Genomic DNA, 72,089 nt, shown 5'->3' with positions numbered 1-72,089 from the left:
TCAAGGCGGAGCGAACCGGAGATGTGTTTTGGATAACCAATCAGTGGGCGCAGTGTGAGTTTACGTCAGTTCAGTTCAGTTCCTGAAAGTTTCCGCTAGGGGCGCTATACAATCCGTCATCTAAAATCTTCATAATATATTTTTTAACGCAGTCGATATCGTATGCGTTTGACGTAAACTCACACTACGCCCCCATGTGTCATTGTTTCCACATCTCTCTGCTCCGCTCAGCTCCGATCCGCCTTGGTGTAAACCGGGCCTAAGCCGTAGCTTTTAAACGTGGAGGTGTGCTCGAACGTTCAGATAAAAGATTATGTCTTAATGTCTGAACATAGCTTCGGGCTTCGTTCTTATATCGATGGCTTTAGAGTTCAAATTATTGAATAAATAAACAAAGTGCTGTTAACCATATCTTGCTACTGGACATTTTGAACGTTAGGTTTTTGTAAGCGACGGAGTAATGCGTAAATTAACACGATGCCTGTCAGTTAAGTGGTATAAGATTGACACCAATCGATCTGATAAAACAAGAGTTAACAGCTATTGTTTTCTTGTCCGTCCATTGTTCCATAAAATTGTTTTACTGGTAGTTAAACGAGCGATAACTATTTAGATGGGCGATCAAACACTTTGGTCTCAAATGAAGTCGATCAAATATGTATTTTGTAATGTGAATTTTCTACTTTAATTGTGAAATAAAAATGTATCACATTTTATTTATTTTAAACCATTTGCCATTTGGGATTTCATTAAAAATATCCTTGTACAGGTTAGCGAAGGAAGTGGAGAAAAATATATTTGTTTTAAAAATATCATACTTTTACGGAGTACACCAGATGCTCATACAAATATTGTCTGCCAAAATTTGTAAATTCAAATAATTCATTTCCATACCAACTACGACTTTTATTCTGCTCAAAATATAAAGTCAAGCCTTAAAGCCTTACGCTCTAGTTACAAAAGTGATTACCAGTAAAGTCTAGATGCCTAATCTTTTATTTCGTCAACAAAAAAGTAATTAACTAGGCAGTACTACAACTTCTAGTACCTATAACAGCCACATAGTACCTAAGCTACTGACAATAGAAAAATAGTAACGTAATTACAGCACAAGTTTATGGGCCAATACTGATAGTGTTGATAGCGTCAGTAAAACCATCTAATGACTGGGCCGTGTCTGAGCGTTTGCCAAGAGAGTCCTTAATTCGATTCCCGATGTAGGTCAATGTCTTCAGGCGGGTGGTGTGTTTTGTTAAAAAGATAACTAGATTACAGGCACTGTTTCTATGTGAGGACTTATGACATTTCCTCGTATCCTATAATCAAATAGGTCTTTTTTTATCTATGCTTACCTACCTTTATTGTACGCCTGAAAAGAGAGATGGTTGGATAAATAAATGTTTGATATTCCTTCACAAAAAAGTACTAGAAAGAATTTATAGAAATTTTACAGTAGGAGCACTTAAGTTTTTAGTTAGGATCGAATAGAATATTGGAATCTACGCAGGCGATAGCTTGTTTGTATCTAGCCTTTTAGTCTGACAACTGGTTTGTATACATATATGGTTGTATACATTACCACCAGAATTAGAGTCGAGCTCAGGCCTCGAGGAACAAAAGAAAGTCAGAATATTTTCAATCGTGAGATTTGTGAGGATAAGCCAAAGATGTATTTGAAAGTGAACAGGTTTTTAAGTATTTATCGCGTGTCCATTTACAAAATTAAGTAGCACTTCCAGAGTAAAAAATATGCAACCGCACGTACGTTTATTGTTACAAAACGATCCATCATGTCCTGTAATCTCAAAAATATGGCTCCATCTGAAGATAATCGAAAACATAATCAGTAAATTTCACGATGACATTCTATAAATCATAATCGATCCTTGACATGGATCATGAAGATGTATGATCGCATCTTTAGTAAGGACAATTTTATTGTCTGGACAGATACTAACTATGTTGTGCTTTAACTTTTACCAAACTGTAGATTTATAGAACTGTAGTGCATTTGAAAATACTTAGTTTACGAGTACATTCAATTTACAGTATGAAAGGATCTCTAGTTATTTCATTTTGTGTCGAATATGAGTATATTTTTACAATGTATGATAGCTTAAATACAGCTGCTAGCAGTCACGAGTCACGATAACGTAAGTGCAAGAGTTATGGAGTGCCATTAAAATTATTTAAAATCAATTGATAGATAGAGGTACTCGTATATTCTTCACTATACTCGTACTATACTCGTATTTTATAGTGAAGTTATAATTACCAACCAAACCGTCAGGAGAACCAAAGTAACCGACATAGCTCGCAGAATTGCTAAAATCAAGTGGCAGTGGGCGGGGCACATAGCTTGTAGAGACGATGACCGTTGGGGCAGGAAAGTTCTCGAGTGGCGACCACGGGCTGGAAGACGTAGCGTGGGCAGGCCTCCTACTAGGTGGACCGACGATCTGGTAAAGGTCGCGGGAAGAGCCTGGATGAGGGTAGCGCAGGAACGTTCATTATGGAAAACCTTGGGGGATGCCTTTGTCCAGCAGTGGACGTCATTTGGCTGAAACGACGAAGTTATAATAATAATTGCAAAATTTCCTTCCACAAAAGGGCATCTCCTCCTTTAATACTCAACCTATGTCAGCTATCTTCTTGATGTTGTGGAACCTTGCAGTGGTTTCCACCAAAGAAATTAACGTGACTACTTTTCATGATATTTTGACCGGCTTCGCTTTAGATTTTAGAAATATCGAAATAAAACGTTCATGCGGTTCTTTTTATAACGGACACAAATAATTTTATTTTTATTTACCTTCTTGATTTTTCAGTGACCATTACCTACGTTAGGAAAGTCAGGTCAGAAACTATACTCATAATTTTATTTCTCGCAACTTTTCTTATTAAAAGTTTGTTTGAATATCGAAGCGCTGTGCAGTCCCGATTATACAACTCGATGCACTCCGTGGATTTCCTTTGAAGATCGCTAGTTAAATGGCAAAGTCACTAGTAAACTTTCAGAAAGTACTAAATGTCTTTCGTTTGTTAGTACTTACATACTTTTTATTATCAAGGCACTGGCTCTATTCATATTTGAGTCTTTACTGAGCAAAGTGATTTTGTTTTAAGTACGAGAAGGTGCATAACATCATCTTTAGTAAGTATTTAATTTAGTTCACGCATGCCATCTTTCTAAATTATGCGATAGAGACGCACTTTTTAGGTACCTATTGCAAAAATACAATAAGATAGGTACCTACTTACGGTATGGTCGTATCACCGCAAAGTGAATTTATTAGAGTGGTAAACGTGATTCATACACATAATAATATGAGAGTTGATACTCGTAGCTGCATGTTTTTGCTTGTCTAAAATTAGGAAAAAATCGATTCGATACGAGTAGGTAATGATCTTCGTATGAAGTGATTTTTTTCGCAATCTAAATATTATATAACTCAAAGGTGACTGACTGACTGACATAGTGATCTATCAACGCACAGCCCAAATCACTGGACGGATCGGGCTGAAATTTGGCATATAGGTATATGTTATGACGTAGGCATCCGCTAAGAAAGGATTTTACGAAACTCCACCCATAAGGGGGTATAAACGGGATCCACGCGTACGAAGTCGCGGGCGGCCGCAAGTCTTCATAAGTTCATAATATTTGAAGTGATTTAGAATGCGATAAAATGATTTTGATGTTACTTTTCACTTGTGAAAATAAATGGAAGACGATTTCCGATTTTGCTGAGAAACCTAAGTGCGTTGGTGGTGTAATGGTCAGCATAGTTGCCTTCCAAGCAGTTGATCCGGGTTCGATTCCCGGCCAACGCACACTTTTTATTTTTTTATTATTTCCGGATAAAATGTAATTAGTTAATTATTATAATAGCTAATTAATGTAATTTATAAAATTAAGACCATTCGCCTACAGTAACGTGAACTGTTTAATTGATGATTTTCCGATTTTTTTTACAAGTGAAGAGTCCAAAAAAAAAAAATGAAAATTATCTAATAGTACACGGTGATTTTAGGATCGTCATTGAATTGGCTTAATTTAGTTTATTAGCCTCTACTTCTGAGACGTACTACTCTTTCTAATTTACAAGTGAAATTATTGAATTTTACCGTCAATCTGCAAGTAATTAACAAATAAATAAATAAAATATAATATTTACCTAGTTTATAACCAGTTTGTGTATACTCGTATAAACACACAGCACAGAGCAACTGTAAATTACTTCGTACCTACTTTACAAGATTTATCAGATAATATTTTGAGACTTATAAATGGCAGCCGTGCTGGTATTTAAGAGCACGCTCCGAAACTTGACGCGTTACAATTATTATTTGTGGCTTCTGAAATCGAAAACCCTATAAGTAATGACTTATAACAAGATATTTAATTTAATCCAAACTAAGTAGGTGAATTTTAATAAAATTTGAGATTTTTTATGTGATAGATAGTGGCAGATGAGCAGCCTAATGGTAAACTATTGCCGCTGCCCATGCATAGTACTTAATGCACACCGGCAACATCACTGAAGTCACAAGTGCTCCGCCAACCTTTCAACTCCCAACTCAAGTGTCATGAAAACTTATAAAATAAGTGAAATGGGTCCGGAGGAAGATTATCCTTTCTCTACCGTAACTCTCTACGCAGTCTACGCTACTATTACTACATTATTTCTTCATCAATTTACGTGCTTTAGCTCTGTATGTAATGAAACGTCTGCTCAGGGACTGCTTGGTAAATATTACGCAAAATAGCATACAATATGACCAAGATGAGTGCAAATTCATATTGCCACGCCAGTTAACAGAAGCCCTTTAAAAAAATGTAAAAAAAGAAGTTTTGATCCTAGAAAACGTTTAGTTCTTTACTTATTGCATTTTAAGAACAACCTTTTTATAGACAGATACTATCTGTACAGTGGCCAGACCCCACATGAGCTGTGCGTTGCCGGTAAGTAATAATTAAGTCAGTAATATAAATAATATTTCTTCGGTAAACAGGTTATTATATTTAAACACCGATGATGACGGATTTGTAAGAAATTATGGTGGCGGAATATTTTCGAAAGATTCCAATCGCTCACGTAGTTGATCGGTCAGTTGTTAAATAAACTCGTGTGTAATCTTATTATTTATTAAGTACCTGTAATAAAATGGTCCCGAGGAAAACTTCTTTTTTTTTCAATAAGCTACTGAATCTTTTTAAGAAAAATTGCGCTACTAGCTTTCAGTTGGAACTCTGGTAACATTACTTTTAACATCAGCAAAAATATGTATAATTTTATATGAAATGGAAAAAAGGTTCGACTGTTTGCACACATAATAAAATGTTATCATTTCTTTTCGTTACATACAGGGTGTTAGGTAAATGGGTATATGAGCCGACACTAGCCCATGTTAACATGGGCATATAAATGGTATGGTGAAGTCAGAAATTTGATATCATAATTTTAATTTTTTAAATTTTCATACAAAATAAATTTTATAAAATCCGATTTGAATGAAAATTAAAATAATTAAAATGAAGATATCAATTTTCTGACTTCACCGTACCATTNTATAAATGGTATGGTGAAGTCAGAAATTTGATATCATAATTTTAATTTTTTAAATTTTCATACAAAATAAATTTTATAAAATCCGATTTGAATGAAAATTAAAATAATTAAAATGAAGATATCAATTTTCTGACTTCACCGTACCATTTATATGCCCATGTTAACATGGGCTAGTGTCGGCTCATATACCCATTTACCTAACACCCTGTATAAGTAACACTAAACATTGTTACCTAGTCGTACACATCAAAGTCCAATGAGCATACATTTTTGTAGGGAAATGTGTGTGCGGACAACGGCACATCAAGCTAAACACTGGCACTTTATTCAGTTGCAATAGATGCAACTTTGCAACGAAAATGTATACTTTGATGTGCTATTGACTCTACAAATGACGACAACAAGTAAGGCAGAGGAGGGCACTAAAGAATTCCTCCGCCGTCAAACAAATTCCGACATTGTGCCATTAGGCCAGAGTACACGTATAACGCAAATAACGTAAGGGGTGGCACTCACGTAATGATGAAACAAGTAGCGGACATTATACAAGCACAATTTTTTTTGTTTTCCCGCTCACATTTTTGTTTTTATACTATTCACCCTAAAATGACTAAAGTTTCACGGATTGATGAACTTATACGTAATGTCGGTAATGTCTTTTTAGTAACGGATATCCAAGGTATTAGATTAGTACTAATATCAAGAGTGTAAAAATAAAATAAAGTAAAAACTTTCTCCCTAGTGTGTTTTCCTTTAATAACGAAGCATCGTATAATATCTTTGCCACGATGGTTGAAAATGTACATTGAACTATTTAATAAAACGAATAATGTGTGCACAACCCTTTACGTGTGCTTGATAGTAAAAGGAAAGAAAGGATAACTGATCGCAAAGAAAGTCATTGAACTCATTTTTCGCGATCCAAAATCAGGGTAGGTGCCTATTATTGTTCACATGCGTGATACTTACGTAAACTAGCACAGACTACAGCATACCAAACTAGGTACATAGTAGGTACCTGTCATCTTAAGTTACTTGTAATACCTGCTATTTTGCACAAGTGGCACTTTTTTATCTAATGGAAAATCAAATCCGTTCACGGAGCGATGTAACTCCATACAAAAAACGCCGGAGCTAAGCCCTTTCGACCGTCTTTCGACATTAGGTACAACTGTCCCGTTTTGCCACATGTCAATGGGCAGATGTGCTGTTGTTGACTCTAAAATTCTACATACATCAAGAAGTATTACCATTTAAGTATTTCTGAATTGATTTTTTTTAAACTTCACCTACCTTAGGCTACCTATATCAGAGTGCAAAAGGCGAATTCCATATCATATTATGGCATATTCTTCCAGTCAAACCTAAGACCAAGCAGAAAATCTTATTAGGCGGTGCTTAGAAGATTTAGTTAAAATGGATTAATAATCAAAACCCACACGACTTCAAGGAAGTAATAGGCCCATGGAAGTCATCAGGCCTAGAATGTGTCCCCAATTCCCTATTTACATTTCAATTGAATCCGGGATCAGAGGGAAGGGCTAAGGAGGCGGATGATGTTACTCCGACTCAAAATACATTATCTGCGCAAGGACGCACTTAGATTATTTACATAATCCTCGCTCTAGAATAGTTGATCAATAAAACCTACTACAAATAAGTATCTAAAAAGTTTTCTTAAAAACTAAACAAGTAGAGTAAATATTAAAAATGTATACCCGATGATTTGGATTGAATTTTCTAGAAGTTAAATCCACCGTATAAAGGAAGTTTAAACTACGAGGATAGGCTATCTATGCTAAAGATCGATTACCTTTAACAAAAGCAAACATTCACCTAACCGCACATTAACACTGGTCATACAGTTAGCGTCAAATAGTTCGCGACACCCAAAGTGACCAAAAACAAAATCGGTGAAGAAAATCGGCAAGACCTGGAGCGAGATCAAACGCGAAGCTCAAGACCGAACGCGATGGAGAATTTTTGTGGACGCCCTCTGTCCCTTCTAGAGAACATAGGACCTTAAGTTAAAAATAAGTCATACCTAACCTAAATATTGCCTGTGTTATTACCATATTTTCTTTACATCTTGAACATAAATTGTGGCTCAAGCACGCCAACTGATGTATAACTGACCACTTTATCAGTATATTTGCATATGGATCTTCAATAAATGCACTTGGAAGTGCGTGCAGATTCCCACATTTGCATTCCCAGTTTTTCTGAATAAGAACAATCAAAATACTAATTGGCTTGGTTACCTCGTTATCCGTTTTAATAGATCTTGACAATGACACTTGCGCCCGTATTCACAAACATTACTATGAGGTCTTACAGTGCGCGTGGACGCATCACAGGGCTCTATTCAACGCTGTGCGTTCAATTTGCTGCTTCACTTAAGCAAACATCGTTTATGAATACGGGCGTTAAGTTTGTGACAGAGCAGACAAACATAAAAGCTAGCAATTGTTCAGACTATAGCAATACTTAATTGCAATATTCAAAGGGACCAAATACTTCTACCCTTTCTAAATGAAAGGTCCAATTTTGACTTTGAGTGTAGTGTAGTACTTTGCGTGTCCACCAATATTTTCACCTTATAAATTCCTCGTTAATTACGATACCAGCGTCTGGAAGTAATTAAATTTGCTTTTTGTGTTCCGACGATAACGATGTCGTGATGTGCATATTTTAAACTACATACATTAATGTAACTGTCAACCGATGACCGCATTCATTGGCCGAACAGACATGCTAATGAAAGGACCTAAGACCTACATACCCTTTTGGATTGAAAAAGTAACGTTAAAAACATTGTAAAGGTTTGATTTCGTCAACGTTGCTGCGATAGGTGTGAGAAAAATGTTAATAAATTCAAAGGGAAGCAGTTTTTCTTTGAATTCATGAAGATTTTGTCGGTATCGCAACTGTTTGTCGTATGTGTGGAAATTAAACCCAAGGAAAATAAAACCTTTAAAAGGAGGAGTTAATAATCCTGGTTTAACCAGGATTGGTCAATACCAAAGTTTCTTTTATTCCAATGAATAAAAGAAACTTTTACGGTCGCTATCATGTTGAGAAATAAATAACAACGAATCTTGAACAAATAGTGACAGTTAAAAAAGTTACATGATGTTTTAAGATTTCGATAAAGTACCTTTAACCAACGGTTAAGGATATTTAACTATGATAGTCCCTTTCCACTAAAGCCTGTAGTTCAGCGATGTGGAAAAGCCACCGAGGCTCAGTAACTTGTCATTTTTGCAACAAGGGTTACCTGAAAATATGGCATTTCCTAAGTCATAAAGATGTGCGAATACCAAACTTTATTTCGAAAAAGATAGGATACGCCATAAATGTGATAGGTAAAGGTTAAAATTTCTTTAAAAAATAGTGTTCCGAAAGTCTCAAGATGATAACGTTCTTTAAAAAGTTTTACAACGATTTCTAAAGGAAAAGCTGCAAGTTTAACAAGTAGTTTTACAATGAATTCTGCAAATGAATAAGTTTGTCTTAATCTAGGAGAAAGTTAATGCCAACAACAATGTTTATAGCGACCAACTAACGCAATCACTCATATTTTATTGTCATTAGATAGCGATTCCTACCCCAGACGAAACAAAACTCGTAAGTTACCGACGTAGAGTTATAAATAAGGAAAATTACCTACTATATTTACTTACTTAATAGTTACAGCAAATAAACAATGAATTGTTCCGACAATGTACTTCACCAATCACTCAGCTCCGTATAAGTTAATTGATTGTGTGTAGCTTTCTTAGCGAATACCTATTACACCAATTAAACCACTATCTAGGATTCTAGGCAGTTATAGGTTTGATTATATTACTAGGTAGGTATATCTCTCTAGACTCTAGCTCTCTCTCTCTCTCTCTTATAGCAATTAGAGAATCATTATTATATTAATTTTAGTAGTTAATGTGCATCAAAAGATAGGCTGACGTTAGCAGTGATGAGTACCGAAATTAATATTTAAAAGATCTAAAATTATTAAGTATTTTCTTATCCACAACAAAGGAGCTCTTGGGTTGCATGTTACTTGATGATTTTTCAATAAGTAGACAGTTCTAATACTACAAATATTAAAGTAAAGGTAACCTTAAACTCTGGAAAGTCGTTCAAAAGATACCGATTCTTTTCCTATAAACTACTCTATTATAAAAAGGTCGTTATTCGAACTTCGCATTTTTCATCTCTCCGGCTCGAACACGAAATCCCGCATCCGTAAAGTGCAAACAAACAAGGAAACAAAAGCAATAAAGGACCGACAGGAACGGTTCAGGTTTCCTGTACCTCTAGTAGGAAAAACTTTCGAGTTCGTTTCGTTAAGTATTCAAAGTGTCATCGAAAAATTTTGTATGAAAAATTAAACAGCGCCCCCTATATTATAGCCGCCCTAGGGGGCGCTGTTTAATTTTTCATACAAAATTTTTCGATGACACTTTGAATACGCAACGAAACGAACTCGAAAGTTTTTCCTACTAGAGGTACTGGACGCGCTTCGCACTTGTTTAGTTTAATTCCAATTTTTGATATAATGAGGTAGTTAAAAATCAGTCTGATAAAAAATCAACAAAGTTTATAAAGTCACATAAATGTGTAGAATATGTTTACTATTGAATAGGCTCCGAAACTACTGGACTGATTTGCAAAATTCTTTCACCATTAGAAATCCTAACTAGCATTGGCGTTTTTTTTATTTTTAAACATTCACTCGTAAATAATATTAGTTACCTGTGCGAAGCCGGGGCGGGCCTGAGTTTACGAATAATTTACTTCCCATCTCAAACGTAAGTAAGTACAATAATAACAAAATTTTAATTCTTTTTTACTATTTCGACTCTTATTCAACGCATTTGACTCTATTGATTTGACGCTACGTATTGTAGAGCGTCCCGCGTAGGGCTGGGCCACGAAATAAGCATAGCAAGTAAAGCGTTTGAAATGAGACTCCACGCGTTTTTAGGGCGACAACCGCTTGCTTTTTAAAACATTTTCTTTCGTTTTTGTATCGTCAGCGCAGATAACGAGGCGTCGGATGTGTCTCTTGCTCGGCATAATTTGTCGGGGGTGGCGTCTTTTTCTCGTTACGTCTACGTCATGTGCTAAAAACCGGCAATATATTAAAGCTATTTGTTATTTTGGTATGTACTTTTTGTTTTATGTAGAATGGCTGCCTGCCTAATTTAATTATTCAATTTAGTAATTGAAATCGTAAAAAAATATTAAGTTGATCATTACAGCTGTGTCAATGAAAATAGGCGGTATAGGTACCTACTATAATATTATTACGAGTGTTAAGGACCAAACAGAAGAAATCTTCAAGCTTATTTTTTAATACGGCCACAAAATTAAATCTATGCGTTCCATTGATTAACTTCGAAGCGTTAAAAGTTTTGTCAATGTAGAGCTAAAATGTGAATACGGTAAACAGCGTCATCTATCGACATTTTCCTGTAATAATTCGCCTTCAGGATCTGCTTTCAGTGGTATGCTTTTTGGTTACTCAAGAAAATCACTCAGCTTTTCAGTAGTATTAGACGCGTTTGTATTTCAACAGATGGCGCTGCTATAAAGGCGCCATAACACGACATTTTCTGAGACGGCAGAGAGATGAACTAAATACTGTGTTGTGAAAACCTACCATGGTTTTTATTTCATACCTACGTATGTATTTAGTTCATACCTACCTACCTACATCTAAATCATTAATGTAATTTAATAAAGGTTTTCGTTACAATCATTAAATAAGTATAGGTATTTTGTGTAAGAAATAACCGTTTCGCAAGTCAGACTGTTTGTTTCGATTCACAAATAAAATAGAGAACCAATCTTAGATTTTCTTACATAATTCATTTTTAAAATTTTATTAATATGATTTAACTAAATTGAACGAACCAAACTTTTTGCACGGGGTCCTTTTCTCCCGTATTCAGCCATCTTCTACCAAAGTTTATGATTTCAATACCAATTTCATGGAGACCCAATTTAGCAAACTTGCTTAAATTAACTTTTATCTCAAGCCAAGACTTGTAAAGTAAATTAATATTGCAAAAACGTTTTGCAGCGCACGTGTTGTACAAAATTGTTCGGAACACTGATAAAAAGAGTTGCTTAGGATTCCAGGCTCGGCGGCGGACGATCCATGGTGATTTATTAAACTTTTGGAGGAATCAATAAAGGGTATCAATAGGTAGGCTAATCTCATGTCGACAGTGCGACACCTAGCCCTTTGTGTATAACCACATATAACCTTGACGCAACACAAAAAGTGGGGCTTTATTTTGAAGTCGATTCTTTCAGTGACTTCCAGGCATTTTAGACCTCTTTTCGCCTATCTATTAATCTAGATTATAGTACCGTTTTCCGAAGATATTGAAGATGTCATGTTGAATTAACTAATAACAATACTTATTGTCCTTTTTTTGGGACCCTACAAGCCACAATATCATTTTAAGGAAAGCCGATTTTCAAAGGAAGATGAAGGGGAAAGGGAAGATAAGCTACGAGTATTTAAGTGTATCATTAGCCTTATTAATTTACTAAGCAAAATCGCTCTTGTCAAAACTAGGATAAGATGATGTGTTGAGCTTTATATGCCGTCGCTGTATTACTTTTCACCGAGCCTTCTGAATAAGTAAATCCCTACTCATGAATTCAAAAGGCGCAGCTTCACTTTGCATTTGGCGATAAATGCAGTATTATTGCAATGTGCATCATTGGTTCGCTTCCACGTGAGCGCGCATTGTTTGTTTTCAGCTATTTTTCATTTAAATGCGAATGGAGTTACAGCTTGCATTAGGAAATTCACTTTGTGTTTTGACCGGTGACGAAAAAGATGAGAACTCTAAAGGTTTTGATTCCGTAGATTTCGGTTTTCACAGAAAGCTTCTATCGTATGACCGTTCCTTAATAAATCAAGATCACTTTTTTATTACCAAAAGCATAAAAAAGTTTTTATAGTAACTTTTCCCTTCTAAAACTTCTAGTTCTTTTACCACTATGGGATTTAATTAAGTGACAAAAATTTTCACTCGAATGCCCTGTTTTTCTCGGGAAGAAAATTCATCATTATTGATTCAGCGGTTTGGCGTGAATGAAGTACTTTCCCATTTACATTATCAATAACTGGTTTATTGATAACAAAGTTGATCTCCTAACAAATAAGTAAATAATTTGTTTGTTGATTGGAATTATCAGCTACTCTTGATTACAACAAGAGGTAAAAGCTACGAAAAGCACATTAACGTAGCTGCAAACTAGGTGCCACCCACCTACAACGTTCAAAATGTTCACTTAACTCCGTAACAGTGTAATGGACATCCAAAACGGCTACAATCTTCAACGCTGATGGCTTGTAGTCATGATTATGCACTTATCCCCCACAATATTCATTTAGGTGCAACATTTGACCTGTAACGAGCCGTGATAGCCTATTTATGCGGGCATCAGCTAGGCGAGACATTATTTCGAAGGTCGAGCACTCACTCTGGGGAGACCGTCAGAGGTTGTAAACAGTATTTATGAGCTGCTACCCCCAGGTGGACGATACCGAGGTCTAATATTTGAGTCTCCAGGGTCAAGGTCAAGAAGTTACGATTTAAATGCTTAGGGTCGCTGGGCTTGGTTTATTTAGGCACAAAGAGGCACGAGAATTCAAGAGATAAAGAGCGGGGGAAGAAAAACTCCAGTTTTCTTAAAAGTACCTACCTACTATAGTAGTAGGTACTATTTCATAAACCTATCACGGAACAAATATTTTTGTAAAGTTAGAATATTAATTAGGCACAATCAGTAAAGAAACTGTAGGTACCTCCTACACTCTATGAAAGACATAAAATAAACTTTTTAACACATTTTCGACTGACTCATGTCGTCTTACCTTGGTTGATCCGAATTATGCCTTCAGTTAAAACAAACATTCGATCTTCAAACATAGATTGATGTAGCCGATCACGAATCATGAGTTATATAGGTACCATCGGCACCATAAAAACGATTCCACCAAACCTTATTCGATCCAACCAGTCCAGCCTTTTACATCTAGAATCTAGATGGTAATACATACACATAAATACATTATCTGCCTTCAGTTTATCCGAAGATAGTAAAATGGTATCCATCAAATTACCATATAGGTATGATCCCAGTATAATTTACCCAGTTTTACCTGCTAAATAATGGTTTATGTTGGGATACAGAAATATGGCACTCAACCATCGCCGTAGCTTAAAGGAGGCGATTTATAAAGGTCTTATATGAGATTCGGTGGATTTATTTCGGACCTAAGGTTTATTTGATATGCCTTCAATAAACTGCGATGGGATATTTATTCAGCCACCGCGTTGTCATGTAAATAACTTATCTACTTTATTTATACATGATAAAGTTTATATACCATTTTTTTTTCATTGGTTTTCGATTTTATTTCATCATAATAGATATAAAGTATGACTTAAATATAATATTAATCAGCAATATTTGCTGTAAGTTCAAATCAGTAATTCATTCGATGTTTTTGATGTAGAAATGAATACATAATGATTAAACTTACTGTGGCCATCAAAATGTATCTGTATGATCGAAAAAGCTTTAACACAAACTCTAGCAGATTTTAAGACTTTATTTTAGGAATTTGACCACGTTTGGCTCACAAACGGACAATCAACCGATGATGATACGTAACTGCCAATTGCACATTCATCGAAAATCCAATAGGCAGAGTAAACACCGAATTGGAAAGCAATAACAATAAATTTTATGGATAAAAATCCACCCACTTTTGCAGTTGGAGGCACAGTGTTGTTATCAAACGCTAATATTATTTGGAATTTAGCCAAACCAAATTGCCACTAATCAAAAATACCGATTGACCTGTTATAGGTCTACTTACTAATATTAACAGAAAAGATATTTTTTATTATTTCATCTTTATACTTTAATGGTGTAAAAATACATCAGAAACTATTTTTGGAAGTTGCCACTAATCAAAAATACCGATTGACCTGTTATAGGTCTACTTACTAATATTAACAGAAAAGATATTTTTTATTATTTCATCTTTATACTTTAATGGTGTAAAAATACATCAGAAACTATTTTCGGAAGTTACCTATTTTGATTCGACTTGTCTCTCTTATTTTCTTAGCTATCAAGAAGTTGTGATCTCTCCGCGAATATTAATTCCTATAAACATTAGCTGCTTTCAAATCTACGATACGCAAGTTAAGGAAAAGGGTTTATGGAGGTATTGATATACAATAATATTGCTCCTACAATATTTGCCACATCACGGCCTTGCGCTTAATTCTATCAGAGATCTTGTTAATCGCGCCTCCTTCATCTATCACCGTGCGCCAGTCATCGGAGGAATTATCGCTACTCCTTACAAATTAGTGCTGGCGATATATTCTGACGCTATATTGCCCCTTTTCTGAAGCGATATTGCCTCTTTTCTGAAGCAATCGCGTCGTTATTGCTAAATGATCGCATACATCAGTCCCTTTAAATGAAAAGGACGAATACTGGTTTAGGAAAGGTGATGTGAATAACCATCTTACAAAATATGATCCTTATAGGTAATTAATAGCAAACCTCTAGCTTGATTAAGTGACAGATACTATTCGTAAATGCTTTCGTCTTTATTNATCTCAGCTGATAACTATGAGACGGCATGGGAACTGCTAACTCACAGATACAACAACCCTCAACTGTTGTTCACAAAACAGATTGAAATCTTCATCAATCAACCCGCCGCTCACAAACAGTCGGCATTTGAGATCAGACGTCTGTATGACACATCCATGGAATGCATTCATGCCATACAGAACCTAGGTATCGACACAAGTACCTGGGACCCGCTACTTGTTCATCTAATTGCAAAGAAGTTGGACACTGAGACATACAGTGATTACAAGGAGGCACGCAAATCGCCACGTGACTTACCATCACTCTCTGAACTTATGAATTTCCTAGAAAGCAAGTTCAATGCGCTTGAGCCAATAAGCACAACTGAGAGACAAACATCATCATCTAACAAGAATTATCAGCAAAAGATGATAACGAACAAGAAATTTCATAAACCTCAATCTCAAAATGGTGGCGGTCATCACTATAAGAAATTTGAAAACAGAGAATTTCAAGCTATTGCGACATGTTCGACAAACTGTCCTATATGCAACAACAACCACTACCTATACAGATGCAGCAAGTTCATGAAATTGTCGCCTGACGAGAGGTTATTGACCGTCCTAAAACTCGAATTTTGTCAGAACTGTCTATACGCACACGAAGACAGCCAATGCACGTCACCAAAAAGATGCAAAGTTTGTAAAAAACCTCACAATACTGCATTACATGAAGCATACGCGAACGTGAACCTTGCGCAACAGTCATCGAACAGGCCGGCCGAGTCAACTAGGTCATCGCCCGTGCCTACAACTCCAATTACGAACAAACTTCAAATTTCAACACATCAAGATAATAAGCAACATATTGTCAATCNTGTGATGACGTCACAACCGCCGACGCGCACTCAAACCAACGACAAAGGCGTGCGACGAGAAAATCTACAGCTTCATTTATTACGATGGCGATGATGCTGTTCATGGCCTTCTTCATACCTGCACAGTGCTCATACAACATATCAACATTTGACGACCACCAAAATATTTATTTCGATAAGATGTATGAGATGAATCTTATTCGAGATGAATGGAAGTTAATCGTGTACTATAACATGAGTACCTACTGGTCAGCATTACATCACGTGGAGAGTTACGTCAATCACTTAGAAGAGTACCTACACACTGCCATGCTGCCAACTCAATACAAAAGCATCATATATCAATTAGAACACGAGTTAACGGAAATCGAACACTATAACCGCATACTCAAGGGTCAAGCTAACAGAAGACAAAAAAGAGGCTTGGTTGACGGTATAGGCTATATAGCTAACTCCTTATTTGGAGTACTGGATGAGCGCTTTGCGCAACAATATGAAAAAGACATAGAAAAAATCTCGCAAAACGAAAAGCACTTACAACTATTGCTGAAAAATCAGACAAGTGTCATCGAATCTCAATACAATATTCTGCAGCGAAACGAAGCCATCATGAACAAGCAGTTTAGAATGGTACAGAAATACCTACAGAATGTAACGATGATAACAAATCGATGGCAAGCAGAAACTAACAACGAGCTACATGTCTTATCATCATCTATGTCAGCGATGATCATCATGAATAATCTTCGGAAAATGCAAGAGAATGTGATAAATACCGTCACTGACCTCGCACAAGGTCATATGGACGCACATTTACTGCCACCGGAACAATTAGAAGAGCAACTGAATATTATCTACAGCCACATACCTAACGATCTGACTTTACCTGCCAACAAACATGACTTTAAGGAGATTTACAAGCTAATGAAAATTAGTGGTGATATGGGCTCTTCGTACTTGATAATCGAAGTCAAGATACCTCTGGTAAACAAGGAAGGTTTTGAGCTGGACAAAGTTATAAGTCTTCCTCAGCACTCCTATATTGTAGAATTTCAAACACCATACATCGCATTCAATCTGCAAAGAGATCTACTTCTCACTCTAACAGAAACAGATGTTCAAAGCTGTATCCACGCACAGACAAACAAATTACTGTGCTCTATAGATAAGCCAATATATGAATTAAAAATAACTCAGTCGATTTGTAACTTGAGTATTCATAACAAAACACTCTGCACTGCAAAGGAGGCGCCGTGTCACGAGCGATGGATCAAGTTACATAGCGATAACAGGTGGCTATACTCATGTTGTGGGAAATGCTCGGTACGCATATTTTGCACCGACAGTGGAATGACAATGAAGTCACTAACCGGGAACGGCCTTCTAGAAATCGGTCAAGGTTGTACCGTAAAAACTGACACATTCTCCATACTTGGACACAACAACTACTTGAGCCACGTTCAAGTCCAGAGGGACCTACCATTATTGTCAGAAACTTCGATCCTGAATTCCATATTGAATTCTTCAGGCATCGAGTTTACACCTGATTATCATGACAATGAGTGGCGTAGTATGGAGACTCAAATCCGAACCCTCAAAGAACAGGAGAATGCGCCACTCAGCATACACGACGTGCATCAGNGGCTTCTGTGATGCGTCAGAAAAAGCATACGCTTGCGCAGTATACGTCACTACTACAAATTCTAAGGGCGAAGTCACATCGACGCTTGTGACTGCAAAGACAAAATTGGCACAAAGATAACACATACCAACCACCTGCGTTAGAAACCAAGAAATCGAATGTGAACGTGGCCTTAACTTATAAAAACGATTTAGTTGTACAATTATTACATGATTGCAGCTCGACACTACGCATGGCAACAACAATCGGCTGGCTATCACGTTTCACACAGTGGTTGCGCAATAAACAAATACCACGACAAAGTTACCTATCCACGACGGAAATGCAATGCGCCCTCAATTTGATTATAAAGACTGTTCAATCTATGGAATTTGAAGACGAGATTGAACAACTTCAGAATCAGAATAAAGTCAAGAGTTGCAGTAAATTGGCGAGCCTATAAGTCTTCCTCAGCACTCCTATATTGTAGAATTTCAAACACCATACATCGCATTCAATCTGCAAAGAGATCTACTTCTCACTCTAACAGAAACAGATGTTCAAAGCTGTATCCACGCACAGACAAACAAATTACTGTGCTCTATAGATAAGCCAATATATGAATTAAAAATAACTCAGTCGATTTGTAACTTGAGTATTCATAACAAAACACTCTGCACTGCAAAGGAGGCGCCGTGTCACGAGCGATGGATCAAGTTACATAGCGATAACAGGTGGCTATACTCATGTTGTGGGAAATGCTCGGTACGCATATTTTGCACCGACAGTGGAATGACAATGAAGTCACTAACCGGGAACGGCCTTCTAGAAATCGGTCAAGGTTGTACCGTAAAAACTGACACATTCTCCATACTTGGACACAACAACTACTTGAGCCACGTTCAAGTCCAGAGGGACCTACCATTATTGTCAGAAACTTCGATCCTGAATTCCATATTGAATTCTTCAGGCATCGAGTTTACACCTGATTATCATGACAATGAGTGGCGTAGTATGGAGACTCAAATCCGAACCCTCAAAGAACAGGAGAATGCGCCACTCAGCATACACGACGTGCATCAGTACTCAGTTCTTTATACGATACTGGGCCTCATTATTGTCGCGGGGTGCATCTTCATGGTCATGCGATGGCGAAGAATCAAGGGAGCCCTCAACATGGAGACTTCGAGCACTCAAGCGAATTCAATTCCGATGACAGCAGTCGCCAGCGTCGATCAGGCAGCGGCCACACCACCGAGGACCCGACCACGATCTGTGCGACTGGACATCCCTTCTATTAACGTAGTTCAGTGATGAAATATTTAAGTTATTCAAACTTGTTATTTGTATTTGAAATTGTTTACATTTTTATTGTTAGTTATCATTATTGAACTCTTAATTTGTTACTTTATTTTACATTTATATAATTTTTGACTGTCCTTCTTTTAGAGTGGCAGGATGTACGGGTTACCGCACATATTATGTTAATGTCAACGACATACCTAATCTAGGTCACTTAGAAATAGCAATTATGCACACTTTTATACGTCACGTACGTTCGTACTTCTGCTATTCTATCATTTTATAAATAATTGTGTTATGTGAAATAAATCAGTGTTATTACGACTATCATTGGGTTTGGTTTCGTACACTAACTATCCCATACAAATCGTCGGCACTCATCCTGTAACTGTAAGACGCTACACTACTAAAGCAATACCGACTTTGTTTCTTTACAATTAGGTTCAAAATGAGTTTCTAAACTGTCTTTTAGATACGTTGGTGTGCTGTTGCCGTTCAGAATTTGATTTTTAGCTTACCAATGTGAAAACGTCTGAGACAGACCACAATAAACCAGTTACGAGCGCTTTGATCTGCCAATCGCTGGATAAATTGTTGGAATCGGTATAAAGACTTTATGGTCCACTGTTGAACAGTAAATTTTCGCAAACAATGACGTTATTTGAAAATGAAATCGATAACACTGGATGAGATGAAACGAGGGGTGTTTACCCTTCAAAGTAGGTAAACGACTAATTTTATTTTTCCTTTTATAGTCTAAGATCCCGCTATACAACGACCTTCACCGAGATGCTTATTTGATGAAAAATATTTTATATTCAATTTAACATGTCAATAATTATATTGCTTAAGGGTTGCCTAATAAATTTCAGTCCAGGATATGATTAATTAATCATTAAAAAAAGTTTTATTTTTAAATATTTCATCGGTTTGATTATTAAACAAACTCCATACCAATCGAAAGTATGAAGCCCATAGAATATGCAAACGTTAGGTTGCCTATAATATTCTTTTCCAGTCATAACTCTCGGGTTGCCAGGTATAAACAGGTAAATTGATAGAGCATTTTGCATCGGTCTGATAATTTAATCAAATATAAATGAAAATAAAGATTATTTCATTACTTTTGCAGGAGGCGTCATCCAAATTTTTGACCGGAAGTCGTTATTTCCACTTTCGACATTTTTGGACCAAATCTCCGAAAGCATGGCAACACTGGAGAAATTTCTTCACCCAAGCGACACCTCTTGACAAGACACACAAACGCCTCATACAACTCGTCTTTCCCAAATGTTGCCAACTACTCGAAAAATGTCACCTTTCAGTTTTAATTTCACTTTACAAAGTTCGACAACCGTCATTCAGGACTGATTTTTCGCAGGCAACCCTATACCACCGTGTTCACAATGAAATAATCTTTATTTTCATTTATATTTGATTAAATTATCAGACCGATGCAAAATGCTCTATCAATTTACCTGTTTATACCTGGCAACCCGAGAGTTATGACTGGAAAAGAATAGGCAACCTAACGTTTGCATATTCTATGGGCTTCATACTTTCGATTGGTATGGAGTTTGTTTAATAATCAAACCGATGAAATATTTAAAAATAAAACTTTTTTAATGATTAATTAATCATATCCTGGACTGAAATTTATTAGGCAACCCTTAAGCAACATAATTATTGACATGTTAAATTGAATATAAAATATGTTTCATCAAATAAGCATCTCGGTGAAGGTCGTTGTATAGCGGGATCTTATACTATTATTAGCACAGTTTCTTTTAATGTATGGGGTGTAAGGTTATTGGTATGATGATGAGCAGTATATTAATAAAACATTTAATTTTGTAAGATAGACATTTGTAGATAGAGAATAAACTACTTCACTCTGAACACTGTACCTATTAAGCCTCTAAAAGCTCACTTTTCTGAAAGCTGAAAAATTACTGATAATTTAATAAAAAGCGCTTGCCCAAAACTTACATAACTTGGAAATAAAAGGTCTCTTTAGTTGAAATAGGCCGAGTTTTCTGTCACCCTGTATCTATGCAGTCTGATGTGTCGTCAGAGTAAATACAAATGAGTAGGTCATCTTCATAGAAACGCACGGGCGCGGTTTGTATGTGAACGCGCCAACACGAATGCGGCGCGCACGCACACACTGACAAAGATTTAGCGGGGGCCAGTCGTGGTTGCGCCGAACTTTGTCAGTGTGTGCGTGTGCGCCGCATACGTATATTGGCGCGCTCACATACAAACCGCGCTCGGTGCGTTTCTATGAAGATGACCTACTCATATGTATTTACTCTGGTGTCGTCACTGTACAGCACCTGCCGTCTCCAGGCTCTGTTGATTACGGCAATTAGGATCCAAACAATCAGCTGGATTAATCAACGTTTACAATAGCTTTCGAAGCGATAACTAGCTCGTGTAACTGAATAGCTAATAGTTAGCTAAACGTGAATTGCAAGTCAAGCTGCAGCATATACCTAATATACAATACGATAGCTACCACAACGCTGCACTATACTTAGAACCATTGTTCTAAGTGCTACAATGAGGTGTATTAATATTACATACTATTATTAGAACTATTGTTCTGTTGTTATTGTGTTGTGTCACATTACAATCAATAGATTGCGTTGCATATAATATCAGCGGTATAATACTGTACCTACTGTTTAATTAAGCGCTAGTTTATTAAGTAGATAAGTACATCTTTTGTTTAATACGATGTAGATTAACCCGTCAATATTATCAAACTTTTCTTCTGTTACTTGGCGAAACTCTATTTCATCCGATAATGCAGAATGAGTCTGGAATGACCACCTGCTTACAGGAAGCTAGAAAAAATCTATGCTTAGTTGGATGTACTGTAGCTGAAATGATGATGACTTGTGTTTTATTTTAAATACAAAAGTATATCTAGACTCCACAAATAGAGTGACTCTAATACAGGTTTAAGTATTATATAAAAAGGGTTATGTAGAAAAATGCTGTCGTTTTTGTCGTTGTAAAGCTGTACCAAATGTGTCGCGTAAAAGGCTGTTCCTTTTACAGGTGTGATAAAATATTCAAATGGTCGCGGGATAAAACCTAATTGAGACCCATGTTAGGCTGTAGAGGTCACAGAAACATGGGTACAATGTCACATCCCTATTATAAATTGATAAACACCTAAGTAATATTTAAATCTTCCTGTCGTGTCGACAACAAACCTACACAGTGTCAGCCCAAAACTCCGCTACAAGAGTGGCGTTGTCAGTAGCCTTCATTAAATCTTCCTGCGTGCAGTTGTTTGGGCACGCAGAGCACGACATCATGTGCTTCAGTATTTAAATTAATCAAATATTTACAAGCACCTAAGCAAACGTTTAGGATTGGTTTGAAGAAGTTACGCAAATCTTTTAGTGCGCCGTAAACTTTATTTCAGTCACGATTCACGACTTTATTTGCCTAAATCTGGAATCCGGGTTTTCCAGGAAAAGCTTCTGTATTATACATTTTCAGGCCTACCGTAAATACAGGGTGTCAAGGCCAACTAGGTAAAAACTGAAAAAATTAAAGAGACCAAACTTAACCTTCTTTTGAAGGGAAGGAGTGTAAGATATTATCAAAATAACTACTGCATATTACTCCAAACGACCATCAAACAGCTGGGCGACCATAAACAATCATGCCACTTCATCTTTATAGCCCATAGACAGACGTTTATCTACTTTTAGAGGCTAGACTATAACGCGAATCGGTAAACTCTGTTGGAGGCGTCGTTATCGGTCAATAGCCGATAGCCAATTAGCGATAAAATTGGAGCCAGAACTCTGTTTACTTGGTTAACGTAATTTGTCGAAGTCAATTTTATAAATCTGTTTTTAATCAATTTTCAAAATTGTGCGAGTGTGTCATTAATTTAATATCTATTTAGTTGTGGTGTGAGCTATGTATATTAAATTACGTCTTTGTAATTTCATAGATATTGAGATTATTGAAAACTAGCTTTCCGTCCGCGTAAAATTTTGTCTGTCACAGAAAAACTACATCGCACTCGTCCCTATTAAAAAACCGGGATAAAAACTATCCTACGTCCTTTCCTGGGACTCAAAATATCTCTGTGTCAAATTTCATCAAAATCGGTTCAGTGGTTTAGACATGAAAGCGAGACAGACAGAGTTACTTTCGCATTTATTATATTAGTAGAGAAGTAAAGATATGATTTGCACTTTGATTGTTAGAATTTTGAAGCTAAGCTGTTTTAAGTTAGTCACTCTTTCAATTTGCAAGTATAATTTTTAGTTAAATGTTTTAACAGCTAGTCAAGTTCTCACTGAAATTGTATAAATGCCAGGTTTAGCTAAAACTGGATAATATCTAACATTAATATTCATACAATACCATGATCTGAAAGGGTCGACGTATCCTCAAAGTACAGTCAGCATCAAAAAGACCAGTAGCGAAGTTTTTGGCTACTTTGGGTGTCACGAACTATTGAAGCTAACTGTAAAAAACGATATAAAGTATAAAAACCCCATGTGTGAGGTTTATATCTTTTATCAAGTCCCTTACAACGAAGAGGTAATAAACTTGACAGTCCTTTTTCGTTTTATTGTAGTCGGATTTAGTGCTGGGCCAAGGTATATGTTAACGTTTTGGGTTATGCCTTAAAATATAACTGGGAGTAACGACCTGATCTTCTTTTGAACTCATAAAATTGGAGAGTTGTCTGTGGTACATGACAATCAAAGTATACAGAGAATATATTCGTTTTTAATTTCATTTGTTTCAACCGAAAGACGTCAACTGCTGATACCCCCAAAGATGTCTACGCTGCGCTGTCCGCATCCAAATGCTTGAAGCATCTTCGGTTTTTAGTTTATCAAAAAGAAAGTATGTATCACATATTTACACATTGCATCATTTTTTTATGTAAGACAAGGCAGGTATTTGACCGCAATCGCACCTGGTGTTAAGTGAAATACAGTCTAGGATGGTACATATCTGCCCTGTAAGTGCCTATTCACTATCGCCTTGAAAAGGCCCGGATTAAGTATAGTGTTCAGGAAAGTAGGAGATGAGGTGTTTATAGCCAAACACAGATCTTTGAAGCCAACAAAAGCCTTTTAATTTGGTACTAGAAACACTGTGAAAGCGCTTTTTAATCTTTGACCACATACAAAATATAAATGAGTTTTGATTTACTACTACGCTACGGTAAAAACCAAGGCAACATTCAGTACTTATAGGTGCCATTACAATGTAGGTTTACTAAAGTTGTTTATAAACAACACGTCCAATGCCAAATAATAAACCAAAACACCTGAAAGAGTAGATTGCTGACGTAACCTCAAGTTTACAAACTACTCCAATTTGAGGGTCGCTTACTAAATCGGAGAAACGATTTTGCCTCAAGGTTATAGGGTGATGTTTATAAAGTTTAGCTTTATAAATGAAGGCGTGTGAATAGGGGCACACGAAATGGGAATTACACGAAATTGAATCTGTATTTGGGTTTGAATTGAGTTTTGAGTTTCATCATACTCGTACGCTCGCTCAGTGTATAACCACAGAATAATAATAAGTACTACGTACAGAAGTTTTACTTCGCGAAGATATTTAAAAAAATGTATGCTCAATGTCATTAACAATATGGTGTAATTTAGCCTGTCTCAAGAGTCAAGCACCATTTTGTTGACAAACGTCAGTGATCGGCACTGCGCCGAAGCTATAGGGCTGACTTCGGTAAAATGATGTGACGTGAGGTGCCAAACTGCGGAAAATGGCGGAGGAAATACATGATTTAGCATGAATTATCATAAATAATATTAACTACTTATTTACCTCTCAGTGTCTTGAGGCAACTTAAAAAAGTACATTCTGTGTTTCTATATTATTATTTAGGCAGTTAAATACTGCACAGTATTTAGTACACCATTTTCTTTATTTTCTTCTATCATACACAAGAATACGCATGCGTGAGTCAATGTTCGCGCGTATGTGAGGCCTTGTCGAATAGTATCCTGTAGGTGGGCCATCGTGCGTGTTTTGTTTTCGATGTAAACTCGCGGAGATGAACAGGCCTGGTATAACGTTTCAGCCAAATGACGTTGATTGCTGTGGGCTGAGTGTAAGTTTACATCAAAAGTCCTCACTAGTTAGCGCGTTAAAAAAATGTACCTATGAAAATTTTAGTTCTTGAACGTTTCCTTAAACGTTTCGTTAAACTCACACTAAGCCCTCTGGACGGGCCTCCCCCAAGGATTTTCAAAACGACCGGTACTGAGCTGTTCCAATCCAAGTGCTACCCATAGCTATCCATCCACCTAGTAGGAGGCCTGCCCACATTTCTCCCGGCACTGTTTAATACTGAACTTAACCGTACCAAGTGTATAATCACCGAGAGCTAATAAGTCCATTCAATAATTAAATACATAGGTATTTGATTGTCTTGCTATTATTACACAGTTGGGTTGGTCGAGAGATCAGCAAAACACAAAGAATTGCTTTTTAATTGTTTTCCGATAAATGGCAGGAGAATTAAAAAAATACAATGTGTGCGTGCGATTTATTTTGTGTTAGGGTAATCTACCGGGATATAAATATTTTTTTGTAATTTACAACGGATCCTGACGAACCCTGATTGCAAAAACATTCGTTATAAAAAGAAGAGTGTTTGTTACATTTATAAAGCTAGACTAAAAAAAAGGATTATTTCGACTCCTCTTTTTTACATAAAATGGTAACAGTACAGTTAAGCAAATAATTTCCAGTTTTATTAATAAACGAATACAATCCAAATCGAAAACAACACCGTCATATTCCTTATTCCTTACTGGTGCAAACTGGGACAACAATAACATCGACTCGTGCGCATACCACGTGACTGCATCGTGACGTCAATGCGCGGACGCAGGAACCCCGCCCTCTTTATAATTAGCTGGGCGCTGCAGTGAAATGGAACGAGTCATGGTTGTTATGGGATTTTGAATGTGCAGTAGGTATAATAACAATTTTGCCCGCGTGGAATATTTTCTGTCACAGGAAACTTTATCGTGCTGTTTCAAAAACCGAGATAAAAACTATCCTATGTCCTTTCCCGGGGCTCAAACTATCTCTATGCGAAATTTCATCAAAATCGGTTCAGTGGGATAGGCGTGCAAGACAGACATACAGGCAGAGTTACTTTCGCATTTATAATATTAGTAATTTAGTATAGAGTATAGATGACCAAACCTTTCATGAATCATCACTTTGCCAGTCAGAATCAATCAGAAAAGCTCTATGTTCAAACGATAGTCGTAGCTTAGAACTCGTATACCCCATTTCACCCACACGTTTACTATTCGAGTACATCATACCATGTGTAAGCCAATAATAAATGTACTCGTACATAAATCATGTGATGCATTGGCGAAGTAGTGTCAGACCAAAATAGTTGTCACTTTCCCTTTTGACCGGTTACAATCTTTATAGAAAGAAAGAAAGAAAGAAAAATATTAAATATTTTATAAGTGGACCTAATTGCGTGGGACGTCCACCCACAAGGTGGACCGACGACATCATAAAGGTAGCAGGAAGGCGCTGGACGCAGGCCGCTACCAACCGGGCAGCATGGAAAGCATTTGGGGAGGCCTATGTTCAGCAGTGGACGTCCTATGGCTAAGATGATGATGATGATGATAAGTGTGCCTTGTGTATGGATCTCCCACGAACTCATTACACCTCATTAGATCATATAGTTTTCATTCTATCAACACGACTCTCTAGTGTTCACCAGAGGCAAATGAATGGTTTGGCCAGGCGATTTAAGGTTGTTTGATGTTCGCACATTTGCCCCTAGGTCGCCTTTTACCACGTCCATGAGAAGAGTAAGGTTCTATTCTGACCCTCTCTTATTTACCAGAGGCAAATGAAGGGTTCGGCCAGACGAATTAGAAATGCCTGATGTTCAGGCAGGCAACTAGTGGTGACTGAGTTTGTTCCGGCGTTTCTTCTCAGCACTTGCCATAATATATTTGTATCGAAGCGCTGGTAGGGCCCAAAAGATAAGGAGACATGTAAAGTGCCCCATAAGGGCTACCTTTTTTTATTTACTATATTTTGAAGTTCATAAGTGCCACTTGTGGTCTAAATTGAATAAATATTTTTGGTTTTGACATTTGCCCGTTAGTCGCCTTTTACTACGTCCATGAGAAGAGTAAGGTTCTATTCTGAGTATTCTGACCCTCTTTTCGCATCTAGGTGCTTCATTCAGCCTCTGGTAAGGCAAATGAAAGGTTTGGCCAGACGAAATAGGAATGCCTGATGTACCCACATTTGTCCATTTGATCCTTCGTCGCCTTTTACGAATTCCTCGGGAAGAACAGCCCTATTCTTCTCTACCAGAACCATACAAAACTACTGACACTTATCTTGGTAACTCACAATCCTCTCCTTTTCCAGGCATAGTCAACCGAGGGGACTCCTTCAGGCGCCGGCGGTCGCGTTCAGGCAGCCTCGCGCCCTCATCTCCTGCTCAATCAGCTCCAGAACCTCAGGAGCGCAGGCCCGTGGCCTGTCACAGGGTGGCCATGGTCGGAGCACCAGGGGTCGGCAAGACGGCGCTCATCAACCAGTTTCAGACAAGCGAGTGTATTAATGCTTACGACAGACCTGCTGGTGAGTTTTTAATAATTTTAAACTATACAATGTTTTTTAAATACTTTTGGCATCTCAAAGTGACAATCAGTACCTAGAATCCTCAGCCACAGAGGAACTGGCTGTCTTACCTCTAACTGTCGAAATTATGGTGATAGTCGTGATGATGATGTCGTCGTAGTAATGGTCGATGAAGCACATGATGACGTGCCCTGAGTGCCCGAGCAACTGCACTCAGGAGGATTCAATGAATGCTGCTGACAGCACCACTCTTGTGGCGGAGTTTTGGACTGGCACTTTGTAGGTTTGTTGTCGACACGAAGAAGAAGTAATAATGATGGTGATATCTAACCAGGCAGATTTGGAGCAATCATCTTTTTACAGTCAGTTGTCCACTAAGTACTCTCAATTATTTGACTCAAAGAGCTCTTTTATGGCTCTAAAACCTTTCTCTGCTTCGATATAATAATGGGGACCAGAAGTGAGAATCGCAAGGCACTTATCTGTAGCTATTGACATACAAACCTTGGTCACCACAGGCTTTTAATTTATAGTACGTAGTGTTTACGTGAAATGCAAGGCAAGGTTCCTATTACTCTATTAAAACTTCACAAAAACAAAGGTAATTAATTCCCAAAATAATCTGGTAACTACACGTACCTTGTGCAAATGTTTGTACAAAAAGTAACTAACCCAAATAAGTATATTCTAGTTACTTAATAACTCAAACCAAGCGTTTAATTAACTGAAGGTCTTGGGAAAATTGCTCACTCAATTTGAAGCGCTTAGCGTTTATGAAGTTGAAAAACACTCAACTTTTTCAAAGTAAACTTCATAGTTGAGTACTTAGCTCTACCATGAGTTGCCATCGAAAACTTGTATTGGTATACTACAGGCGATCGTATGAACGTGAATCGATAGTTTTCCATTAAAATCCTACCATGAGTTACTTACAGTTGCAGACATAAGATTAAAAAGATAGGAAAAGTAATAAGATAGATTGCATCCTAAAAAGATGTAAATAGCACACTCGCAAACAATGTATGGAATCATCCTATTTGTTCCGAAGGAGTGAGTTATTGACGTACCAAAAGATAACTAAGAAAGGGAAATCATTCAAAGATTGCATACTTGAAAAGATATAAGTCGCCTCAGTGTTCTTTAAATATAATCAAGTAAATAATAAATTGTCTACCAGCTAATTTTATAACAAAATACCTAATGTATGCAAATGGTTATTGTACTAATGAAACAAAGTCGTTATTCCCCTTACTAAAATTAATTAAAGCAACTTAGTTTCGTTGTAAACTTAGTAGTGAATAGCCATGGACCTATAAAAAAAGGCGGACGGAACTCGCGCTACAACAAAACTGTGACGCAAAATTTTGGCGTTTGTCTATTGTGTGAGTGAATTTAGGGATGCCATGTTAGCCAAAACATTTTACCCATTTATTTTAAGAAAAACATAGATCGGCAGATGTTACTTGGAAATGTAGACAGAATTATTCCGTGCCATTTTAAAAGGATGAAAGGTGAATGCGTTGAGGTAGGCGCGAAATTTTCAATGTTCAAATTTTCTTACATTGTTTGCAAGTCAGTGTGTCAGGGTATGTAGTTATGTCCATAATGTTGATCAAAAATGATTCACGCAGTTACAAATTACGAATCTTGTGTACATATAATCATAATCTTATGCATCATCAATATATTATTATTATCTCTGATAGATTTTTTTAACATACAACCTGACACTGACTTGAAATCAATGTAAGAAAATTTGAATTTTGCAGTTCCACATTTTTGGGGGGGATCAAATTTGCCTATGAAAATATATCCCATTAAAACACAATTATTATGATAAATTATTTTATTTCCATAGTATGCGTAATAAATAACTAAAAAGTCCTAAAATTATTATTAATTTCCCATATTTCGGGTAATTTTCCCACGTAAATAACTGAGAACACTGGTCTTTGACGTATTATTTTTTCGAGTGAATGACGTTTGATTTCAATTCATTTCAATATTTTAATGTCGGGAAATAAGTGATTGGATTATTATTTTGCCTGTGAAATGTGATTCCTTAATTTTTGTTTGTTCGAACCGAACGGTTTTTACACAATTTCATCACACAAGACATGTCGTATTCGTGTTGTTTTTTTGCTGCTTAAATGTGTCAACTGTGTGAAGTTTGCACTCGAAGTGGTGTAACAGGGTGTGAATGTGTGCGTGCCGGCCTGTACGTACAGGCAAGCTGGTGTATCCTAACGTCACAGTATTTTGTTGATGAGAATCCGTCCGACTTTTTTTATAGGTCCATGTGAATAGCATTTTAGTCTGCAAACACTGTCAAGTATTTACAGAGTTCTGTAAATACTCAATTGTGTGTTTTCTGAGGAAATTACATAGTAAATAGTGAATAAACTATTGTGACCTTGTCTTCAGCATGTACACGTTTTCCATTATTGTCATTTATAATTCACCATCGTCATCATCATAATAATTTATTCAATAATTGACACACTAGTGCAGAGTGGAAAAGCACTTAAACGAATGGAGAAATTTATTTCATGATGTAACTATTAATAAAAGTGAAACCTGCGTTATTAGATAGTTTTCGATAAATATGTAAAAAAGTTACTATTAACCCGCCTCTAGACACCTATTTTAAACGCTACTCCACAGAGAACTAATAAGTTACTCTATTACACTGAAAAAAACCTAACCTAACCAAACCAGTGTGCCTACCATGAGTTTACGTTAGGTGAGCTCGCTAGCGAGTCCGTCAAAAAAATCTCTGAAGATTTAATTTCTTGAAAGTAGCCGCTAGGGGCGCTACACAATGTGTCATACATTTAATGTCATTTTTTTACGCAGTCGCTAGCGAGCACACTTAACGCCTATACTCATGGTTAGGGTTGCCAGGCGTCCGGATAAAGCCGGACATAGTTAGGCTTTTTGATTGCGTGTCCGGCCAAAATAACCGATGTCACTAATTGCAACCCCCCCCCCCCCCCTCCGTCCGGCTTTTAGGGTAAAATGTCCGGCCAAATGAAGCACATAGTCCGGCTTTTGTGTTTTTGGACCTGGCAACCCTACTCATGGTAAGCACACAGGTTTAGCTCACTACAAAATATTTTGTTTAATTTACACAAAAAATTGTACCTTATAACCATAGTACCTAGTTAGTAGTAACCTCCAGTTATCTAGTCATTCATTTGTGTAAGCAGTGACAAATCGAATTTGCATCAGCAGCCATAAAGAATTCAGTTCCAGAAAATAAGTACCTAATGAATTACGTGTAATTTATCAACCTAACCCACCAGAGCGTTATGCAGTCAAACATGCTGTCAAAAGTCATAGAAAGTCGTCGACATGGTAGTTTTGAAATACAGCCTTGCCAGGACTTGATGTGTAGTCTTTTAGTTTCCCTATTTGGAATTCACAATTTCCCACCTTTTCCCTCATATTGTCACACAATCCTCGCACTTGCTTCTATCCTTGCACTATCCGAACATGCAAGCGAGCGTGAGGTAATCACAGAGTAATTTAAAAAACTTTGAAAAAAAAAACTCCTTTGTGCACGGAACACTGGCCAGTTGTTCCTTTTTCGTTTCGTTCCCGCGCTCGTAATAACTTTTTCTGCGCTAGATTGGCTGAGCGTTGTGCTAATGGGCTGTATGGGAACGCCACCGTTGCCTTTTTTCGGATCGCGTTTCGTTTTTGTTTTGTATTTTCTCGTTTGAGGTTATACAGTGTGAGTCACGTTAAAGTGTACATATGAAAATAGATGAAACTAGACCTATTTTTATCGACAAAAAAGAGGTCAAAAATTTTTTGAGATTTTTTTTAAATTTTTTATAGATTTTTTTTTCTTCCAATTACTTATTGTAAAGAAAACGTAATAACTTTTAAACTAAGCGGTATATCCTGATAAAATAAAAACAGTAATAATGCGAAATAACAGACGATACTAAAAAAATACATAAAATACACAAAAGAGGCCAAAAAATAATAAAAAAATATACTTTTTGAAAAAAATCTGCTTTTAAATTCGTGTTTTTTTGGTTATTTGATAAATTCCTCAAAAAAATGCCCCTATAACCGGTAGTTTTTACTACTTTGTATTATTCTCTATCGTATTACCTTCGTAAAACCAAAAATCGCATGTCTCTATCCCTATCACAACATTTGCAATGATCGTTTGAACTAAGCCTCTCCGGGCGCGCTATTCAACGCTTCGTTAACAACGAAACTGAAAATGGCTCTAGATTTGTAATTTAGATAAAGACAAGTTAAATTTCAAATAAAAACAAAAGATTTCGAAGTAAAATAAGCATTTTAGTTAAAATTTAAATTTTCTCTACCTGCAGCGGAGAATAATGTTGTGGCAGGCCTTTGTTCAAACGCTTATAGCAAATGTTGTGATAGGGATAGAGACATGCGATTTTTGGTTTTACAAAGATAATACGATAGAAAATAATACAAAGTAATAAAAACCCCCTGTTATAGGGGCATTTTTTGGAGAAATTTATCAAATAACCAAAAAAACACGAATTTAAACGCAGATTTTTTTCAAAAAGTATAATTTTTTATTATCTGTTGGCCTTTTTTGTGCATTTTATGTATTTTTTTAGTATTGCCTGTTATTTAGCATTATTACTGTTTTTATTTTATCAGGATATACCGCTTAGTTTACAAGTTATTACGTTTTCTTTACAATAAGGAATTGGAAGAAAAAAAATTATATAAAAAATTAAAAAAAAATCTCAAAAAAATTTTGACCTCTTTTTTGTCGATAAAAATAGGTCTAGTTTCATCTATTTTCATATGTACACTTTAACGTGACTCACACTGTATTTTGGCGTGCCGTTTTGTTTCTCTATTAGATTAGCACGTTTACTACAGATTCTTTTGAACGAAGTATTTCCTTTTATATTTTTCTTCAGGCACTTTCACTTCACACAAAATTTCTATTATCATTCAAATTGGAGATTGCTTTACTTAAAGGCTAAAGATGGTTTTTCACCGCCTGAAAAACTGTTCTGAATATCAAAAATTCCATTTTTTCTTCACTAGTAGCAAGAGATTAGGGTATTACTCTGAAATGTAACTCTTTCAGCAGATATAAAACAATATAAACTTTAAAAAATGAATTATTTAAATTCACACTCATTATACATAGACTTCTATAATATAGGTCCATTTTCTCAAAATAAGATCAAAGTCATCCGTCTATCAATACAAATCGTGCTCAGAATATGACTAGAAATAAACATGAACCCCTCAAAAAGCGTTGTTGAAATCAAAGGACAAATTCAAATAACGCCAACAAAACATGTCAACGGCAACGTTTGAGAGTAAACTTCGTTAATTATGCAAACCGGTGTTATCGGACTGACTTACCAACGGCTTGTGACACAGTAAAAACTCTGGTAAAAAGGACCAGTAGATCTATACTATAATATTATAAATGCGAAAGTAACCCTGTCTGACTGTCTGTCCGTCTGTCTGTCTGTCCGTCTGTCTGTCTGTCTGTCTTGCTTTCACGCCTAAACCACCGAACCGATTTTGATGAAATTTGGCATAGAGATAGTTCGAGTTCCGGGAAAGGACATAGGATAGTTTTTATTCCGGTTTTTTTAAACAGGGACCGCGCGCGATAAAGTTTTTCTGTGACAGACAAAATCCCACGCGGGCGAAGCCGCGGGCGGAAAGCTAGTACTTATGTAATGAAATCCACTCGAACAGAGATTGATAGTTACTTGTGTTGCAATAAATACAGTCGAGTTCATAAATATATTGGCAGTGCCAATGTTTCAAAGTATTGATTTAGTTTTCACAATGTAATATATCAACACAAACTCAAACACCAATAAGATGTAATCATATAAAATGTTGCTGTAGCTCAAGTATTGACTGCGCTACTTACTGCACTACAATATTTTAAAATATTGGCACTGAAAAAATATTTATGAACTCAACTGTACCTACATAAGTACACCTATAGTACCTACATAAACATTCGAAAACTAGTCGTTTAATTCCCAAACCAATCTACTTAGGTTTTATAAACATAGAGAATACCTACTTACTTATATTGTTTTGTGTATATGAATAAACCCCGGTTTGATACCTGGGTATGTTATATTTCACTATTCCCTTTTACTATGGGACTGATTTACCAAAGTGCACATATCTACCCTCGCTCGCAGGGTAGTCAAACAATTCGACTCTTTCCATTTCCAACCAAAAACTCCATAATGTTTAAAAATAATATAAACTTTGCTTATCTCTCAAAAAATGGGATTCAAAAAAATATATACGCCAGCACAACAAGGGTTTTCCTCATTTGATTTTAAGCCTTTCATTAATAGACATATACCTAAAATAAATACTCACAGATTATTTTATCGACTGTACATTTTGCTGACAAATCTTAATTCGGACGAATTTTGGCGGGCTTTTCAGCCCTTTAATTAAATAAAAATGTTAATCCGCTAACTCGTCGGTAATCAATTATTTCAAAGCTACAGTTAGCTTTGTCTGTTATTGTTTTAATTAAGAAGCCAAGCCAATAAAGATGAGAGCCCTTTAATTAAGAAAATAATTCGTTTGCCGTAAAGGATTAACCGTTTCATTTCTATGATATAAATGTTGAATTAATCTTTAAAATGGGCTCAGGATGTCTTAATTCTAATTATTCGGTGAAATTCAATCAATTGACGTAGGTATTTCAAGCTCCCAACCAAAGAGTAAAATAATTACTTCGGCTCCCAACTTATTAAATCAGGGGGTGATTAGTGATCGATACTGATGCCAAAAATGCAATCAATAAAATTTTTGTCTGTCTGTCTGTCTGTCTGTCTGTATGTTCCTTATAGAAACAAAAACTACTCGACGGATTTTAACGAAACTTGGTACAATTATTCTTCATATTCCTGGGCAGGTTATAGGATACTTAGGAATTCCCACGGGAACGGGAGTTAGCGGGAAAATCCTTTTGTATGAAAAATCTAAACCGCTTAAGTTAGACGATTGAAATTTGGCATGCAGGTACCTTAGTAAACTTAAAGCTTAGTTACAACAGGATGTTGCAAAATTCCAACGGGAACGGGAGTTAGCGGGAAAAAACATTTATATGAAAAAATCTAAACCGAGTAAGATAGATGAAGGGGGTAAAACGGGATCCACGCGAACGAAGTCGTGGGCGGCCGCTAGTTAATAATAATTCTGTTCAGTATTTCGCAGCTAATTTTATATTTGATTGAACGAGGATTGATATTTAATTTTGATTGAGATTTTGGCTACTTGGTAGTTTTTATTATAAATTGCCTTTAATTACAATATGCCTAACAACGTCCTGTGCATTACATTTTTTTGCTTCGTCTCATCATTTTTTTGGTTTGATAGTAAGAAAATTTGCAAGGTGACCCACTAGCCACTACCTTATAAATCCTCCATAAAGCCCCTCTCGAAAATACTCATACTTCGTAAAATTTAACCCTTTATACGATAGTGGGAATATAGTTCCCACCATATTTTGAACCTTCTCCGCTTGTCTTAAGATCTAAATACAATGAAAAATGTTATGATTGTTAAAGGGTTAACTGCGTTATCTCAAAAAGGGATAAGTCCCGAAGGACAAAGAAACTTGAGCATAAGTTGCTTATTATGTTACTGGGATATAAGATATGGGTATGTTTATTATTCTGTATTACAATAGGGTGGTTTAATGTAGAGTAAGTTTGTTTTGCTATCCTTATTAATGATGTGCATAATAGAGTTTGAGGAGTTTCGTTTCAACGGGCATCTTTTGAGATTTAGTCAAAATTATGAGGGAAAAAGAGGAACATTAAACATTAATTAAATTATTCTTTTTCGTATTATGTATCGGCTTCTTAAGTAACTTTGGTGTAGCTTTTGATATTATTTTTTTTAAATCCCAATGTGATTTTGAGCCGTCTAAAAGTAAAAACCGTTTTCACTTTTTCATCACTAAAGTAATGGCAAAAGTATACACATACACATCTTTATTTTACCCCAAAAATACATATTACTTACTTAAAATTGAAAGTATTTATAGCATAAACAAAGATTAAATATTTATAAAAAAACTACACAATAACTCCAAAAATCCAAAGAAAAACATTAAAATCGCACCAAAGATTTAGAACCTCTGGCGTATGTTGACCGCTGTCAATTCTTTATTGATCGTGTTTGCACCCTTCCTCGCCGCTCCAATTGAATCGGAAAACAAACAGTGAACATCGCCAGGAAGTGTCAATTTGCCCTGCACAGATTTTATAGTAAGAAAATGTGTGATAAATTCAGGACATAGCCAAAGGTTTACCGGTTTTTTCTATAAACATTGTATTTCAAGTCTGCAAGTTATAGCACAAAAGGCGTCTAAAAATCAGTTCAACTTTTTTCATAGATAATTTAGTGGGAAATAATAATCCACTCAGTGTTTCATTAGAAATGTTTGTACGTATTAATTTTATCATAATGTAGATCGTGTAACCGTTTCGTTTACCCGTTCTGAGTTAGAAATACCAATTAATCACGCCTCATTCTTAACTTTAAAATAAAATACCAACAAGATTATACCACAAACTAGATTTTCTGTTTTACAGAGTGTTTAATCTGTGTTTTCCATTACTCTATGCCTATGTCGACATTTATTTTCCTTTCCACCCCTCTATCCAGCCGATATATCCCAGCTCTAATCAATTCCAGAGCCAAGCTGACGGGCGTGTGTGACTGACCGGCAACCGATTGAAAACTACCCACTACCCACATAAACTTAGGACCTCTAAATCGATGCAGTACGGCTGAAATTCCAATGTTTAACGAGACAAATAAAATGAAATAAAACGGCCGTTCAATTTTCCTCTTTCAATCACATAAAGATGGACCCCGATTTTACCGCAAATGGTTTCGATAAAAATGCTGCGAACCTCTGATGCGGTTATAAAAATAACGGTTACTTTTTCAGATTTTATTTTATTCAAGAGAGTAAAACGAAGTTGAACTCATCCAAATTAAAAACTGCACAGCCAACAAACTTAAGTACAATGTATCAAATTGGGTAGGTATTTGACCACCAATACCTCGTAGTTTTAAAAGCAGTCAATAGGTGATTTTCCTGATTTAGCTGTGACGTTATTTAGGTAGTTGCATAGTTATTTGGAAAACTTAACTTAAGTAGGTAAGTTCATATTGGTTACAATAATACAAAGCCACAACAACAACAATATATAAATTTACATTTAAAAGTACCTAATCTTTTTCAAATTTCAAATAAGTTAACATTTTTAGTGGATTTTAGGGATAAGTAAGTCTGAAAATAAGTCGATTCGTTTTGTTTCATGAAAATCACCATCCTTTGTTTTCCCTATACATTGTCAGATCTCTTTCGTAGACATCTATGTAAACCCATACAAAATATTCTTCAGCTACAATAAAAATAGACCTTAAAGTCCTAGTCTTATGGCATCAAATGAGGACAAAAAGAGGCGACATTTTATCATGCCCGCAAAACCAACTTCCACATAAGTTAATTCCGTAACTTTCAAGAATAAGTTTTACCAGCTTAAATTGTTTGTGTAGTTACTACGACTTCTTGTTTCGGATTTAATATTACTCATAGACCTCATAGTACGATGGCACATCAAGCTTATATTTTATAACCTTATGTAGTTGTATTAAGAGATATTTTGCAATAAAAATGTATGGCAAATACGCTGTTGCTTATACGTTCTTGTCTCTACCGTCTCTACTACAAATGATGTGCGTTAAATATGGGATTAGACCAAAAAAGCGGGTTGTTAAGAGAGTCGTTTATAGATAGAGTTTATTATTTGAAATAAATGTCTTTTAATATTTTACACAGAGTCCTAGAGTCACAAACTAAATAAAGCTTTTAATAACTTATAAATATAACTTATAAGTTATAAAACAAACAAGCTAAGTATGTACATGTTTTTTATTAATATATAAGACACCATCAATATAAAATGTAGATTTTCTTATGCACACAAATGTACGCATTGTGCGGGGATCGAACCCGCGACCTCTAGCGTATTATTCTGGAAGCAAACCAAGATAGGCCGTCGATACTGCACTGCGGAACCTTTGAGCTCTCGTAAAGGCACGATATAATCGTACACGAGGAAAAGTGCGTAGGTAGATGTTACGTACGTTAAACGTAATTTATATTGTGGATCTTATCGTATAGGATTAGGTAGTACAGATAGGAACAGACATTCTAACGGTACACTACGTTATGTATTGTACAATGGCAAATCTGTGGCATTTTGTGTATTTAATAATAGGTCAAAGCCATAGTCAAAATTAGTGTACATAGGCTGAGTTGCACCATCTTACTTTAACAAACGTCAATAAGCTGCCAAATTCTATACAAAAAACACCGGTCATTGTCATAGTTAGGACCTTGCCACTCCGCGTTGAAACCGCTTGTAATCCGCCAGTGTGGCAAGGCTCTTACGGTTAAAATAAGTTGGTACAACTCAGCCATAGACTTTTAAATAGGTAGTGCTTACAAAATTGTCAAATAAAAGACTTTAATTAACAAAACAACCTGAAGTTCTTGTAGAGCTTTTTACATAATTCTTTTTACTATACTAGGTGCTTTTATACAATAAAGATCAGTCTGAAGCTGCTTAAAAGCTCGCATGAAAAGCTCCGTGTATGCATGCAGACTTTTAGGACAAAAATTCCGATGAATTTACGGGAATATTCCACCTCCCGTTTCAATTTATGAAAAAATCCTTCTCAGTATTTCCAGGATCTACAGATTAGTCCCCGATGAACCAGAGAAGTTTGAGTACTCCCGAGGGATGAGTAACCGGGGCTGTCTTGGAACCCAACATGAATTAAATATAAAGATTAAAGGACTTCGAAATAATATAATATCGACTATTCAGATGACTAAAAAGGTCTGGTATATGATACCTACTAAGAATTTAGTTAACCCTTAACCAGGCTCAAAAAAGTCATTGGTTTTCAACCGTATCTTTACAGCATAAAGTTCTAATTGATGTGGGCTCTATGACCACCAGAGCCTGGTTAAGGGTTAAGGTGTGACGTAAGTATCACTTAATCACTTTTAAGTTACATATTAGGATTTGAATGGTGGCCCAATGGTGTCTGAGATCCGAATAGAGAATCCGAAGGTTCGCGGGTTCGCACGCCGCTGCCATTAGACTATTGTATTGAACCCACAAGCATATTTATTTAGCTTACCACGAGGGGTTAACGGTACAAAAAAACAACCAATCCCAGAAGCAAATCGCACCGCTGGCAACAAATCTACAGATTTCGAAATAAGATAAAAATAAAAAGACCGTTGAAACAAATCTTTCTGGAGATGAAAAAGGAAGCAGACGAAACCGAATCAAATTGATTCGGTAAGAGTGTGTCAATGCGCGGAACTAATCGGGGCTTGCCGTCAGAAATACAGAATGATTCCGCTGGGGATGGGGCCATGAAAACAGCGGTTTCTTTCATATTTTTCTGAGACTCTGTAAAATAAACTCTTTTTGCACATCTTCAGTCATCATCATCATCATCTTCAGTACAGAAAATTGATGCCAAAAAATTTAATTCATAACTGAAAATACTTTTAAAAAATTAGTTATTTTAGGCAGGTATTTGCCCTACCTGTTGTTAAGTACAGCTATGCAATCTAGATTAGTTAATTTATGACAGAGATTCTTTATTCATTTTAAGAATATTGGTTATATTTATTTATTTATGAATTAGTCATAATTTTGGTTTAAGTAACTGCTTCCTGCGCATACTCGTATTACGTTTGTCTAGACACTAATTATTCTTTAAACAAATCTCAATCAAAGCAACCAACAAACCTTTAACCTACTAAGTGCCTATTCACTCTTGCCTCGAAAAGAATCAGGTCATATAACTCTGAGCATAATAAGCCGCTAAGTTTCAGTGCCTTACTCTCGCAATAGAAATGAGTTAGCGAAACATTGCAAGCTTGAATAACTGTAAAAAGAAACATTTAAGAACTCGTCAACTTAAAGTGGCTTTCGTCCCTTCGCAAAGTCACGTAAACCATTGCGGCCCATAAAGTGTACACCAGGTTTGTGACTTCAGTTTTTACAACTTAATAGAAGGAAAGACCAGTTTCAATGTTTGTTAAAAAATGATAATTTTTATCTTTTGTTTATGGTTCAGATTGAAATGGCAGAATTAAATAGTCTTATTATCTTTCCCAGATGATCCAAGAAAATAAACAGTTATAAATGCAGTGCTTTAAATAAATGAACAAGACAGAGCCAGATAACTAAAACTATAAAAAGCGAAAACTAAAATAAAATTATTTATATCATTCGAAGCACGAAAAAGCGCGACTTTTTTACCTACGTAGTATAAATGTGACATACAATAAAAAATAGAGAATGTCTTCATTGTTTTCAATGTTCATACCTTGAATTGACTTTTGAAACAGCCCGCTAACTTCGTGGCCCGCATCGGAAATTCAATCAACGCCCGGCCGCTAACGCTTATCAGCGCCACGCTCAGCTACGACGTGCGATGATAGCGCGTTGTTTATGGCGCTAGCTTTATTGTCACTAGCTACTGCCCGTGGCTTCACCCGACTTTATTGCCACTAACTACTGCCCGCGACTTCACCCGTGTGAAAGTTGTCAAAAATTCGCCTAATATTAAAACAATGATCAAGTGCGCCACGCTCAGCTACAACGTGCGATGAAATGCGTTGATTATGGCGCTAGCTTTATTGTCACTAGCTACTGCCCGTGGCTTCACCCGACTTTATTGTCACTAACTACTGCCCGCGACTTCACCCGTGTGAAAGTTGACAAAAATTCGCCTAATTTTAAAGCAATGATCGGGTGCGCCACGCTCAGATACGACGTGCGATTTTAGTATTTCAAGGTAAGAAGATACTATACGATGTTTTTAGTGACAATGGGCTGTTAATTAGGCTGGAGTATGTATCAGAGACTAAAAAAATATAATATTAAGGTCATTTTATAGTTTTCTAAGGAAACCAAAATATGCAAATTATCTTACTTACCTAAAATAAATTAAATTAAAACGATCATTTACATAAAACCAATTAATCGAATTCGAGTTCTTGCAATCAATTTCGAAGTCGGATTGATACCTTTTATGAATAAAAAGCTGGAAATTGAGCCTACAAAAGTTTTCCAATAAATCTAGTTGGACTTCCGATATTAGATCTAATGAAAATATGTACTCGTTGACAAGCTGAGAGCGTGACACTGTAGTATTCAAACCACACCGCGGAATTCGTTGTGCCGTTTTGGTGGAGACAGGTTAGGGTGACCAAACTTTTTTGAAAAATAAAAAAACGTGGCAGATTTTTACGTAACAGCTTCACAGATCGAAGTATTTACGTACAGAAAAAGAAAAACATAACCCTCCTTCTGTCGCAGTCGAGTAAAAAGAAGCGATTACAGGATTTTTAGAGGATTGAATTTAAAACATTTTTAACTTGTCTAGGAATGGAATATCGATATGAAATTTAATTCATATTACTGGTAATTAGAGCAACACTTATGTTGTAAATTGTGCGAATAACGAAAGCTAGCAAAGAAGTGCACCACATATCTTTACAAACTTCATAAAAACTGTTAAAAAGAACAAGAAAAAATTGATATAGAAGATCAGATGGTTTATCTGTAATCAGCGCAGCAAAGTAACTTGTTTATTTAAAAAATAAATGTAAATACAAATTATCCCGTTTTTAGCTACAGCCTCATGGTGAACCTACCAAAAAAGGCCCTGATGATGTGAAAGAACACAAGCCAGCAATTTTTCATTCCAGGCAAAGTTAATTCCTATCTTTACATTCACAAAGACAAATTAACTCGAAAGGGAATAACTCAAAAGGGAATAACTCGGAAGGGAAAAAGGAGGTTTGTAAAATGAATTGCTCTAATCTTCCTTTATATTGTATTTTGTTTGATCACGGAGCTTTCAACATTAATTAGGTACAATGTGGAGAAATGAGTGACAGATGTAATCGCTACCTTTTTCCCTGAAGGAAAAGAAGCTTATAATTTTAGTAGAACAAGGCGTGTCAAATCTTATATTATTATGTATACATATTATAAATAAACAATTTAACTCGTCAGAGGTAGGATAATGTAAAAGCTTCTCCTATTTAAAATAATGAATCACGTTATCAATGGTTAGACCATGTGCACACTACTGAGCCAAAAAATATGAAAGTTTATTTCCAAAAAGTTCATTTTCTACTTTCCTCTAAAGGAAAAGGAATATTCACAGTTTGTAAATCACAAAAAATAGCATTTTGTTTTATGAATACAAAAACACTAATCATACTGTCATATTTTATTAAAAACTAGCTGACCCGGCGAACTTTGTTCCGCCTTAATGGCAATAAATAAGCTGACTTTTTTTTATTTCGAACGGGATAAAAAGTATCCTATGTCCTTCTCCTGGCTCTAAACTACCTCCCTGACAATTTTCAGCTAAATCGGTTCAGCCGTTCTTGAGTTATAAGTGGAGTAACTAACACGACTTTCTTTTATACACCGTGTTACTTTGCATTCTTGCCATATTCACAGAGATAAAAGTAGGGACCAATACCTATTATTTAAGATAAACAAGAGACTCCCATAAAGAAAATACACTGAGTTTTTAGTAAATTTGGTTTTGCAGTACAAATTGGAATAAACCAATTTTGTCTCGCACTTTCTACAGGTGCAAGTGGAATAAACCTAGTGGGCGTGGCCTAGTTCTTATTAATCTGTGATGTTTTATGGCTCTGGGTACCAGCCTTTTTATCCAGTCATAATAATTATTTTAAAATACTCTTCAGTTGATTTTAGATTTTCCTTTCTACTCTCAGTTTCTACTTTACGGGCTTAGGACCGTCAAAAATACGTAATAATTATTAGGCTTTTAAATTAATTTATAACATTGTTCCCTATTTTTACAAATTAATAAATTAAGTATGAAATGAAATCACCTTATTCACAATTAATTATTTATTTATGAGTTCCTACTTACAAAGTTTACGTACTGCGAAGCAAGTGTTCAAAGTGTCCTCCGTTCTGATGAAGGCACAGTCTAGCATGGCGAAGCGTAGGTATTTCGCTTTAGTTTTCGCAACACATAAACGTTTTGTCTCACAGTTTCGCTGAAGCAATCCTTTCACGTAACACGTTTACACTTTTTATCTCTTCTGCGCATACCAGGTCGTTTCAAGTCACTCCAAAAATAATAGTCCATTGGTGTTAGGTCCGAGGATCGTGGTGGCCAAGCTACTGGACCCCCTCGTCCAATCCACTGTTCACCAAACGTATTATTCGCGCACTTGACGTCCTTATTGTGGGGGAGCACCATCCTGCTGGTAGTAGAGCATTTGGTGTAACGCTAAGGGTACGTCATCAAGCATTTCGTTTAAGACGTCTTGCAGACACTCCAAGCACCATGTTGATTAAATTATTCGTTGTTTGAATACACTTCAGTCATTTTTGTATTATTTTTAACGTGATTTGTGATTGATGGATTTGTCAGTTTTTTACAAAAGTGTCAAAAAGACATTTTAAAGACAATAGATTGCAATAGATATTTAAAAATACAATAAAAAGTAAAAAAGTCTCCATCGCCATCGCTAACATAAGTGATGTGCATGCGTTACGATAGTTAGTGATGTGTTTAACAGATTGTCGATAAAATAAAATATTCAAAATTAAAAATCAAAATTTTCGGGCATTATTTTTTAACGGATTTGTGTTCAGTATCAGTAATATAGTTACCTCTGTAAATATGGCAAGAATGCAAAGTAACACCCTGTATAATAGATAGATACTCTACAGAACGCAATGCTAAGCCAGATTTTGACAAATAGCTCCAATTTAGCCAGGCATTGAGAAATGACTGGAAAATCCCAAAGAACAAACTAAAAAACAAATTAATAATAACAGAAATACATCATGTCGCAAATCACATCTTAATTTAGTGTATCGCTTAATTTTAGACGCGGTTATAGTATGAGATGACAGATTGATAGTGTGTGGAATTATTAGAATGTGGCTTGCATCACGAAATTATGAGAACATCAATTTGGTTTCTTGAAAAGACAACTATAGATCGTTTCATCCACGAAGACGCGTCTCACCATTCTTCCGCTAATGTTTGAATGTTATTGGTACACGATAACGCTCGGATTGCCCGGATGGATCAAACTCCCCGCACCCCGCGCTTCCCTTGACCAAAAACAATAACGGGGTAAAAAATTGCGTATTAAAGTTAGAAATTAAAAAGCTTACATATTTATTTTTCGTCCCTCGTACTCATTGTTTATTAATCATCCTATAACCTATGTTACATACCTGAATACAATTTATAGCTTATTTTCTAAAGTTGAGTAATTTTACGAGTGTTTCATATCATTTTAAAATACATTCCCAAAGTTCCCTTTATCGTGTATCATCCGTGTCGGGAAGCCATCAACTTTTTCAATTTAACTCTTTATGGCCCTAAATTCTGTCTCATGCGGAATTTAGATTGAGCTCCATGCGATTTGCTTTATGTCTGAAAGGACTTTTAGTTCAATTTTACAGAGGATGAGGATGAATGTATGGAAGTCGAGTTGGTGGGGCTTCATTTATATTTCTTTATCTTCATTTAGGTCATTTCGGTTGGGGAATATTAGTTTTACTGTCAGGATTATGTTCTGAAAAGTCATTAATAAATATGCGTCTACATGCGTATAACATAAATAGATTTCATCCTGAAATAGGTCTAAAGTATTTATCACATGAACAACAGACCCTGAGGGTGAAACTATTTGAAATTATACCATAACAGTATTATAGGAAATGTATCCTTTAAACTGAAAAACTATAAACTGAAAATCTTAATTTAACTTTGACAAACGTCAAAAATCTATCAAACTCCATACAAAAAACACCGGTTATCGTTATAGTTACGGTCAAAGTTTGGTGGTGCAACTCAGCCTTACAGTATTAAGTTAACAAGTAGGTGAGATTCAAAGATTTTTGCTACAAACAGTACTTCAATTAGAAAACAATTTGATTTATAGTTAATTTTTTCAGTGGATGATTATGACTTTAATAATGAATTATCACGGTACCAACTTGACTTTCTAGAAATTCCTTCATTTGGCGAGGAATCTGTTCTAAAGTTTGTATGACTCGCAATACATTTTACTTTGTTCAAGTAATTTCAACTGTCTTTTAAAATGGGATTGTACTTGAACAGTTTTAAGTTTAAATTGTTTTATGAATTTCCCCAAAGAATCCTTTAGTGAAATTGATTACTTTCACAATCTAAACTTTGACTCCCACTTGGGTTCTGAGTGACAAATGAGCTTCCAATGTTATAACTGTTGATGAATAGAAAGCTAAGTATACATATTTTTCAAGTAAAGAAGATAACGTTTTTCCTGAGTGTATACCTAAATATTTACCCGAATTAGGGCTGATTTTTCAATCGTCGGATAACTTTTAACTGAAGAATAAGTTTGGCACATTGACAGTTTCAGTATGGGAAATATGTCAAAATGACAAGTTTATTCTTCAGTTAAAAGATATCTGACGATTGAAAAATAATCAGTCATTAATGGAACTGAATGACGTCATATCCTCTGATAAAATCCATGGTCGAGTCACGTTTTGCTCATAAAAAGTAGGGTATAAATTCACTAGGCTGTATTTTTTGCTGTTAAATAAACCAGTACTAACAGCCTCATTCGCTGTATTCACAATTTACGAATGCAATCAAAATCTTCCAGAATTTCCCCGTTTTTCAACTCGCGCCATAATTGGACCTTTTCCATGGAAAGTTTATTTTAACGATACTTTCGTATTCGGTTCCGCCTTTTCGCGACACGTATTAAATTTTAATGATATTTTCCTGCGTGTCGAAATAATTTGAGTTTAAAGTTTGCTGGTTATTAAAGTGTAAAAATCCTAGTGAAAATGAACTTGTTCAATTAATGCAATAACTATGTTTTAATTTGAGTTTCGCGTATAATACGTTTTTATTTTACTAGTTAAAATGTTGTTTCATTGCTCTCTTTTGTTATTTTTTTATCCAATGTGTTACAATGTTCTAATATAATGTGTTTATTGTAGGTAAAGTTGTAAGAGCAGAAACAACAATATTCTATTATAAAATGTCAATTAATTATTTCTTTTAGAACGTAGGTGCTCACTAAGACGGGATTTTGGAAAATTCAACCCCTAAGGGGTAAAACGGGATCCACGTGTACGAAGTCGTGGGCAGCCGGTAGTAACTCATAAAATTTGGATTCTATACACTAATGCCAATCACCATTTACTATTATAATAGTGGGCACGCATTTTCTTTTTACTGAAGCTAAGAATATAATCTAAGAACAACACCAGAAACAGTTAGGCTATGTTCAGATAACAAGATTTTGACGCGCGTTTTCAGATCGCGCGACTAAACAGCTTAGTATTCACATACAACCGATCACATGAGCGTGCGTTAACGCACGTCAGCGAGCGTTGACGCGGAAAAGTCTCTAGACGCAGGCGATTGCGCGTTGACGCGCGCTTTGACAGCTATATAACGTCCGTTGACTGTTCAGATGAGCGCGCGCTTCCATCGCAATAGCTTCTTCCACGTCCATTTTCTAAGCTCTATCGAAACAGACTGACGAGCTCCTCGCAACGCGCGTTAGCGCTTGTCATATGAACTCTTTATAAATTTAATTCCGCGTTGACCTGCGTTAACGTGCGTTAGGCGGTTATCACACTGCGCCGCGCTCCGCCGCGGAGCGCGTGATTTCATATAAAAAATCACGCGCGCGGACACGTTGTCAGTGTGAAGTGCCGCGCGTGTTTTCCATACAAACTGAGGTACTTGCATACAATTATTAAATCTGTCGCCCCGCGCTCCACGACGGAGCGCGGCGCAGTGTGATAACCGCCTTACATATGAACAATATGAACATAGCCTAAAATACTCGTAACTCGCGACATAACTGGGCGGTATCTATCACCGTTCTAATGGAATTAACCTCCTTATGTGAGATTTGGTTACGATTATGGCCAAGACAATGTTGTCACACACTAAAGTGTTACAATCAAGGGAATTACGATCCATCTTCTCAAATTACGCATCAGGATTAAGGGTATCATCAATATTACGGATGTAGAGTCATAAGGGCCAAAGCACACGATACACGTAAAAATAGTTTGATATTTACCGTTTTAGCAACTTTTTTCTGTACTACTCCTACTACTTTTTACTGCGTGGTAAGTACTAGTATGTCGAAATCTTCGCGGTGCGGCGCCGCACCGTTGCCGCAACGCGTCGTGTGCTTTGGCTCTAAGGGTATAGTTTTATAGGTAATATTCATTAAGCCTTAGACACTACGGGTCAAAGGGGCACATGAGACGGAACTTTGAATTAATTTGAGTTCCTACAACAGCATGTTAGGGGACATACAGTTTTGACTTTGTTCAGAGAGTTTAAAGTACTTGTTCCCAACAAGTCACACCCAAACGAGTAACCCTGTTAATTGGTGGTGAATTTTAATAGTTAATTCCCTGGTGGGAAATTTTTCCAAACGAGTAACCCTGCCACTGTTGGGAAAAACTCGTTAACCTGCATTTTCTTTAGATTACTTAATTATTTTGATTTTTTATGTATTTTATACCCGTTGGGATATTTTTTCCCAATGGGTTACATGAGGACTTTGTTTAGTGATTTTGAAGATATTAACGATGACTAAAGCCCGGTTTCTGAATTAAGATTTTTAGCTTGAGCGAACTTATTTGCTTCTCAATACGTGAGAGCAAAAATGACTATAAGTAGCTAACATTTTGTCACATTTTGACAAATTAATATTGATTTTACTGTGATAAAGAAAACATCCATTAAATAAAAAGATGTATCACATTATATGGATAAAAACACTTGCCCCGTGTCAACTTCTGTGTTACCCACATTTATTTCTTTAAGAATAAACTGTGCTACTAAATATTTATCACGGTAAACAACGTTATCTACAATCTAATTAATACAATATTCAATGTAGGATGAGCCGCCAAAGAAAGGGGAATCCCCTGAAATTGCATCGACGGGATAAAACTCGGGATAAATATGTTGCAGAGAGTGCCCTGAGCCGTTGTAGAGTGCCCCGGTTATCTGGACGATGTATACTACATACTAATGCAATTCTGAGCTATTGTTTAGCTTTATATTATATTTTCAATGATTTAAATTAGTTTAAAAAAATAATGTTTTGTTATTTTGGTTGCTACAGTCAACTTGGGTAACTTTGAATTTCAGGGTTGTTTCAATTATGAACTTGTTCATTATTTAAAGTTGAACTGAAATTCAAAAAAGCTTAAATTTCTGTAAATCCATGTAATTTTGGAAGATTATTGCACAATTGCATATTTTTTTTACGTTACCCTTTTGCAATGGCATTCAATGCGTTTCAAGCACAGAAAAAATGTTTTGTTGTCATTTATGTATACCTACCTACTTTAAAATAAAGAATTCAGGTCATGTCCATTAGGTGACTAAGCGACGTCCATTTTGTGACAAAACGACGTCCATTTTGTGACAAAACGACTTCACTGTTTGTAAATTATTCCCCAATGAACTGTCGTACAATAATTGTTACTTTCTAGAACATTTATTTATATCTCAATATACTATAATGTTTTACAATATTTAAAGGCTGTTTTTCTTTTCAGACGTCGACTGTTCAGAAGAGAAGGTGTCAATAATGCTAAATGGGGAAGAATCAGAATTATATTTCGTTAACTGCACTAGTTCAAAGGTATGTTTTTATTTTACTCCTATAATATGTAGTTATAAGTTCTCTAAACATATTAACAGTTATGGACGTCTTGGAAATCAAAATTTTTACTGTGAATGAAAAATTCCCATAGTTCCCAGTAATTGCGAACAAAATTTTAAAAGAGTGAATAGGCACTTACAGGGCAAATATGTACCATCCTAGATTGCATGTTACTTAACACCATGTGCAATTACGGTCAAATACCTGCCTGACTTGCATTAAAAAAAGATTTATTTATGTGTTGTGGCACATTACTAGTCATTTAAAAATGCTGTTTAAATAATAATAATTAATATTTTAATAAACTTTATTTTACCACACAGGAAGAAATCGAGCGAAGCGAACCGCCTGACGCGTTCGTGGTGATCTACTCAGTGGTGGACAAGGCATCCTTCCAGAAGGCTGAGCAGGAGCTGGCCCGGCTACTGGACTGCGACATGCTGCGAGCCCGGCCGGCGCTTCTGGTGGCCAATAAGATAGATTTGGCGAGGAGCAGAGCTGTGTCTACACAAGGTATGAAGACCTAGGCATCTTAACTACGAAGAGACCTTTGGACTTGATAACTACTCTTATAGGAGGAGGAGCAGGAGCTGAGTCTCGAATGTATACAAAGCGTTCTTCTGGAAAACAAGCAGGAAGGTAGGTCAATCTACACAAAGAATCAAACCTTCTCTTACAATTATTAGCAACGGGTCTATCAGCGGTGATCAATGTGTCCTTCCAAAAGGTATAACTGGCTCTCAGTGGTGGACAAGGCATCCTTCCAGAAGGCAGAGCAGGAGCTGGCCCGGCTACTGGACTGCGACATGCTGCGAGCCCGGCCGGCGCTTCTGGTGGCCAATAAGATAGATTTGGCGAGGAGCAGAGCTGTGTCTACACAAGGTATGAAAACCTAGGCTTGTTAATCCACTCAGTAGAAGCCAAGACGTCAAAAGAACATGAAGAGCTAGCTCTCCTAGTAATAGAAAAGGCTTCCTCCTAGAAAGCAAAGCAGGGGTTGGTTTTTAGTTGAAGACAAGACCTCTTTCTAGAAGGTAGGCAGGTAGACCAGAAGCAGGCGGGTGTCTACACAAAGTATCAAACATTCATGTAGAATTGTTCAGTACGGGTCTATTAAGTGGTAGATGAAGCGACATTATAGAAGGCAGAACAGGGCCTATCTTTTAGTGGTGGACAAGGCATCCTTCCAGAAGGCAGAGCAGGAGCTGGCCCGGCTACTGGACTGCGACATGCTGCGGGCCCGGCCGGCGCTGCTGGTGGCCAATAAGATTGACCTGGCGAGGAGCAGGGCTGTGTCTACACAAGGTATAAAGAGCCTGTTTACTAAGGGTCTACTTAATGGGAGCCAAGGCATCCTTCCAAAAATCCAACAGGATCTGGCTTCCCAGTGATAGACAAGGCTTTCTTCTAGAAGGTAAAGTAGGAGCTAGCTTTTAGTGGTAAACAGAACGTCTTTTTAGAAGGAGCAGGAATTTGTGCTCAGTGGTAGACAGAGCTTCCTTCTAGAAGGCAGGCAGGTCAGGAGCAGGCAGGTGTCTACACAAAGTATCAAACATTCACCTTTACGTGCCTTGGTTCTATTCTCCCCCGAAGATTCTTTCCTTCAAAGTAAACCCTTCGGGGAACTACTACGAGTATATCAGATTTTTAGGCGGCGACTATAACAATTTAGTCATATTTATTTGATTAGTCTATAAATAAAGTAAAACTAGCGGCCGCCCGCGACTTCGTACGCGTGGATCCCGTTTTCCCCTTAGAGGTGGAGTTTCGTAAAATCCTTTCTTAGCGGATGCCTACGTCATAACATCTACCTGCATGCCATATTTCAGCCCAATCGGTTTGGGCTGTGCGTTGATAGATCACTATGTCAGTCAGTCAGTCAGTCACCTTTGTTATACATATACATAAGTATATTTAGATGGTCATGGGAGATACGTACCCAAAACGTACCTCATAAACAAATCAAATGAAACTTGTACAATCTCGTCACACATCCAAAAGCAATTTCGGGCAAAGAAAATTAGTAATATCTCCCCGTCCTGGGAAATCACACCGCTCACATAATGGCGGCTAATGAACCGACAAAATGGCGCTCGCATTGCGATGCTGGTACTGACGGAATTATGTCGCAACGGGCAACTTGCAAATTGGGAAAACTTGAGTTACTACGTTCTGCGACTTGAACCTTGGAGACAAAGATTGGTCTAGTTTTATTGAACTTTGTTTAAATAAACTTTGAACGTTTTACGCTGCGTCATCTAAGTAGTAAACTAAGCAAAACTAAACTTATTTTGAAGTATTTCTTGTTTATTATTGTTCCTTTTTTTAATTAAGTGAGCTAAAATAATCCTACCTACTCTCAGTTTTTATGAAGTCATAAAGTATTTTATTTTTATGGCAATTAAGCTTTAAAAAGGCACTTTTAAATGTCCCAAGTAAAACCACTGCTTTATGACAATGCAATGCAAAAAAAATCAGTCACTATTTACCATATACCAGAATCATGGGACAAATTAATAACGATACAGTTTCTACTCTAATAATTAATATTAAACTCCATACTAAATAAATTATGTTACCTACATTTAACATTGTTCATTATCCCCTATTATTTCCGAAACGATGTACCTAATTCCAACGGTGACGTCACTGGCCACTGTTCCCTAATGTCACACAAATTGCTTTTGGATAATGTGACGTCATACCGAAGCTCTCGGATTACACGGTAATCAGGGATTTGTTGAGTATAACTAGGGCTGCCACCAAGAAATAGCCGTAGGGGATCAAATAATAAAATATCGAAGTACGAGTATGATCTCGTTCTTGATAAAGAACGTTATTAAAAGACAATAAATGTCAAGTGTCGTTACATCGGCCCAATTGGTAGCTAGTGTTTTATGGAGTTCCTTTTAATAAAACATTAATTTTATTTGTATGTGTTTTACTAACTGTATGTACTTTTGGCGATCACTCACACAAATGCAATTCTCAGCTTAAGTTGATAGGACTGTACTCGCTTGTTAAAGTAGATTTGACATAAAATAAGTACCACATCAAAACTTGTATACGCACTTTACGACACTTTGCTACAATTAAAAGTAAATCAAACAACATTACGAACTCTTAAAAGAAACTCTGAAACTCAGAAAACTTTTAAAATAGGTAATATTCTCTGTCTCAAGTGAGAAATGAACCCGTGACGTTATCTAAGCAAGGATTAGTTACTCGCCAAACACAATGTATCTTAAAGAAATATTTCAATACATTTCTTGTCTTAAATTATTTCCAAAACTTGCTATTCTCGCCGATGGCGGCCCTAAATATAACTAACAGCCAATCAGAAGAGCCATGTTGAAGTGAAATTGGCATTTTATAGGGCTAATGTAAGCTGAAGCCGGAATAATAGCTTTGAATTTTAAGCCGCCTGAGAATTCATAGAAACTGGCGTTATTAATAACATTACGATTTAGGTACAATACACGTGGAAAATTTCATTCAACCTGGAATGAAAAACAACATGAACTAGAACATTTTAATGAGATGGATTAAGTTAATTGATTTAACCTAGGTGTAGAGTACTAATACAGCTGCTGTATAAATTACTGACGTGGCTTACATTATTGCAACCAAATCTAAGCGAAATACCACTCATTGATTAATCACGATATATCAGAAACTATAACTAGGGTGTAGACATCCGCTATAAGAACGGGTATTACGAAACTCCACTCCTAAGGAGGTAAAACTGGGTCCAAGTTTATGAGGTCGCTGGCTGCCGCTAGTTTTGTATAAGTATGCGACCAAGCTTAAGTACAAATAATATAAATTGATCGATTCCTCGATTTATGAACAATCCCAAGTTCCCAAACACAAAAGTAACCTCACCTTTTGTTACAGACGGCAAATGCCTCGCCTGCACCTACAAAGCGAAATTCATCGAGGTCTCCGTGGGCATCAACCACAATGTAGACGAACTCCTCGTCGGAATCCTGAACCAGATCAGACTGAAGAGGCAGCAGTACGCAGAAGGAGGCAGGGAATCCTCCCCAGCCCACTGGTACAAATCCAGGGGCGTAGTCCGAGCAAGTATGAAGGCCAGACAGATGCTGACCTGGATCTTCGGCAAAGAAGACTCCAAGTTCAAGAACTGTGAAAACTTAAACGTACTGTGAGTGGAACAGGACGGACCCGTGTTCGTCTAATTGACTGTTGCCAGTGACGTGTTCCGAGGAGTGACGGGCCGTTGCGGTTTTGTAGTATATTGTGACGTCATAGAATACTTGGTCTCCATCATCTAGATTCAGATGGGAGTACTTTCGTTATTCGTTATTTAACGCAAAAGGATACGGTATAGGTACATGTATCGTCCCTATTTTTAGGTTACAGTCGTATCGCATTAAGTTTAATATATCCGTTTTCAGGTTACAAAGTCAAACCGCAAAATATTGCCTTATTGCTAAGACGGGCATAGTGCAATCCATACTGTAATAACTTACAGCCTAAATATTGCATCAAAGTTTTCTCGTTCATCACTTTTACATCATCAAGGTATACCAATTAAGTTCAGTCAGAAAATTGAAGTATCTAACTACAAGTGTTATTAGAAAAAGTACGATACTCAGCAAACACGACACTACACAGTCTTTTACAGTCTTCGGCTACTACCACATTGGCTAAGTCACAAAATATGTAGTAAAAGGTCAAAAGTAAATGACGGCATAAAAAGCTTAACACTATGTCATCTTATGTAGTTGCTAGAAGTGCGATTTTACAATGGCAATTTATAGCCAGCTAAACTGAACTCTACATTCGTACTTTTCCCTCTGATTGAAAACGACTATTTACTTTCAGATGCCATCAGAATTGAATTGCTAAACAAACACATCCCAATCTCGAAGACTCTTTATTTTCCTGATTCCGTGGTTTGTTTGCAATTGTATCCATTCAAATAAATGGTTTCAGACAGCAATATCTTTTTAACTGAAAACTGTTTGGACTGAGCAAAGTACCCAGACTGAAAGAGAGCTTGAAGTACAACAAAATACATTAGGTACTTCAAGTTTTTTAAGCGATAACGCTGCCCATTTCAAGAAATCGTTGTACCTAACTGAATTACTTTGGAAACTCTTGTAAAAAAGGTAGGTAAATTAGGCGCTAAATACACCTGACTGAAAGAGTGTAAAGTACCCAGACAAAATACATAACATCTAGATTTTTAGCGATAAGACCACCCATTTCCAGAAATATTTATACCACTGAATTAGTTAATTTAGTAAAACTTTTGAAAAAAGATAATCTAATGACGATAATCAAGTATTTTTTAAATCTAAGTACGTTTTATATACTACAAAATACGGAATACGGAACCCAAGAGTAAGTGTTAATCATAAGGGTCTTAGGGTATCGCTGTGCTGCTATTGATATTTATTATAATTATAAATATAATTATTAAGCCAAAGAATAACTTGGTATTTATCAATGTTACATCATTATGTGCCAATTTTGAGAGAATTTAACATACGTAAATATAAGTTAGTTATACGTTTAGAATAACATAGAGTTAAGTGAAATTGTATTTTCCCGAAAATAATATTATCATTGAATCGACGTATCAGCAATATTAATATCTATATTAATCTAGTAGATTTACTGTAGGCACTTTATATAACATGTTTAATTGGACCATTTGTATAATATAATATGTATATCGAATACTTTATATCTGTATTATAATATGCTAAAGCTGTAATAATAGTTAATATTTACACTAAAAGCTCTGCACAATGTTAGGTTCTGTTCATTAATAACATTATTTATTGAATCAAGATAATAATAAAGCCCGTAGCTTTTTCCTTCTGCTAAACCTACAAACAATTACAGATTATACTTACATATAGAACGGGAATGAAAATTATACTGCACAATTAAATAGCAAAAATATAATAGGACCATTATATTATACATATAAGATCTATATCCATTTAATCCTATCTATTATAAAATGTCTCGTACAAGCAAATTGAATACCTCCCTGTAATAATAGGTATCTTTATAATATGTGTTTTATCATCCTACCTTATTGGGGCCACACCTATTGGAGCATTATAGATTAATCTTCGTTACACACACGCGTTTAATAAAGCTCTACAATTTCTGTAAATATTGAAAGGTCGTCGGTTTAAGTAAATCTGTGACTTTAAATATGGCATCCGTTATATATTCAATAACGCAATCGCTACGTTCTTATACACTGTGAGTCACGATAAAGTGTACATAAGAAATAAGGTGAAACCTTAGTCCTGTAATATCCTGATAAAATAAAAACAGTAGTAATGCGAAATAACAGACAATATTAAAAAAATACATAAACTACTCAGAAAATGCCAACAAATAATAAAACATTATACTTTTTGAAAAAAATCTGCTTTTTAATTCGTGTTTTTTTGGTTATTTGATACAAAAGTAATACTTACCTACGTGACTCTATCGATTTGATAACGAATGTCAAATTGTTTAAAGGCCTGAATATTTTTATTTTGTTAAAAAAACATAGGTCTAGTACCAAACATACATTTACTATCCAATTTCATTCTCTTACATCTATTGTATTAACTTTCTTTTATTACTTAAAGTATAAGAATATTCTAACTGACTGACCTTCTCTATTTTACAGACTAAAATTTCTAGTTCTTGGCCCTCAACATTTTCTATGCTTTTGAAATCTAAATAAGGTATTCTTATCCTTTCTTACCTAATAATTTCCCCTAATTAGTTTATTAATACCTCAGTGCCTCCCCCTTATTACATTTACACCAATTAATTAAGTAATTATATCCTTAAAACTAATCAGTATAAATCGGAATTATTCACTCGTATATAATTAAGATTGTAAGTGGAAAAATTGTATATAAAAGATGCGCGTGCACTTACGGATTTGATGTGGTATTTAAACTTGTATAATAGAATAGTATAATGTTAATAATTTAAGTGATATTTTATACTTAATGTTGGGTTTTGTCGTTTTGTGTTTGATTGTGCATTATACGATTAATGGTAAAATTTGTTGAGAATCCATGTGTAAAGTTTCAGTTTATTTAGTTGTATAAATATAAATAATCAAAATGCCTATTACAGAATTTTCTGTATAACAATGACTGTTGAATCTTTGGACTTTTGAATTGAATAGATTACAGTAAATATTCAACTACAAATTTTGAAATTATTCCTGAAAAACTTATAACCTCTAATGAAAGACCAACTCAATCTATTGTAATACCTAGTCCTTAAATGTTACCCCATATTCAAAACAATGTTATATTTCCTATATCTTTACTGTACCAAGTTCGTCTTTTGTATGCCATTATTATTGTAATCCTATAATATTGTTATTAACCCTTTGAATTTCGATTCAAGCCAGTGCCTTTTATTGTTAACGTTGTATTATATCAATGTGTACTTCGGTTAGTTGTTTACTGAGAATTCTAGGTAAATTGTATACATTTATAGGGGCATTCAATTTCTTAATATTGCAGAAGACATTTATTAACAAGTGTTAGTATTAAACCTTTGTTTGTCAGCTGTCATCCGCTTTGCAATGGAGGAAAGTCGAACCTTAATTTCGAACTCTCATGTTCTTCTGATTAATTTCGTTGCGGGTCCGATGACAGTTTAACTTTCCCCCGGGACAAAGTTGACCTTCATTGGTTGGGTTTTTATGGCGGTCAAGCTGTATATCCTGGCTACACAGGAGTTGCAGTGGTGGGAAAGAGTGGTGGGAATAGTCCCGAGAAAGTGTTAGCATCAAATTAAAAAGAAAGGGTTATTTAATTATACTTGTAATCTTACTTGAAATCTATACAGTTTACAGTCACACGTAAATGAAGAAAATATTAATAAATTGAATGCACTTTAAACCCGTTAATTTCTCATTAAAATTGTGCTCGTTTTTATTATCCTCATTTGATGAGCAAAGCTATCATAGTTATACTATAGTCTGTAAGTTGATATATTATAGTTTGTAGATAGTTTTTGTTATTTCGACATTTCTGCTCCCAAACGGACGGATAAGTGTAAGCGACTAAAGTTTAGAAAAACAGTAAAATAAAGTACTTACATCAAGTGACTTAAACTTTAGAAAAACCAATAAACAGAAGTAGGTAACTAAAACCAAGTTGAAACAAAGATATTTCTACTATTTTCTAACTTCATAAAACAATTCTAAAGCCCAACACTCGAAGTAAAAGTTCCGTAGACTTTCGGAGGCGAACTACGACGTAGTTTCTGTAGCATACTACGAAGCGCCGTAGCTGCTACGAGAAAATCAACCTTTGAGTTCATTTTCATACGAGATTCTATTCATAAACGAGTAATTGAAAATCGGAATATGTGAAGGTTTGTAGTAACTTTTCTCGAAAATGCTTTAATTAGGGTTCCGTAGTCCTGACAAGGAACCCTTATAGTTTCGATATGTCTGTCTGTCTGTCCGAGATTTTGCTTGGAAACTATTGGCACTAGAGAGCTGGAATTTTGTGGAGGTATGTATATTAATCACGCCGACAAAACGGTAGAATAAAATTTTGAAATAAAACGTTTTTGAAACTGCATTATAGCCTTCAATCACACGGTAAAATTTATTCTTGCGTGACCTTATAGACCAATTTAAAGATAAAAAGTAGTTTTTGTAAGTACTATTATACCTATGCTATACGAGTACCTATATCAGCAAAAGAAGGTTTTCTGAATTTTCTATAAAACCAGTTACTTCATACAAATTAATCTTTTTAGTATCTACTTTTTATGGGACCGATTACATGGATTCCAAATAGCATTTCCGCTTATCCGTCTGTTGTTAAGGGGCAGATTTGCCATAAAGCATTTTTACGAGCTTGCGTCGCGAAAGCCTTTAGTGTGTGATGGTGTCGATAGGTTCAATGATAAACCAATGGACTGTAACACCATAAAAGTGTTTCGAACCCCATAGAAAAATCAAAGCCAGACTATATTGAAAACATAGTTATTTCTAGTTTTTTTAAAAACTACTATGTACCTTTTGATTTTAGAATAGCGACAACACAGTCAAAAGCTTTTAAATATACTATTTCCTTACTTTTATGCGAGTTTACATCAATTCATTCACCTTTTATGAAAATAACTCATGGCCCTTAAATCAACGTACCATTAACAATTTTCTATGGATCTTAAATACAAGTTTATAAAGTTCAAAATAGCGTGCGAACATTTGCCATTTGCATTGAGGGTTAACAAAATGTCAAAGCCGCATCTGCTTTGAAATGTCAAACCGGTCGCCATCTCCGAATGTATTTTATTACAAAAGGACTCCCCGAAAGCGTAACTTTACATTTATTTTCCTTATTAACCCTTCAAATAGAGGGAAATGAAATTACTCAATCTTCCTTAAAAAGCGTAATGGAATTACAAAATGCAGTGAGTACAGAATTCATCATTCTCATTAAATAGAATACAAAAATATCTTAGATAGAACTTTTTAATTAATTTTACTCAACGTTGCAATCATGCCTCCAAAAGGTCACTAATATTCTTCTCAGAGGATAAAAGATTCAATTTAAAGCACAAGTTCTGTGCTTAACTACAAGTCTGACTTCACTCGAAAGAAACTAACTGGATTTTCTGTAGTTAATGGAGCATTCACTTTTGAATTTAGTCAATGGCTTAAAAGGTCTGGACCAGTTTTAAACTTTTTTATTAAACCGACTCGCTTGTCTAACTCTGTGACAGTTTAGTTAAATACTTTTTCTAAAGATATTTTGTCTGGTCGCGAAGTTGAAGAAAATTAATTCCCTAATTTGAATTCGGAAGGGTTAATATTAATTAATTTAATTAAAGCACGCTTGATGTTCTTTCCAGGGCATAGATCTCCCAAGGTGCGTTTGTAAGACCTCTAGAAATGTAATATTTGTTGTCGGTAGTATTTTATCAATCGATATTCGAAGAGTAATCATTTATAGGTAACTATAGGTCTGAGGTACGGCCTATGGGAGCGGCACGGGAGGGTGTTTTTGTAACGTCAAACGTCAACAAGACTTCAGATCTCCGCTCTGTCACGTCATAATATCGCACCTTCGGTAGAACAAGGGCACAATTGTCAAAAATTGCAAAAATGAGTTAAGTATGCAGAAATACTTTAAAAATGTGTAGCTAATAATTAATAGCTCTCCTGTAAAATTGCAAAAAGTGCAATTGTGCCCTTGTTCTACCGAAGGTGCGATATGTCAATGTCACCCCTCCCGTGCTGCTTTCATACCTCAGGTACTGAGTAAAGCTAGTCCTATAGCTTCTGTTCACGGCTTTGCTTTTGTAGTTTCGATCTGTTCCAGAAAATAAAAAGTAGAAATTCAACCAATAGAGCCCAAAAATCGTGAGTGATTTGATTTTTACCGTCCCTCGCAAATATCCCATGACATTTAGAAGGCTTTGATGTTTTACCAAGTAGATTCTTACATACTTATACTTGAACTATCGGTACTATCACAAACTATGCTTCTAAGGTGGCGTTTACATGATGCATTATTATATTTGTAGCTATTCCTGCATGGTGCAGGGTGACAATGTCTACTGCGATACGTTGTAGACTGGTGGTGCTAGTTTATACACAAGAATATCACAATTCACTAAGCTACAACGCATCGTGTGGACTTGCCCTAAGTTTATCATCTATTGTATAAATGTACCTAGTGTTTATTGTAAATAAATTGATTGACAATAAATTTGATTACTTTATGTGGTTACATCTATTTTCCTTCTCACCTACAAGGACTTTATGTACTTTCTTTAGGCTGAGTTGCACCATCTTACTTAACTTTGACAAATGTAAAAAATCTGTCAAACTCCATACAAAAAGAATCGGCTATTGTTATTATATGGTGGTGCAACTCAGCCTTAAAATACTGCTTTTCAAATGGAAAGTCAAAAATTTTGAACAAAACGTTAATCCTCATAATTCTATTAGATAAAATTAGCATAGGAGTAAAGTCTTTATAAAGGTTTAAAACACAAACTTGGGAGCGTGGGACGGCGTACATAATTTGTGTAGACTTGTACGAATGTGACGGAACGTAAAATATAACCTTCATACATTATTTATTATAAGCCGGCCCCTGAAAGCCCCTCGAAAAGATCAAAGCGAGTGCTATAAAACGATAGATTTGTCTTTGGAAGTAAGCGAAATAATAATTTCATATACAAATCATTTAGCTACCTATGCTGAAAAAAGTAAGTACCTACTTACATTTTCTTATTATACAGGGTGTTAGGTAAATGGGTAGGTATATGAGCCGACACTAGCCCATGTTAACATGGTCATATAAATGGTATGGTGAAGTCAGAAATTTCATATCATTTTATTTTTTTTAATATTCATGCCAAATTAATTTTATAAAATCCGATTTGTATGATAATTAAAATGAAGATATCAATTTTCTGAATTCACACTACCATTTATGTGACCATGTTAACATGGGCTAGGTCGGCTCATATACCCATTTACCTAACACCCTGTACAATCTGCTGTTATCAGGAAGTATATTATCACCGATTTCGTTCGTTTCAGCCAAATGACGTCCGTTGCTGGACCATATCCTCGCCCAAGGATTTCCATAACCACAACGACGGGCAACAATCACCATGAGAGTAAGTTGATGTTTATAATTACCTTTAAACCGACCATCTTGGGCCTGTTTCACATTCCCTAGAGCAGGGTTTCCCAATTTTTTTTTTTGCCAAAGAACCCTAATTAATTATACTTTTCCTAGCGGAACCCCCGTACTACTCCGCCCGCACGCCCTGCCCCTCCCTTGTGCGTAAACAAGTCGGTGCGCGCGAACAACGGCAGTCACGAAACGTGGGATAATATTTTTTACGGAACCCTTGCGGCCTTTCCACGGAACCCCAGGGTTCCGCGGACCACCTTTCGGGAACCGCTGCCCTAGAGCTGCCAGAATTGATCTTTAGTATTAGTCTTTACTAAGTAATTTGTTTCATATTAGAATAACTTTTGCTGTTTTTGTGTGTGGAAAGTAAAAAAAAGAATTAAGATTGATAATATCAAAAATAATAAGCCTTACTTTAAAGTCTGTAATGTAGTTTGTACAGCATACATGGTGAATAGTTACATAATGACCTAATTTGTCCGCAATTTAGTCCTATTGCATTTGTAAAGCACTTAATTTAACATTCAGGTCAGTCTCCGAAATTCAGCTGAAATTAATCATGCGTGATGACGTCAGCTGACAAATGACGTGTTTCTAGGAAGCTCTTGGCATTATTTAATCTGCGTTTTGTACCGAAATTAAATTAGTCATCAAGTTTGTAGTTTGTTTTTATTTTTATTTATTTTTGGATAAAACTGGGGGTATTCCAATCTGTAGTTGCTGAAGATGAGCAAACAGATGCAAGTATAGTTCCAAAATACTGAACTGTCCTATCCATGACATTGACAGTGGTGCGCCACCGTCAATACCGGATCGCTGGTTCCGATTTTTGCCATGTTGTAAACCATATAGTTGAACGATGGTAGCGCCCCCTTGTCATTGAGTTTGGTGGGACAGTTCAGGGTGGGTCATCTATATTACATCCAATGACTTTCACTCGAGATTGGCAGAAATAAACCTCCCAGAGAGGTTTGGTTGCCATTAAACAAAAAAAAAACATCCAATGACAAAACAGTGTGAACATCAACATTTTATGATTTTAACAACCAAATAGTTACTTAAGCAATTTGGTAAAACTAATTAATTTCACATGTAGGCAGATAAATTAGCAATTCCCTGTACAATTTTACTAGAAACATAATTACCTCTTAAAACAATTTATTCTCTCTACAAGCATTCTTAACCGCCCATTTGCTTCGGGTTAAACTTTCCATTATTAATTCTCCCATAGCATTAAACAACATTAACATTTTGCGAACCCATTGGGAAATCGCAAACATGCGAGTAATGAACGCATGGAAGCTGATACAAGGTAAACAGACACATGGAAATATTTGTACGCCGGCGCCATTTTAACGTCAACATTTACTTGCATTTCGGCTTCCACATCAGTAAAAATAGCTTTTCGGTGAGTAGGATATCGTATTCTCTTCATAAAGATATACGGGACTATTCCCACCTCTCATTCCCACCGCTGCAACTCCTGTGTAGTCAGAATCAGCAATATCAATCAATCAATACAACTTGACCGCCAAGAAAACCTAACCAGTGAAGGTCAAGTTTGTGCCGGGGAAAGTTAAACAGTCATTGTACCCGCAACGAAATTAATCAGAAGAACATAGGAGTTCGAAGTTAAGGTTCGACTTCTCTCAGTGCAAAGCGGATGACAGGTGACAAAACAAAGGTATTTAGGCTGTAACAACCCTCATTTTGCTTTACATACATCTGCCGTTGGAACAATGGCATATGTGGGACTCCCTTGACGAGTGACGACGGTATTCGCCGTCAGCTGGCAAGTTTACCCACTAAAATAAACCGCAAATTTTGTGGAATGGCGGAGGATAGCTTGTCGCATCCTCTCCTCCGAGGCTGTATGAACCCTTCATACAGTAAACATTAGTCTACCTTAGTGAAAGCTTCATAACCTTAGCATATAAGAGTGGAGAATTAAAGAAACAATCTTAGTTTGTGGCACGATCGCGAATCAAAATTATATTTAATTTCGATCATGGGTGAACTGCTGCCGCCGTCCATTGTCTATGGTGGGACATACCACTAAATGCGCCGTTTTAACTTTGAATCAGTTTTGTCTTAGGATGACTTACACCACCTAACTTTAACCGCCACCATAACGATATTCGGTGTTTTTGTATGGAGTCTGACAGATATTTGACGTTTGTCTCAGTTAAAATAAGATGGTGCACGCCTTAGACAATTCGCTTAATTCCAGCCTGCAATATAATGTGAGTAATGTAAGTGGCCCATATTATATCCCATTAGTCTTTGGTCTAGGTTACACATATTAATTATACAATTCGGTCATCCTAATTACCTGTAGACAGTGCAGCCTGAACATCCCAAAGGGAATCAGTAAACACTAAACAGTTTCGCACTTCAGCGGACAACTTAATGCATATTCTATGTACCGCTCGGCCCATGGTACACTGGACCTCGGAGAGTAGAATATTTTTTGTTATTTTAGTATTTTAGCGCTCAAATCCCGTAGGAATCATCAGGTCCTTTTTCCATGCTGTAAACTTATGAACCTAAAAATGATACAACTTTAATAAATAAATAAACTAAAAGAACTTAACAAGCGAATACCTAAATGATAGTAACTATTCTAACTAACAGTCTTTTGGCAAATACAAGTCTTCCTCTCTTCTAATTGCTATGCCTTACAGGAACAGAATGTTTAATTTTTTATGTGCATAAGGAAATTGTAATGAAATGTAAACGAATTGCAGTTAATCCCGTCACAGACTTAGCTATAATATATATTAATATTTTTATAGCTAGGCATATTACTATCCATTTTCTATACTAATTTTCGAGTGACCACACACTCAGCTATAATATTAATTTCTGTGACTATATTGTGTGCTATAAAAATATTAATATATATTATAGCTAAGTCTGTGACGGGCTTTAGAATTATGGTTCATTAAAATTAGAATATTAATAAATTTTTACACGAGCAACGACACCAGTATTGACAAATCACGTTAAAAAGCGGTCAATAACCGACACAAGCTGGCGCAGTAAAAACGAAAGCAGAGTTCATCTTTTTTAATAATCCATGTAAAAATATATAGAGGTTTTATTATTTACGAGACGGTACAGGAGAGTGCGAAAGAATTCCAAGCCATTTTTATTCTGTGGATGCCCGCAACTGAATTACGTATGGCGATGGCGTCACTACAAAAGTTAGTTTATTTAATAAAAAAAATTGGCAACTAATAACCGCCTTTTAGCCTCTATAAAATCCAAACATTGTGACATGTTCAAGTGAAAAAGTTACAACACTATCTCAAATATAAAGTACTAAAAAATGTATCACTGTAACTTTCTATAAATAGGCTCTAGTGTAAATAGGCTCTAATCTCACGTGGTATTTTTCAAATAATTTACGCAATGTTTTCTGTCTATAATATTATGTACCTACAGTTAAAACCCGTTTTCTCTAATTAAAACTAGTTTTCCTAAAGGCCTTTGTTAAAACTAAGTAACTGCCAATGTGCCAAACTTATTCTTCAGTTAAAAGTTATCCGACGATGGTAAAATCAGCCCTGATGCATATAAATTTGAATTAAACTAGTTTCAACTTTGCATCTTAGTTAAAAACTGGTGCTGTAATTGTTAAAGGCTCTTTATATACGAATTAGACGCATTTTTAACGGACTTCAAAAAAGGAGGACATTCTATGTTCGGATGTACCTATGTTTTTTTTCTATGTATGTTCACCGATTACTCCGTCTATAAGTATATCTATCCTAATAAATAAATAACGTAATTATTTTCTACTTTTTAGTGCAGGTTCTTTGGAGTCGGTTTTAATTTTTTGGTTAAAATAAATTTATTTCAGTAATACTACTAATACTTCTTTGAAAATGTGTCAAAATAGCGTGTACCTATTGCTATCAGAGTCCAACACCGAATATACCCCGTTCATCCCTTTCCGATGGCGAGCGAATTATCGTGTATTTTTATGAGCTCGATCGACCGATCCGGATCCTTAATACAAAGGAGGAACGAGCAGCCACCACACGGCATCTAGGGTTCCGTACGTAAGCGTGCCAAAGAGACCTTCTGTCTGCTCATCATCATTGCAGCCATAGGACGCCCACTACTGAACATAGGCCTCCACCAATGATTTCCATTGTGGCCGGTTCGTAGCGGCCTACATCCAACGCCATTCTGCTACCTTTATGAGGTCGTGGACGTCCTACGCTGCGCTTTTCGGTACATGGCCTTCACTCCAAAACCTTACTGCCCCATCTGCCGTCAGTTCTGCGTACTATGTGCCCTGCCCACAATAGGCAACTCGATTTGTATTCCTTCAGCTTGGTAGTCCGTCATAACAAATAAATAACAGAAACGTGACCATTATGCCGTTATTTTTTTTTTGTTGCTTAGTGCAAGTAACTTATGTCCGTTTTCACCATCAATTCCTAATTTTCAAGTGACCCCTATGAAAACAAAATACCTAATAAGTGTCACCATAGGGTCACTCTAGTACGATAATACGGGACCCTTACATACAAGTCCGATTCTTACTTGGCCAGTGTTTACGTATTTTACGCGTGTGGTGTGTAAACTTTTTACGTAACGACTCGCCCTGAAAAACTCTGTACATGTTTTCCGGAAAAACACATAGGGTCCGACACTTTTGTGGCAAATAATTTTAACGGAAAACTTTTTATAATGTAATCCGGAACCTTTCGTTTGATTACCAATAAAGTAGCCATCTTGTATAGTTCATTAAAATTGTTAAAATGAGTGATAAAAAAACCCTACTTGTGTGCACCCGCATCTATGAAAATGTAATATGATTTAGGCTGAGTTGCATCACCTAACTTTGACCGTAACTATAACGATAACCAGTGTTTTTTATATGGAGTTTGATAGATTTTTGACGTTTGTCAAAGTTAAAGTAAGATGGTGCCCCAGCCTTAAAAAATTAACATGCCACCTGAATTAGTCCCTATTTTGCAACAAAAAGGAGGTATAACTGATATGCTGATGTTCAAACATGTTTTCCTTATACATCAACATCGCACGTGTTACAAAATACTTGGCCAAATGTTAAGACGTGTCTGCATCACGGCAACCTGCAGAAATTACGGACGTATTCCCAGTACTGTGCTTGCATTTGATGCTCAAAGCTATTAGCTTAATTGTTTTGCATCGCGTGGCAGAGGGCGGTAGAGCGCATCACTGGTTAGAGTTCATGTCATATAAACTAAAACTGTTATGATGCTTCTGGGAATCGCGCCTCGATACGTTGGAAGTGATATTCCGATTTAGGGTGTATTTATTAACATACATACATAAGTGCTACTTGTGGTCTAAACTGAATGAATATTTTTGATTTTGAACATTATCAAGATGTTTAAGTGTGCATAAAATGTCTGCAGTGAAACGCATATTCTTCTTCTGCCTCTTCTTATCCCGTTACGCGATTCTATCTTGAACGTCTTCTTCGTGGGGTCCCAATACTTTCATGTCCTTTTGGGCATTCGCCAGACAGGTGGTTTGAAGTGTCCCTCTTCCTTCATGCAGCGAAACGTATCTAGGTACTCAAATAAAATGTGTAAGTAAAATGTGAGAGACGTGATTTCATTATTTTTATAAGCCATAATATAATAATCATCTTAAATCCATGATTTAGGTTGTTTAACTGAGAGTTAGTCTTTGCCTATCAATTTTCACCTTAGGCACAGAACACACGGTGAAACGCAATTTCAACGACATTGCAACTTCTAGTTACTTTTGAGTTGCATTTACATTTATTACATTCACAACAAACTGGTCGCGTCATGTGTGGTCTCTCAACGGAATCTATGGCAGAAACTTAGATGCAACTCAAAAGTAACTAGCAGTTGCAGTTTCGTTGCAGTTGCGTTTCACCGTGTTTTCTGGGCCTTAGCCAATCTAATTCGACGACCTTAACGGTACCCGCAACAAGCACCGAGAGAGCAGGTGTTTGCGAAGGCGATGAGCTTATGAACAAAATGGGTTGTTTCACACAATTTATATTCACCTCGGGATCGAATCCAATTTCCCTCGTCTCCACGAGTTGTCTCGTCAATTAGGTTTTGAGCAAGATACATCGTTGAAATTTACTTTTAACAGAGATAACATTATTCTAGTTTTCTGCTTTGAAAATAGGGATGTTTCCTGGGTAAAAAGTAAGAGTTTTAATTATTCCGTCAGTTAGCTAATCAAAAACTACTCGACACGTGTTTTTTACTTTTTATAACTAATGAAAATGTAAAGAGATAAAGCGCGTCAAAGTTCTAATGTAAAGGCCCGTGACGTCAATGAGTACGTAAAAGTGCAGCACTTTGTAGCGTCGCGCGGAACTTCAACGCAATATAACTTTGTAATTATTTGTTTGATTGACAATTCAAAATATACGTGTCCAATATTTTTTTAAATTAATATTGACGGACTAAAAAATTTTTTTTAGGAAACTAGCCGATTGTCGTGTGAAGAGTACGTGACTAGGATTCTGAGGTAATTTACGCCCGTATTCACAAACATTACTATAAGGTCTCACAGTGCGCGTGGACGCACAGGGTGACACGAACCAATCACAGATCTCTAATGAACGCTGTGCGTTCAATTTGCTACTTCACTTAAGCAAGCATCGTTTGTGAATACGGGCGTTGGTCTCTACTGTAGGAGCACCCACGCACGACTCTCTTAATTTATTAGTAAACTTGAAAATATAGTGACTGAGTTTCTTGCGCTGCTTCTTCTCAGTATTGAACCATTTGTTGTCCCAAAGCAGTGGTAGGGTTAATACTGGGACGTATAAAAGTGCTTTTTAAAAGCCTGCAAAAATAAAATGCGTTTTATTATAAGGCTTACACTAACTCCATTAGTTCAAGTTAAAATTCAAATTCTTTACTCAGATTGATAGAGACGAAAATCAATAATCTCGATTAGCAGTGGTAAGTTACAATCCGTTTCTGATTTGCTTATCTACAATTATTCGCCACTCAACTGAAGTAAAATGCCACGGAGTTTAAGACCAATTTAATTAAGCTCTTATCGACAAGTTTAACCCTTCAACGGTCTCGAGCGACAAAACTTTACACTCTGATATTAAATTTATCATAATAGAAAGCCGTTCTAAGTTCGCCCCTCAAAAATACACTTTTACTTGTAAACTTGCGGTATTTTGTCCCGAATAAAAATTACCAGTTCTAAAACAGCTCTCGCGAGGTTATCGTCGTTAAAACATGCTTCGCAGGGTTCCTTTTATAATGGTTTTGTCTGGAAATTTATAGGAAAACTCAAGTTTTAAATGCACCACGAGATACTACACGAAATATGAGGTCGTTTGTTATTATGTCGAAAGTTGGCGGAGTTTTATTGGCTTAATTGGTATAAACTAAGTTTAATGCGAGACCATAACAATGAATGATGCATGGAGGAGCAGAAATGGTGTTAAAACCGATCGCGAATGCTTGCTCGCGAGCTAAATTATGCTCGCATTCGTTCGTAGACGTTCGCCGCACAAGCATCCCGTGCGTATCATGTCTGTTAAAGAACATTAGAGTTACTCCTCCATTGTATTTAACTCAATGGTTATTCAGGAATCTCCTGTATGTCCGTTACCGTTCCAAATGGACATTAGTTGACCCAACCCGACCAAGTAATGTGTGTCTTTAACTACACCACAAACTATAAATAAAGCATCATCATCATTAGCTCAGAAACATGCAACATAGTTTCTTTTGCTGAAGTTAATTTAAAATAATATTTAGGCTGAGTTGCACCACCGAACTTTGGCCGTAACTATAACGATAACCGGTGTTTTTTGTATGGAGTTTAAAAGATTTTTGACGTTTGTCAAAGTTAAAGTAAGATGGTGCAACCCAGCCTTAGAGTAATAAATCCATTATCGAGTTTAGGTTCATCATTGAACGTTCAACAATACGGTCCTTAGAGCTAAATTATTTTTCCCATTATCTTTCTCACAAGTCAAAATACTGCTAAAATATTTTAGTATTTTCTAAAATGAACTTGGAACAAGTTTGTTGGATTCAATTTTAATTCAACAGTCGTTTCACACACAATTTAGTTTAGAAGAAAACTTGTTTTAGAAATTATGAAAGTAACAAACAGAAATTATTAATCGTAGCCCGAAATTAGCTCCAGTTTATTAGATTCAAAATGGCCGGTGTCTGTCAGGCGGAGAGGAGAAATGAACCTTACAGCGTTTCATATTTTATTCTTTCCGTCCCCAAATTGCCTTGATATTCCTGTGTAGGGATGTGCCGTGATTACGAGACAGTTTTCTCGATTAATAAGCTGTACGAGTCATTTTATCCGCAGATTAATCCATTTATGTCAGAAATCTTCTTCTTCTTATCGTGTGTCACTATCTATAAAACCAAACAATATTGGGAGGGGTTTTTTAATACAACTACTACACGGATTTCCGATTGAAACTCGTGAACGTGACCGGTTCACAAATGAGACCGAAAAAAAAGCTCATAAAATGTTCCTCGTCAGCCATTAAAGCAATCTTGCCGTATTTCCGAATTTGCTCTCCTTTGTGATTGAAAAAGAAGACAATTGATTGTCTAAAACTTACGTGTGCTAGAGCAGTGTTTTTCAACCTTTTTCATGACACGACCCCCCTAGTATGAAAAAATATTTGGCGACACCCGTTCGCTTTTTTTTTTCATGCATTTAAATATTTTTACAAAGATGTTTGTAGGGATCGAATACTCAATCCATACAATATTTTAATGCATTTGCATAATTAGATTTCGGATAAATCTGTCTTTATAACTATTGTTTTTTTTACTGAGGTAGTTTTTACGACCTCTCGCGACCCCCCTATAGAGGCTTCACGACCCCCCAGGGGATCGCGACCCACAGGTTGAAAAACACTGTGCTAGAGCATCTAAAATGTTTTATTTATCTATCATGTAGACGTTTGTTAAGTAAACACGATCCAATAACATGTAATTGAATCCTTAACACGGATTAACCTCCTTAATCCTATCGATAAAAAACCGGATTAAAACCGATAGCACATCCCTATCCCAGGAATCTGAAAACTCATTTTATGCAAAGCAAATTGAAACTGAATAACTCAGTCCTCAGTGCAGTGAAATGGCTGTGATTTGGAGACATATTTTTTTAGTTTGTGTACTAACTTTGTTTGCTTGGATTCTGCCGTTTTTGAGCCGGATTTTACAAATCTGTTTTTAAACCTTCGGAGTGAAAATAGGGATTTTGTCAACTAGTTAGTTATTTTTATGGTTTACTGTTACTTTATAACTCTGCTATAACTGATCGTTAGTAAAATCATGTTTTTTTTGTTAACACAAGGTTTTTATGAAAATAATACTGGAAAAAATTGGGCTATAGCTATCGGGGCAGCTACTTAGTTCTTAATAAAAAATAAAGATATGTTGTAGATGCGATGAAAATGGCCACAATAGAACATAAAGTGGCCTTAACGAGAACACCTACTTCTACATACGACATGTGACATTAAATGGGTACTGCGATAAAACAGTGCTTCGTTACAAAAGGCCAGAAGGGTCCTTAATTAGGTGAGGGCAGCTGATTAAAAACCTCCAATTGGATTAACATTTTAACAAGTAAAATAAAACAACCAAACTCAAGTAACGGAATTAAGTAGCAAATCAAGCTAATATACTTTGGCTGTGTTGCATCGTGTTACTTTAACATTAACAAACATCAAAAATCTGTCAAACTCCACACAAAAGGCACCGGTTATTGTCAAAGTTACCGTCAAAGTTCGGTGGTGCAACTCAGCCTAAAGCACACTGTGGCTTAGTTATGTAGTTGTACCTAATAGGTAAGCTTTTGTAAAAATCTAGATTCATTAGGGTTGCAATCATTATGTTTTTCAAACACCTGTAGACGGGACCAAATTCTGTCGCGTCTTGCTTGTTTACCTAGAGATGGCAATCGTAAGTCTCACAAGGTGGACCGACGACCTCAAAAAGGTATTATAGTAGTATATACCAATCGGCCTTTGTGGAAATCATTGGGGGAGGCCTACTTATGTACAGCAGTGGACGTCCTATGGCTGAAATGATTAACCATAAGTCTGATTAATTGCTACCTACTGTACAAGATATGTATATTCAGTCAATTTTTTCTTTTTCAATTTATAAGTCTACCCTTTTAAAGCCCGCTTTCAAGTCTGCTATGCATAAAATTTTGCACATGTTTTCCATCCGCTCTCATCCAACGGTAGAGTAGCTGGATTATCGAATTAATGACAGCGACAAAGAGGACGCCATTGTCCACCCTTTACAATTTATTCTGCTCTAATTTCGGACATTGCGGCGTATTTTATTGTACATTTCAACCTTAAAAAAGCTCAAACAACGCTAATTTGGTAATAGGCTTGATGGCAAATTGTTGATTCGAGTGACCTTTCAAATATATAAATATTCGTTCGTTCGTTTCAACCGAAAGACGTCCACTGCTGGACAAATATTGGTAATCCTACATAATTATTCCGTTAGAATGAAATCCCTGAAATCACATTATGAAAATCACAGGGAGCATTCGTATTGCAAAGGTTTTCGCAAGACCGTGGTGAGTGTTTGCTACAAGAGCGAATTCGTTCGCAAATTAGCAAGCATTAGTAACTTTTTAGGTGGTCCCAGGTTTCTATAATCGTCATTAAGAAAATGCTATATGAAACTTACAACATTCGTTTCAGCGTACTTGGACTACCTACATGTATTTTGCGATAAGTACGAACAAATGTTTTCGTAACGAATGCTCTTTCGTGAAAGAATGCTCCCGTCGAGTAAAAGTCTGTGGTTGAGGATTCCGGGTGAAGCTCGCTTCCACCTTCGGCCTGATCATTACTTACCATCAGGTGAGATACAGGCCAAGAGCTTCCCCGCTGGGGATAAAAAAAATACCTTCCTTCCTTTATATCAGTAGTTAAACGCTATTTATGTTTTCATTGATATTGATTAATATTTTCCTTAACACTCACTCTACATAAGGCTTTATGATATAAATCTGCTTCATATAAATAGAAACCTACTACGGTTGGAAATTGTACCAACCTTTGCTCCAATCTTCGCTCAAACGACTTATTGCTGGGACAAGTCCAATTACGATGAGCATCGCTATTGCGAACTTGGAGTTGTTCATTTCTTGCTCCTCTTTCTGTTTTATTATGTCACTCATAATCAGTGAGTAACCGAGATATCTTATTCTGTATTTTAACCGAGAGTATTTATGTACCTACTGCAATTTTCTTTTTGATAAAGGTCGGTATTGTTTGTACATTTCAAGTTCAACCCTAAAATTTTAATGCACAACAAATGAGGTATTTGACGGCAATCACACCATGTTAAGTGAGATGCAGTCTAGGATGGTATCATGACACATACCTGCACTGTAAGTGCCTATTCACTCTCGCCTTAAATAGCAAGGCCGTATAGGACATACAGAGGCAGGCAGTGAACTCCAGTCCCTAGCTGTTCGCATTATAAAAGAGCTATCGTAACGCTTAATGCGAGCTGGTGGAATGTTGACAACTGCAGTATTACTATACAGGGTGACTAGAAATTAGTGGCGGAGTCGGAGGATGTTAGGTCTCATAGTGATATCTGTCAGAATAACCTTAAACTACCTCCCCTTAACGGCTCCGCTAGTCAAATTCCAGTCACCCTGTATACCATTCCTACCACCCGATTATGCTATCAAATGAAATGCCTACATATAGCTGTCTAATAAGTCTCACAACAGGATCGTTCCAAACCCCGGGATTAGCGACATTTTCCCGGAATACCACGTATTAAGCCAAATAAATCTTCCCAGAAAGGCACTTTACCTACAC

At 36.2% G+C, this 72,089-nt stretch overlaps 1 protein-coding gene and 1 non-coding gene across 2 annotated transcripts; both read left to right on the top strand.

The window, feature by feature from the left end:
• Window positions 1-3,762: 3,762 nt before the first annotated feature.
• Window positions 3,763-3,834, top strand: TRNAG-UCC (transfer RNA glycine (anticodon UCC)). Its single transcript has one exon. It is a non-coding gene; the product is annotated as a tRNA-Gly (tRNA).
• A 23,124-nt stretch (window positions 3,835-26,958) lies between these two features.
• LOC114360429 (GTP-binding protein REM 1) lies at window positions 26,959-52,823 on the top strand. Its single transcript, XM_028315143.1, has 5 exons — window positions 26,959-26,977; window positions 27,464-27,679; window positions 48,427-48,512; window positions 48,857-49,046; window positions 52,431-52,823. Exons 1-5 carry the CDS (start codon window positions 26,959-26,961, stop codon window positions 52,703-52,705), a joined length of 786 nt encoding a protein of 261 aa, XP_028170944.1. The 3' UTR covers window positions 52,706-52,823.
• Window positions 52,824-72,089: the final 19,266 nt, after the last annotated feature.

This window comes from Ostrinia furnacalis, unplaced genomic scaffold (genome assembly GCF_004193835.3).
Source record: "Ostrinia furnacalis isolate ACB-3 unplaced genomic scaffold, ASM419383v2 OfSCF0322, whole genome shotgun sequence".
Lineage (NCBI taxonomy): Eukaryota > Metazoa > Arthropoda > Insecta > Lepidoptera > Crambidae > Ostrinia > Ostrinia furnacalis.
Note: the sequence above shows the minus strand (reverse complement) of the source record. Positions and strands in the feature narration are given on the sequence as shown.

Excerpts from the sequence above, each read along its gene's own strand:
- LOC114360429 (XM_028315143.1), top strand. Across the intron at positions 27,680-48,426 it reads TGCTTACGACAGACCTGCTG|ACGTCGACTGTTCAGAAGAG; the intron begins GTGAGTTTTTAA and ends TTTTCTTTTCAG. Across the intron at positions 49,047-52,430 it reads CAGAGCTGTGTCTACACAAG|ACGGCAAATGCCTCGCCTGC; the intron begins GTATGAAGACCT and ends CTTTTGTTACAG.